Source organism: Phoenix dactylifera, chromosome 1 (genome assembly GCF_009389715.1).
Source record: "Phoenix dactylifera cultivar Barhee BC4 chromosome 1, palm_55x_up_171113_PBpolish2nd_filt_p, whole genome shotgun sequence".
Lineage (NCBI taxonomy): Eukaryota > Viridiplantae > Streptophyta > Magnoliopsida > Arecales > Arecaceae > Phoenix > Phoenix dactylifera.
In genome coordinates, this window is record NC_052392.1 from 8,856,567 (window position 1) to 8,921,576 (window position 65,010).

The following is a 65,010-nucleotide window of genomic DNA, read 5'->3' on the forward strand; positions in this document are numbered from 1 at the left end:
AAATTTTACTTACCATTAAGAAACTACATTCTCATTCAACATCCGTCCTAACCAAACTTGTTGGCACATTTACTTCATCAGTTGGCACAACATTATAAGACACAATATTATAATTCTCATTGGTATTTCTATAATACGATGTTTTAGAGCGATTGATAAAATACTCAAATAAAAAGCCTACAGATGACTCACTAGTGCCGGTCTTCGATAATTCAATTTAATAGTCTCCTCTGTTGCATCATAATTCAATTGTGGGCCATTAACTTATTTTTGATTCAAATAGTGAATCAAAAATAAGTTCTAATGTACACTTAATAGGAACTAAGACATAACATCAGTCACTCAAATAAAAGTTTAATTTGCATATAAAGCCCTAAAACACTACAATCATCTCATAACAAAATAATTGAGTCACAAATTCCAGCTCACCACCCTCAGCTCTCAATGCACGATGTTTAACAATATTTACGTAAACTATACCAACTAAGAAGCGAACAGCTTTGATAGATAGGAATTAACTTGAAAAAAGGATCACCTTAGTTTAATTATCTTCTTACTTGACTATAGAATGATTTGTCAACCCATGAGACAAATGGTGTAGCTGTAGGTATTCTATTGCGTAGAATTGTATCAGCACTGTCTAAAATTTAAAACCAATCCAAAAGAAAATGAGATGCAACCATGAAAATTCATACTAGCAACTCATGAACAGAGATTCTAATAAGGCAATACACACCATTCAGGTCCTTCTATCTGACCAAGAAACTTTATGATGAATGTGAAGTCCACTGGCCAGAGTCAACTCTTCCAAAGAGTCAGCAAGAGTCAGCATCTCAACCAATGTTAACAGCATTTATTTGCTAGAAAGTTGATCTACTTAGCATCACTGAATCAAATTTGATATATGAATCTAAGAATAGTGAGAATTCTTGATCTCTCTGAGTATCTCTCTCAATTTGAAGATCCAGGATTTGAAGTGCTATCCTTTTATTGATTCATCCTAAAAATTTTATTTCAATTAGAATTTGGTTATTCACGATGTACGATGATCCCAGTTAGGTATCCATGGGTGAATGGTTCAAGCCCCCTACTCATAATTGGTAAATTTGAAGGTTTTCAAATACCGCTGGATGCACAACAATCGGAACATTCATTAAGTCTACTGAAATAGGAACTAAGTAATCACTGTAGTTGAGAATTATGCATGCATTGAAGTACTGAAGTTGAGAGTAAAGCAACAAGTAGGCACTGAAAACTTCCAGCACAAAAGCACAGATGAAAACTTCCGACAGGGGCATGACACGCAACATATTCATCAAAACACAAGCTACCTCCAAGGAAAGCGGAACCGAGCAGGAAAGATCAAGAGATAGCAGAAACTAGTACAAGTACATAGAGATCGCATTGGTGAGGCGAGAGAGACAGAGAGGGAGGGGGCGTACCTCGAATCGGTGCTTCCAAAGAACAAGGAATCTAAGAACTCAAGCAGCTTGAGATCCCGAGAGAGGTGATAGGGACCAAGACCTCGATCGATCAGGGCTTGGGGCCGGTTGGTCGATGCCGAAGAGGAGGGAGAAGGAGAAGATCCTCGGGCGGAGGCGAAGCTCGATTAAGGCTTGAAGGCCAGTCGGTCGGAGCCGGAGAGGAGGGACGAGGAGAAGATTCTCGGGCAGAGGTGAAGCTCGCTTGAGGCTTGAGGGCTAGTCGGTCGGCGCCAGAGAGGAGGGAGGAGTAGAATACACCTCGAGCGGAGGCGGAGCTCGCGCCGGAGAGGAGGAAGGAGGAGATCAATTGGGGCTTCGAGTGGGGGCGTCGGAGAGGAGGAAAAGGAGGGCTAGGGCTTGGACATAAAGTCTTTAGGTCGATCAAGCTGGAAGAGGATGAAAAGGAGGGCAAGGGCAGGAACTGAAGTCTTCAGGTCGATTGGGCTGGGTATTTGGGAGAGGCGGCCTCGGACGATGCTTGTAAGCATCGTCGTAGGTCTAGGCCTCCGACGACGCTCATAAGCGTCGTCTTTGGCCAGGCCGACATGTGTGTGATGGCCTCCGATGACGCTTATAAGCGTCGTCTGAGGTCTAGGCCTCTGATGACACTTATAAGCGTCGTCAAAGGCCAGGTTGACTACAATGACGTACTTTAGTATCGTCTACTCTCCGTACGTGGAAACGTCGGCAAAATTTGGTGTCTAAGCCAAAATTGCCGACGCTTCTACCTAGCGTCGGCAGCAAAAAGTCGAAAAAGCTTTCTTTTCCTGTAGTGTAAAGACTTTGATCTTCTCGGGGATAGCTACTTTCCACACCATCTTGTAGCATGGGCAAAGAAGGCTAATGAAAGAGGAATTATGGGTGTATTTAATACTTCTAAATGAAAGAGAAATCGATCTGTGGTCGATTCTATAATAGATAAATAAAAATCGCTAGTTATACCGCATGAAAAAAAAAAACTTTTTCATGGAGTTAGCCATTCCATTTCTTTTGTAGAATCCACAATGTCTGATCCATTGCTGATGAGTTTCCAGACAGGAGTGTCGGCAATTCTTCATGGTCTAATGGGGGAGAGGAGAACATTCAAACTTTGTAGCTGATCCATTTGATCTTGAGAAAATGGACCATGCAATCTAACCTTCCAACAAAGATTCCTCCAGTTCCATTGGAATGCCATAGAAATAGTTTCTTTAATTGTAGAAGAGTATAAGTCATTGAATAAAAGGGCCATTAGGGGCCATATCGTTCCATGAATTCTCCTAAAATTTGATATTTTGGCTGCTACCAATTTTGAAGGCCATACAGTTCCAAAATGCATTGAGATCCTTGCTTATATCCTTCCAAATGGGTGAGAGCTTTTATGAGAATTCCAACCTTCAACCGCAAAGAAGAAACAGAAAAAGGGCTTATATTTGCTAAATTAAAACTCTCCTATGCATGACGGTTAGATTCCATAGAGGGCTAAGGCCAAGCAGTATGCCTGTCTTTTGTTGGGGCAATAAAATTTACATGAAGATGAGGCTATTGATACATTGATCTTCAAAATCACCTGACCGCAATCATGAGAAGAAGATTCGGATGTGCAGCTCGCTATCTACAAGTTGCACCTTTATTTTCCAAACCCAACTCCAATATTTCCGATTGGAAGGACCTCACAGGCTCTCTCGAATAAGTTAGGGAACAAGTCTGTAGGGTGTCCTTTTATTAGAGGCAATATCAGAGTTAGTTACGGAGACTAAAATAGACATTATCGCCACTACAGTTATATAGAATTTGACTTTATCGCGACCACCATATAATATATCCCATCACCGTATCGGAGGCTTATCTTCAATCAGAGTTCCAATCAAATTAAAAAACTAAAACAAAACCACGATGTGCATTAGTGTGGGCTATATCCGGTTGGGCTTGGTCAAATAAATTCCACCATTCTCCCACTTGGTCCAACCTAACACAATCACCTGTATTTTAACTACTTAAAATATTTCAAAAACCTTTTAACAGAAATTATCTGGATCTGGTAATTGAAAAACTGATGAGGATCCATATTCAAAAACTTATTTCCTTCATAAATTATAACGTATATATACTGTATACTTGATTACAAAATAATCATCAATGTGAATCATGATGGAAAATGCATTATCAATCAATGTACAACCTTCCATGTGTTACAACACTAATGACACCTCATAATCAAATTCTTCATGTGAAATTTTACTTTATGAATAGATGAAACTTTATGTCCATTTCTTAGTCTCTTTATCACATGGTAAATTGCCGATCGACATAAAATGGAATAAACTGAACTTTATTATAAAACCAGATGTGATCACTTTATTATATCGTCTTCAATACATATCATTCATAAAATAAGCTGAGTCCCATATAAGCCACATAATTTCTGAAAATTCCGAGAGTAAGTCTTTTAGTTACTGGATCTACAATCATCAGCTCTGTATTAATATACTCCACAGACCCTACATTCTGCTTTAATTCTCTCACAAAGAGAAAAATATTTAATACTAATATACTTGCAAGCATTTATACTCTTCGTACCATTGGAGAATAGAGTCAATAACTCTAGTTCTGTGATAAAATTTGGCAACCAGATGGCTTGTGAGAAAGTCTCATAAGAGGCTACATACTCTACTTCCATAGTGAATGTAGTTACAAGGTTTTATTTTGCACTCATCCATAACATAGCACCTCTTGTAAGTAGAAAGATATATTCGGTGGTAGACTTCCTACTATTGGTGCATTCAGCAAAGACCAAATCCGAATAGCCAATAAGTTCAAGATGATTTGGTAGTTTGTATATGTGCATGTAGTCATTTGTTCCTTGTAGGTAACATATGACTTTCTTTGCAACTTTCCAATGCTCTATTCCTGAATTATGTTGATAACGCCCGAACATCGATACAACAAAAGCAATGTCTAAATGCGAACAAATCTAGGCATAGTTCAAACTTCTAACAATAGATACGTAGGATATGGACCCTATGTCCTCTCTCTCTATCTCAATTCTTGGATACTATAATTTATTAAGTTTATCACCCTTTACAATAGGAGCAACACTAGGGGAATATTTTTCCATCCCTAATTTTTCTAGTACTCTTAGGATGTAAGCCCCTTGAGATAGTACAAGTAATCCTAAGGATCTATCTCTGTGAATCTCAATACCGATAATATAAGCAGCTTCACCTATATTTTATATCTCAAAATTTTGTTATAGAAATTGTTTGATTTCCTTATGTAGACCAAGATCACTACTGGCAAGAAAAATATCAGCCATATATAATATCAAAATTATGAACTTACTCCAACTGACCTTTAGGTATATACAGTGATCAATAATATTTTTTTTCAAACCCAAAGAAAGTGGCTATTCTATTAAATTTAAGATACCACTATCTAGAAGCCTATTGAATCTATAGATGGATTTGTTTAATTTGCAAATCATGTGCTCTTGTCCACTAACAACAAAAGACTCTCAGGTTGTTTTATATAAACCTCTTCCTCTAGATCACTGTTGATGAAGGCTATTCTCACATCCATGTAATCCACCTCTAAATCAAAATGAGCTACTAAGGCCATGACAATCCTCAAAGAGCCCCTTGATGAAATTGGAGAATATGTCTCTTTAAAGTCAATGCCTTCTTTTTGTATGAACCCCTTTACAATAAATCTAGCTTTCTATCATTCAACCTTACCATAAGAGTTCCTTTTGATGTTATAGATCCATATACAACCAACTGGATGCACCCCTTTAGATAGGTCAGCTAAATCTCAGACATGGTTGCCATCCATATAGCTTAGCTCTTTTTGTATGGTATCCAACCATTGCAAAGAAGCTATTACAGCCGAGAGATATTTTTTGTGTTATTTCTATTGTAAATTTTAATTTATAATTTGTAAATATACTTCCTGTGTTATTTTTATTGTAAAAGAAAGATCATATAAATTGGGCATATGTTGTAATATGCTTTCTATTGTAATTTGTAAAAAAAATCAATAAATGGAGCATCTGTTGTTCTTCTTGCGTTATTTCTTTTCTAATTTTATTTCTTTTTTTCTTTTGTTATCTATCTTGTGCTATTAGAAGAAACAGAATCGGAAGGAACCAATAATAGAGAACGAAAATTAGATTTTTTTAATTAAATTTGTTAATCTCTCTCTAACGACGCTTATAAAGTCTTGTGGTATCCTGCTTTATAAATGTTTTTTTTTTTAAAAAAAAATAACTCTAACGACGCTTTAAAACGTCGGCATACTCCAAAATAGGCCGACACTTATAAGCGTCGGTATGGCTTTCGTTTTTGCCGACGCTTTCATAAAGCGTCGGTAAAAAAAATTCACTCTTACCTACCCGACGCTTTTGCGACGCTTTTGAAAGTGTCGATGCCAGAATTACCGATGCTTATAAGCGTCGGTACAGGCTCTAAAAAGCGTCAGAAAATGCTATTTTTTTGGTAGTGTCATCTTTCATGTTTTATAAGAACGTCGTAGGATCATCATTATTTTTACCCATATCATTCTATAATACACCATATAATCTAGAGGTATAGTAGATTTCCTTATTCTAGTAGATCTCTAGAGAGGTGTCCCTTGATCCGTTTGTAAAGGTAGTTGGGCAATTGCTTCTTCGGTAGTAGGAACCTAATGGGGTAAAACTTGATGAAGTGGTGCTTTCTCCTGAATGTTATCTCAAGGAAGAACAATAGGAATCATCACTTCAGTTTGCTTTTTAGGTGCAAAGATTGTTTCTTGTATTTCCTCAAAGACGTTGTCTCGAGGTACTCCATTCCCACTAAAAATGCTATCTTTATTAGTTTCTACTATTTATGGTGTACGAGATTGATAGTAGAATCTATACCCTTTTAACATCTCTAGATAGACATTGAAAAAACCACTAGTCAGTATCATGTCAAAAGCTTTTTCTTGTGGGTGGTAAACCTTGGCTTCAGTTGAACATTCCTATATACGCATATATCCTAAACTAGGTTTTCTACCCATCCACAGTTGAACATTCCTACACCATTTTGATCTAGTTTGCCTAGCATCGTGTATTGTGGTACAATGCCATGTTCCTTTAGAAATTTCGCTAATGGTCCTGGCCTTTGTCCCATCTCCGTCTGCTTACTGTAGTATTCGCCATCTCTGTCTGATTTAACTACTTTTAATCATTTTTTCTAATTTATCTCTCTACCTCTATTTTGAATTTCTTAAAGACATCAAAAATATCAGCTTTATCAAACAAAAGGTACAAATAAATATACCATAAATAGTCATCAAAGAAAACGTTGAAATACTTTTCACCTGTTTGATATAAGGAAAAAGGTCTGCATACATCAGTGTGAATGGTTTCCAAAATTCCTTCACTCCTCTTAGCAGCTTTCTTTGATTTGTACAACTGCTTTGCCTTTACTCAGTCAACATGGGCAACAAAATCAGTAAAATTTAATGATCCTAACACCCCATCCTTCATTAATCGTGTGACCCTTTCTTTGGAAATGAAACTTATATGAAGACAAAGCCGTTGATACATTGATCTTCGAAACTAGCTCGACTGCAATCCGAATGTATTTCTAGCCGCTCACGAGTAGCATCTTAATTTTCCGAGCCCAACTCTGAGTATTTCCGATGGTGAGAAATATATCACATCATTAATTGTATCAAAGGCTCATCTTAAATCAAAGTCCAGATTAAATTAAAACAACTAAAATAGATTTCTGATGTGTGTTAGTGTGGGACACATGCAAATGGGCCGGCTTAATTGAATAAATTTCAGTATGCCCAGCTTCTGGTGAGAACTAGGTCCCTTACTAGTAGTTTGAAAGGTGTGCAGTTCAATCGACTATTTTATTCCGTCGGAGGGAAGTTTGTTCCAACAACCATGGTCTCGTATCAGTCGGTCTCATTTCTCCGACCGCAAGGCTGTCAAAACGAGCGCCAGTTGCAGTACCATTAGTCCCACTCGGTTTACCCAGCCACTTCAACTTCATGATGGTACAAGGCCACTAATTTCTTGTCGCCTTGGCTTCACAAGTTCCTCAAACACTCAACCGCATGCTACTACCCATGTCGGATGAGTTCTGTGCAGCTGGATTTAGAGCTTAGAATTGAGACGCGCTGTTAAAACAAGGAAAGACAGGAGGAGATAAAATCGCTATAAATAGATTTGTATGCATCATAATCTAAAATCTTATCGAAAAAGATTAGCTGGAAGGTATATTTTGAATTCTTCAGTCCCGTATAAGTATCCAAGATCTCTTCAACGAATAAACGATGTAGGAGTAAACACATACCTGCATGGCTCCTTACATACTCTCCCCATTCAAGCCATATCGTTCTTATCAAGCTAAGAGTTCAAATCTATTCAAATATAATCACAATCACCATAATCGGCTTATGGTTAGCCTTCATGAATCTATACTGCAGTGTTCCCTAATCCATATAGGCTATGGACCGAATTTGCTCTGATACCATTGGTCATAACTTAGGACCTCACCTAAAAAGGCTACCTGAAAGGTATTTTTTTGTTTTTTTAGTTCTGTATAAGGATCCAAAATTTTCTTGGCGACTAACCGATGGGGGACGAAACACACACCTGCACGGGTCCTCACATGGATAGTTAGCCATACGATCCATATCGAAAGCATTCGATTCTACTTGTAATCTTATTTAATTTTATATAGCACTTAAGAACTTTTAAAATATATATATATATATAATTATATATATTTACATGTTATTAACTTAATTTACAATTTACTTAATAATATCTTTGATTTTATGGTTATAAAATTTAATTATTTAACATATATGTATATTTATATCTATTCCACCAATATTATCTGATTTGTATCTGACTTAAAATAAATAATAATATAAAATTTTACATTTAAATAATATTTGTATTTATATTTTATTTGTCTGACAAAGTAAATATGGACAATCCGATTTCAGCTTTATTAGAGGGAGAAGAAGATACAGCAAGCAGGGAAGCAAGGCAGCGGTGACTACTGCAGCGATGAAAGCACAGCAAGTGGAGAAGCAGCGCACCGGTTACTACCGCAACGATGAAAGCAATTTGCCCACGTCGGGACAAAACTGCCATAAATTGGGGCGGGACGCCTTCGATCCCCCTCAATTCACCGATATTTCCTCCAGACCCTGTCCTTGTCCCGGCTTTCCCCGTATTGTGTCCCAGAGGAGCAGTAGACCGTTGCCTCACTAACTTTATACTCCGTCGAATCCAACCAATCACGCCTTAGATCTCATGATATAATACCACACACCAGGTGGCATCCTGCTGCCTCCTCCTCCTCCTTCCAAAGAAAAAGACATAATACACCACACACTCACAATCCCATCTGCAACCTCTCTTCTGCTTCCCCCAAGTCTAAGGACATGGAACCGGAGAACCTCGAGCTAAACCTTGGCTTAGCCCTCCAGCCATCATCGCTGCCGGAGCCGGCTGGGGTCTTCTCTTGTAACTACTGCCAGAGAAAGTTCTATAGCTCGCAAGCTCTTGGGGGTCACCAGAATGCGCACAAGCTCGAGAGGAGCCTTGCCAAGAGGAGCCGAGAGCTGGCCAGCGTCCTCCACAAGCATGCAACCTCGACAGGAGCCGAGTCGGAGAGACTGAGGAAGGAGGGCAAGTATAATGTAGGGAGGCCTGTGAGCCGGGAGGAGATGAGGGCGTCGACATGGCCAGGGAGTTATAAGGGATCAAATGATAAAGGAGGGCTGGCTGATGAAATGGACTTGTCCCTAAGGTTATGAACTGTGCTCTCTTTTGCCTCTCTCTCTCTCTCTCTCTTCTTTTTTTGTGTATATTTCTTAATTTGAAGTGCACCATATTAATGGAGCCTCAGGAGGTGTTTGCTTCGAGTCATTAAACATTATTTTTTTTTCCGATATCGCTAGTTCGTTCCATCTACTGGATGAAGTGGCCTTGGAGAATGAAAAGGGAAGCGGATATTCTATGATAGGGATTAGAAGCCTTTTCCATAAAAATGTACTGGATTGCACAAATTTGGAGTATAACGAGGGTGTGGATTGCCTCAATGGTATGCTTTATTCAGTCCATTATTGGTGGTCTGCTTCTGCCAGTGGGGATGTGATCTGATGTCCGAGAAAAGAACATCAGAAGTTCCTGTACCATCCGATCTATATGTTTGCTTCTTTGATGTCTTGATGCAGTTCCATCTTATTGCTCTTCACAACTTATACTGATGCCGTAAGTCCGCGACATTTTCTATCAATTAAGAATTTGGAAGGGGGATTCCTGGTGGGAATCCCCAGGAATCCCCATTCGAACAGGCAATGATTGGGTTCTCACTTCTAGTGGTGATCTCCAGCTGTGAAGAGGGAAGGTAACGTAAAGTCTAGACAATATATATTTATATTGCTCACCTTTCTATCATCATTGATACCGAATCCCAAAATAAAATAGTAGTTCTTTTGGGCCCTTTTGATAAAGCGAGTTGTATATTATTTATTTCTTCGTCTTGAATGTCCAATAAGATGATATTTATTTTTTTTCACCCGGAAGGATTTGAGTCAAGATTTTGAGATTTTAGGAACTGGGAATTCGACGCTGCTGATCTTAAATGATAGAGCAAGAAGGATTTATATTATATAGAGACGTGAAAGATGGAGCTCCTAGTTGTAACCGCGAAAGAGAGAGAGAGAGAGAGAGAGAGAGAGAGAGAGAGAGAGATGGAGCTCCAAGAGTTAGACGCAGATATGGAAGTAGATAATAAGTTATATTATATATTTAGGAGTAAGAGAAAAGGTAAAGAAAAGATAGAAGATAGAGTTAATGTAAAAGGGTCAAGTCTCCGAGTATTCTTTTGGAACTACTACCATGTAATTCCATCGATCTCTCTACCACCTATCTGGCAAGTTCTCTAAGTCATTTTGTTTCAAAAAGATAGTTCTCTAAGTCAATATCCTGCTCATATGATCTTTATGATCCTGACTAGGATAATTATCATCTTAGCTGCTTGGCATCCTTTCATTGCAAGAGAATCTCTAAGTATCATTTATTGGACTTACAGTATACAATATAATGAAAATTTTCCTAGGTTGCGAGTATATACTCACCACACCCTGTCTAGGCCAGAGACTAGGCCCCTCAGTAGACCGAGTCACTGCTCGCAAAACTAGAGATTTACTAATCAAAGGTTCAAGGGGGGTGTTGCTGCACCCAAAATCAAACCTGGCCCTCTTGCTTAGAGGGCAAGAGAATATAAATTGCCTTCGAACTAAAGCTTGGTGGTGTTCTAGTCATCATTTTGAGTTTGGTTTCTTTTTCTTTCTTTCATTCTTTATTTATTTGTTGTTGATTGGAATTGAGTTTGGTCCTCTTGATGTTAAGCAAAAATTCAATTCCAGAGCCTACAGCTTGTACAGGAGGAAGGTGTAGGCTAAACTCAATTACAAAAATATTTCATAATAATGTTGTTAGAAAAGGTGTGTTATAACTACATTGACCCTACGAAATAAGCTCAACGGTTCATTATTCAGGTAGGGAACTGATTGACAATTCACAAGTCGGCTTTACATTATTCAGGTAGGGAACTGATCTACTTGCAGAGACTGATTTAACCTGAGCCTCCTGTCCCTCTTCCTCTTCTCTGCTTTTCTAATTACTTTTTTTGCAAGCTTTTTTTTTTCCTCCTAGATGGAAGTCGGATAAGGCCTTCATTCTCTCCTAGAGCTTTTTTTTCTCCTATATTCATGGAAACAATATACGATAAGGCTCCTATTTAGCCCATCTTATTTAGCCTATAAAAGCTCTACTTCAGACAGCTCTACTTTCAACAGCTCTACTTTCAAAAGCTCTACTGCTAACAGCTCCCCCAAACAGAGCCTAAGTCTATTTGGCAGCAGCTTATTTACCTCAGCCCAACCTGATAAACTTAACCGAACGTACCAAATTTTTCTTGTCGGTTTAAACTAGTGTTCTAAGATAGTCGGTTTGGTTTCGGTTTAAGTTTGATAATAACTAATTTAAATCGGCTTGGTTTTAAAAATAATCCTAAACCGATCTGACTCGAATTCTGCACATGCGTACCTCCACCAACGAAGTCCAATAGTTGCTCGACGTACAGCCATGACCATGTCACTTGTGCCGATGAATCCTATTCATCTAGCCAATAAACCCATATGTTGCATCTTTCCACGTAACATAGATATTTAGCCAGCACGTTTCATGTAAAACACGAGATTTTAACTCGTGATTTCCTCTAAAGAGCTGGCAAGCCAGTGCAGAAGATTCTTGACTGGGGCAATAATGAGAAAGCTGAACAAAGAGTAGATTAGTTTTACCTTGGTGTTTTCTTTCCATCAAAAAAAATTTCAAGTCGGAAATTATGTAAAAGATGGATCTAAGTCGGAAAGGCTTGGAGCCAGAAAGTCCCAAACATCAAGGAGATTTTCATGACGTATACAGTCTGCGAATTTGATCTCTCCTTCAAAGTCCCTACATTTTGTCCAACTCAGAGCTCAAGTCTTAATTTCAACTTCAACTTTGTGATGGACAACATCCGTCGGCAAATCCAACACGAAACAGAATACTTTTCGAGATCTAAATGATAATCTTCCTGTCGAATCACGCTCTTGGATGATCAATCTTGTAGTTGCATGTGGTGATGGCTTCTATGATTGCACCCAATCAAGATTTGGCCGCATTAATAGCTCAATTGGAAAATGCCATGAAAGGGTTTTTGATGCCTGCAGTCCATAGGAGGGCGGTGGGGACGGGCTAGACAAAAAACGGCATAAACGCGGTCTGATCTCTATGAAAAGGACCTGATGGTTCCATATTACTCTCATTACTAGCGAAAATTCGTGTAAGCTGGAGGGGTCTAATCCTGTAAGGAAGCTAATAAAAGACCCAACAAGATTAGAATTCTAGTTGTATGTCTTGTCTGCATTGCCTAGCGTGAATCTGGGAGCAACTCGATCAAGTCGTCTCGCTAGAAATAGAAATGGCCCAGCCCTTGACATGATGACAGGACATCAGCGCCCTTCATTCTGATGTTCGCGCCTTCAAAGTCACTCACTCGCGTACGCATCAGAGATTGGCATCATTGTGGCTCAGAAATGCTTTTGAGCCACCAGATGGAGTCAGGCTATGGATTGGATCCATTCAAGTCTGTGTTATGTTTCTTTTATTGCCTTATTAGTTGCTTTTGTTTGAGTCGATTTGGTTGTGATTTTGTTATTTTGGAGTCGTTTTAGTTGTTGAGTCAAATAATTGGATCAATTGATCAATGTAAGACCTAATTATAAAGGTCCTATTTTGAGTGTGATCAATTGGTTTAATGGTCTAATATTAGTAAGGTTTAATTTGGTATGTAATCAATTAATTGACTTAGTCAATTAATTAAAGGGTCCAAGTTTGGTTAGTTGTTAATTGTTTAACTTGGTCAATTCATGATATAATTCATGATATAATGCTTATATAAAGACCACCCCGCTCATAAATTAGGGTATGGAATGATTGAATAAAATTCTAGCCTCCTTCTTCTTCTTCTTCCTCCTCTCCTTCTCTCCTCCTCTTTTCATTTTCCTGCGTTTCTATAACCTCTTCTTCCTGCATTTTTATAACCTCTTTGTCCTCCTCCTCAAGCCCGGCAGCACTCCCCATGAGTCTTCCTCCTCCGCTGGTCTCTCTGTCATCTGTGGCCGGATCCAAAGGAGTCGCTCCGCCCACGACTGCGTGTTGTCGGTTGCTCCGCAATTGCCTCGCTGTCACCATCCCTGGCTGCTCCTGCCCTGCCATCGCCGAGCTCCGTCGCCCGAGCCGCGCTGCCCGAGCTTCCGCCGCCCGCAACTCTCACATTGCCCTTTGCACCTTCTCTTCCTTTTGCCACACCCCATATCGGTTGAGCGCTGCCGCCCAGCCGCCTCCACCACCGCCCCGCCGCCTCCACCTCTGCCGAGCTCTGACGCCTCCCTGATCCCAAACCCTCTCCCTCCCTCTTCCCTTCTTTCGGCCAAAGCTCACCTGAGCCTCACGGCTCCTCCGCTCCCCTCTCTCATGGGCCTGACTTAGTCAATTAATTGAAGGATCCAAGTTTGGTTAGTTATTAATTGTTTGACTTGGTCAATTCATGATGTAAGGCCTATATAAAGACTACCCCGCTCATGAATTAGGGTATGGAATGATTGAATAAAACCCTAGCCTCCTCCTCCTTCTTCCTCCTCTCCTTCTCTTCTCCTCTTCTTTTTCTGCCTCCTCTCTTTCTCTTCTTGTTCCTCTTTCCCTCTTCTCCCTGCAGTGGTCTGCCATCACATGACCCTAAAGCAAGGAAAGCCTTTGAACCTTTCGATGGCCTCCCTTCCCTCACTTAATCTCATTAATCTATATCCCATCGCTTTAGCTGCTGAAATGAATCTACAACAATCTCACCCACCCAACCTTGTAAAGTCCTCATTATCTCTTTGTCAAGAGAGGGGCCCATCCATGGTCCAGATCTAATGAGATCCCGAAATCTCCAGCAAGGAACTCACAGGATTGATAAAACTATGATACACACCGAACCTAGCGCCAACATCAGTTATCATAAGCTCACAAACCAAAAAAGCTTAAGTTATTGGATCGAGGATCGATCCAGACTTACAAATCCATTTCGCACTCTTTTATCAGCCTACGTGCGACTAGAACATATAGCAATATTTTTATTTAATTTAATTACAAGGATAGGTTAAAAATGGGGTACTTGCCTATAGGTTAGCCATGTGTCTAAAGCTCGTGTGAACTATAATAAAAAGAAACTATAAGTTTCTCATCACAAAAATTGGAAATTAGAATTCGATCAGCCTATTACTTTATTCCAGCTCAGGTCGGCTTTGGAGCATGGAGGGTTATTGCCGGAGCCGCAGTTCTCCGACAAAGCCTGATTCTGAGCTGACACAATATGTCACGCCCATCATGTTCAAGCTTTACCTGCTCATCTTCATGGATTGGTCTTCGGTTTGTCTTTAGTGTCGCAATGTCTTTGTTGGATTTAAGGATTGGGCTAGTTCCAAGCTTTCTTTAATTTCCGTCAACAACTTGAGTTTTTTATCTTGCGTTTAATTCACACTTTGCATATCTTAGCTTGAATTAAAATGTCAAGATTTGGCCCACGTTCATAACTCAGTTGGAGGCATCTTCAGACGTCCTTCCTTTGGATCCTGTCGGTCGAATGTATCAAGATGAAATATAAAGGACCTATCAAACCTCCGAGCTTCAGAAATCCCTTGCGAGTTTAAAAAGCCCCAAACCTAGCCCACGTGTTTAATGAAAATGCAGGGACCCCTTAGTTCTACTGGACACCAGTCAAATCATAGTCAAACCCAAATGGACGGATCATAACCCACCCCGCTTTAATTGAACCTCAATATAATTAATTATCTTGGTCTATTAGACAGACAAACCTCAACTGAGTAGGGCTAGAAGCGGCCCTGGCTCTTAGTTGAGCCTCAACATAATGCTGTTGGTCTCTTCCGATAGAGAAATTGGGTTAAGTAGGGTTGGAAAGGGGACAGGCTGGATCAGGCAACCCATAGCCTGACTTTCACTCTTAGGATCAAGCTTGAGCTTTAAAACATTATAAATATTCCGTTATGGAGTAATCAAAATGGACTCGACCCAAATCAAATGCAAGTAAGCTTGACCCAAATCAAACCTCAACTAGCCTAACTTGAATCAAATATAAGGCACCAAAAAGGGCAGCAAGGATGGTGGTGCTGTGCCACAAAAGTGAAGGTATTGGATAGGTAGGAGGAAGACAAGGGCGAGGAGGGTAGACCTGGTAGCAAGGGGGTGCAGGAGGGAGTGCGAGGTGAGGGTTAGTGTTTCAGTTCCGAGAGAGAGAGAGCAGGGAGTTAAGGGTAGGCTAGAGGCAGCAGATGAGAGAGGGTCGATGAGGAAGGATAAGGGAAAGAGGGAGGAGGTTGGAATGCATGAAAGAAAGAAGGGAGTAGAGGGAGCAAAGGGAGAAAGGAGCGAGATGGGCAGAAAAGGAGAGTGGTAAGGGTATACAGAGAGTATGAGGAAGGACAACCGACGATTAGGCACGAGCCAAAGGGGTAGCCTGGTCCAAGGATTAGGAAACTAGTGGATTACAAGCCAGCAGTAGGGTATAGTTGAGTTCTGGCTGGGTATTAGGCTTGGGCTTCTTATTAAACATTGGACTCGGGCTAGGTAAACCCCTGTTTGGACTCGACCACGAACCTCATTCGTCTTAGATTTCAAGGCCGAGTCAATTTCTAGCTCTACAGCTGAGTCAGCCCTACCCATGCTTGAGACTTCAAGGGCCGTAAACCCACAAACTACAGAATAGGATTGACCATTTTTTATTGCATGCTTGATTCGAGGCACTCCCTCTTCCATCCATGGATGAAAATGGAGATTTTTCTTTGTTCACTCCGAGCAGCCATAGAGATTTGAGACTGAGTGGAGGGTGCATTGGAGAGACCTGAATCGGCCCTCGAGGTTGTTCCGTGACGATCAAAGAACTTTGGAAAAGCTTCTAAAATCTATGTCTGAGATTCCTGTCCTATGGGAGCCGTTGTTCGAGGAGGATCTGATCTACGCCGGTCAGAGTCCTGCCGATTCCTAAGGTAATCATCCTCCAAAAGTTTTCCTATCTTTTCACTTTGTCACGTCATTTCTGACCTTACGCTCGATATTATAGGTCTCTCCACCATGAAGACCGACCTCACATTGATCTAATAGAGGAGAAGCTTGAAGAAGAGGTTAGCTATAGCTGCTGAGGTCGAAGCTCCCCAAAGGAAGAGGTCAAGGGAGGAGTCCTCCTCGGCCCCTGTGGTCGATGCTACCACCAAGGTTGCCAGCGAGGCCTCAGTTCCTAAAGTTTCTCCTGAGATGCCCATAACGGGCGAAGGTTGTAGAGCTTGACCGGTCGAGGTTGCTCATCTGACCAGATCAGCTCTTCTAGAGAAGGACGTCCTCACCCAACCCCGTGCTGCCGCCACGCCTCCGCGCCGACCATCCCCCAAGGCTGGTGCCTCGGCTCATCAAATCCGGGCTTGCCCGCTTCGCCAAAGGAGGGCCCCATAGACCCGGGCCTGCACCTCCGAGACCTACTTTCTGGATGGGGACTCGGTTCTAGAGTCTCCCAAGGTGGTGAAAGAGCTGGTCCGAGCCATGCTACTCCCAACCGACAGGAAGCTTGTGCGCTCCCTCAGCCCCACCAGGTTCTTCAATGGGGTCTTTGCCACGGTCATTCGAGTAAGTGCCTAACTCATAAACCCTCCTTGTCACTTTCCTTAGCAACTAACCCCCCTTATCCTTTTGAGCACACCTTCGAGGTCGGTTGCATGCATGAGATGATCAAGCAACTCTCAAGGAGGATCTCGGAGTTCAGGGTGAGGGCAGAGACCGACGAAGAGCACACTCGTTTGCCCGAGGCGGAGGCTGCTAAGGACGAAGACGACCGAAGACCAAGTAGAGTTAGTAAAAGCCCAAGCCTTAGCTGCGCGGACCCACGCAATGATCATAGAGAGGCAACTGTCCATGGTCAGGGAGGCCTACAAGGCTGCCGAGCAAAAGCCTGCAGAGCTTTCTGCAAAGCTAGTCGAAGCCAAGCGGAAGACCACCGAGGCTAGGGAGCAGGTCATCCGCACCAAGTCGAGAATTGTGAAGGCGGTGAAGGAGTACTAAGCCTCAAGAGAAGTTTTGAGAGGAGGCCCTGGAGAATGCGGCTGACGCTTTTAGAAAGGGCTTCAAAGAATGCAGAGCTCAGGCTCAGCGACTCTTCTTAGAGTTGGACTTCTCCAGCCTCGACGATAACCACGATGACGAAGGCAGGGGCGGCGAAGGCCATGACATTGGCAGCAGTGGCTGAGGCGACGACGTCGGCGGTGATGGCCAAGGCGACGACATCGGAAACGATGGCCAAGGGGATGACCTCGGCGTCGGTGAAGACGGCGAGATCTGCACCAATGGCAGCAACATCGAAGGCACCGAGGGGGGCGAATGAGTCATTCCGAAGGGCTACCCTCCTTGTCCTAGATCTTCGCCTTGACATTGCGGATTGCGCCCAAGGACTCGACCTCCTAGGTGATGGTCTTGCCGCTGCAGGTCTTTACGAAGATTTGCATCTTGCACGGTCGGATCGAAAATTCTTCTCTTCAACCGAAGAAAAACTGGATACCTCGACAGCGACGACAATGAAGGCGAGGAACGAAGTCCTTTTCCTCGTCATTTTTTTGCTTGTTTTTCTTTTCGCTCGAGTAAACCGAGCTTAGTGTACTTCTCTTTCATTCAACTTCTACTAAGATCAGTGTAAAGATCCAAAACTAATGCAAGTAAAAAATTTACCAAAGTATCTGACTTCAGCTTTTGTTCTTGTTGCTTGTTTTTTATTTAAGTCAAGTCGTCACCCCAAGCTTTGATCTTCTCTTGCTGTAGTTCCTTTCGTTCAGGCTCTGCTAAGTTCAATGTATATATTGAAAGATAATGAAAAAGTAAAGAGTTTTCTAAAGTACTTGACTTCGGCCTTTACTTGCTTTATTCATTTCTTGGTTTGAGTTTGGGTCGTCGCACTGAACTCTTCTCCTTGTGGAGCTTTAGCCTTTCTTAGGCTCCTCGGTCAATATTTCTAGAGTTTGGCTCCCGACGAATTTCGAGTGAGTTCAGTTGAAGGAGATCCCAAGTAAGCTCGGGGTGTCTCCTTTTATCTTTGGTCTATAGACCCAGAGAAATTTCGAGTGGGCTCGGTCTTGAGGAGGTCGTAGATCGGCCCGAGGTATCTTTTTTCATCTCTAGGCTACGGTCCCAAGGCATCCGAGAGGACTCAGGTTGAGGAGATCCTAGGTCGGTCCTCGAGGTGTCTCTTTTCATCTCTAGACTATGGTCCTAGAGGAATCCAATTGGGCTCAATCTTCTTCATCTTTGGACTGCGGTCCTAGAGACATCTCTGGTCTATGAACCTAGAGGAATTTCGATGGGCTAGGTCTTAAGGAGGTCCCAGGTCGGCCCAACGTGTCTCCTTTCATCTTTGGACTATGGTCCCAGAGGCATCCGAGAGGGCTCGGGTTGAGGAGGTCCCAGGTCAGTCCTGAGGTATCTCCTTTCATCCGCGAACTACGGTACCAGAGGCATGTCTGATCTATGGACCTAAAGGAATCTGAGTGGACTTGATCTTCTTCGTATCTGGACTGCAGTGTTAGAGGCATCTTTGGTCTGTGGACCCATAGAAATTTTGAGTAGACTTGGCCTTAAGAAAGTCCCAGGTTGACCTGGCATGTCTCCTTTCATCTCTGGACTATGGTCCCAAAGGCATCCGAGAGGGCTTGGGTTGAGGAGGCCCTAGGTCAGTCCCCGGAGTGTCTCCTTTCATCTTTGGACTATGGTCCCAGAGAAATCTGAGTGGGATCGATCTTCTTCATCTTTGGACTGCAGTCCCAAAGGCATCTTTGATTTATGAACCCAAAGAAATTTTGAGTGGGCTCGCTTTTGAGGAGGTCCCAGGTTGGCTCAGGGTCTCCTTTCATCTCTGGTCCTGAGGAGGCACTCTTTGGCTCTCTTCGCTCCTCACGCCTTCTCTTGCCTCCTCGGGGAGATTTCTGCCAGTAGACTAGCGATGGGAGGCCATGGCCTCCTTTACATTGGCATACTTGTCCCCAAGAAGTGCTTCTTCATGGAGAAAAAGAAATATGACGATCATAGGCCGCACTTCATAACCGATATCACAACCGACTGGTCCAAGTTGTGGACCTCCAACGTAACCGCATTGAAGCGGCTGACATAGTCTTTGAGAGACTCTTTCTCTTGCTGCTTGATGTCGAGCAGCATGTCTAAGCCACGACGTCGTCTTCTGCTGGAGACGAAGTGCGTCGCGAAGAGGCGGGCGAGCTGCTCGAAAGAGGAGATGGACTCAGGCCGAAACCCTAAGAACCAAAACTGAGCTACCTTGAGAAGGGTTACAGGAAAGCCCTTGTAAAGCACGACGTCGGTGGCTCCTGTGCAACATCATAAGAGCCTTGAAGCTCTCTAGGTGGTCTAGGGGATCGGTGGTGCCGTCATACGACTCCACTTAAGGCATCTTAAACCAAGAAGGGATTGGTTCCTTCATGATCTGCCTGGTGAATGGGGGCTCTAAAGAGAAGTTGAATTCGTTGTTCGCCCTTGGAGCTTGTCCTTTGAGGGCATGAATTTGTAGACCCATCTTCTTGATTTTTCTGTCGAGGTGGCATCCCGCTGGGACGGGAGCCCTACAAGACGAATATGCGAGAGGCTCTAGATGGAGTCCCTGTTGAAATGGGAGCTTAGAGTATGTCATTTTCGATCTCGACAGAGACTATACTACCAAGTACACTAGCTCTGATGAGATCGCTCTGAATCTTGATGTTGAGAGTGGTGACTAACTGGGCACATGTGGTGCATCGGTGGCTGAGAGTTGTGGTCGGGTTGGCTGAATTCCAGCTGGACCGGCTCCGGTCATGCAGCTGCCTGCTGTAGGCCCTGGGTTGCCACGGTCAGCGCCTGGACCAGTTGAATGAGTAGGTCAAAGTGCTTGTTGCTCATAAGCCCGGTGAGTTGTTCCGACAGGGCAGATTTTAGACTCTGCAACAAGCCTCAGAAGTTCGGAGCACAGCGTTGCGAGGCGTACGATGTACCATGGGCTCCTCATGACTTCATGTTGGTTATCTCTCCCTTCGTTAGATATCAATGTAGCTGGGGCCGAACCCTTTCTCTAGAGCCAATTTGTTGCAGCCGAATCCAAGTCGAAGTCAGAGTTCAGCTCAGACAATCCTCAGGTCAACTAGAGACAAGCTGAGCAGACTGGTAGTGCGTCGGGTGTCGTTCTCATTCAAGGATGGCCTGCAAAAAGTCTACTTTCTGAAGAGTTTTCGGCAGAGGACCCTTCGATGCGTAAATCAGAATAGAGAGACAACAGTTTAAAAGGAAAAGAATTTCAACAGAATTTTGTTCTCTGTGAGTAATGTGGTATGCATACCTGAGGTCACTCGGGCTGCTTCTTTATATAAGCAAGTCAAATTTGTTGTTACCTAGGTGGTCATGGCGTACATTAATGGCTAGGTAACAACCAAAGTCGTGAAGAAAAGTCAGTCTATGTAGGTGGCGTGCAGCGCTATTCGAGCACCAATTATGGAATCACCATGGCTACAGATTGCTAGAACTATCAGTTATTGAAATTTGTCAGCTCTTGTCGGCACATGCTGATGGGCTCATCGATTTGGGCCGAAATCGCTTACCATGAGTGGTCGGATCCTCGGCTAGGACCAAAGTCGTTCACCTCAAACAATGGACTCCTCGGTCGAGGCTAAAATTATCTGAGGTCGAGGTTGGTCAATCGCTTACCTCGAGTGGTCGATTCTTGGCTGGAGCTGAAATCGTTCACCTCAAACAATCGGCTCCTCGGTCGAGGCCAAAATTGTCTGAGGTCAAGATTGAGCTCATTTGAGGTCAAGATGTTCAATATTTCTCTCATCAATATCTATCCAGAACTTACAATACAATCCTCAACGCAAGAAGCGAGTTGAACACAACCCACATATGTGAAATGATACACCAAATCTCGATGAAACTGCACAATTTCATTGTTACATCCACTTCAGTAGATATGAGACAATTTTCTTTAGGTTGAGAGTTGTAGAAAGCACTCTTCGCAACAAATCCAAATTGAAAAGCTTGCCTTCTCTCTTGATGATCCCTAGTCCAACCATCCCTCAGGTTTTATGTTTGGCCCTCCAATTTAACTAATCTCTGTACTCACTAGAGGAGAAATGAAACGTACTCCCTCTCACCACCGTACTTTATCTGTATGCCTGAAGAGCTCAACTTCGGCTCTATTGAATGTTTGATGCTGTCGCCTTAATACACCCACGTTTTCTCCATCGATACCCCTCCCATCTCACTAAATCCCATTACCCCAACCCAAATATTTCTCCTCCCCAATACCAACCCAACCACCCCCAACATCCCTCCCTCCCCACACCCCCCACCCCCGGGTTCCCACCGTCATCTGTTCTCCACCCTAAGCCTATGATGCGAGCGCTGACATCCAAGTTTATGCGAGCACACACGCCAGCTTTAAATGTTTGAACCGATAACGCAAAAATAGTGGAAATCCTGTTACCCCAAAATTCTAAAATTGGTCACAATTGCATGATCGGGAAACGTTTCAGGTCATTACGATCATCATGCGAACCCTGCACACGTTCTCCTGTAACTCCTATCGCTGTATGCTATTCATCTCTGCATTTTTATACATGCCAACATATCTGATGCAAGAACCCATGGCCAACATACTTGGAATTACATACTAGGGTTTTTTTGCTTGGAAAATATTCTACATGAAAAAGGGTCCTGATGCAAACATCGCCATATTGAACAATTTTTCAAGCGTAAAAATTCCTACAGGCCTTGAACTCGAGCTGTAACTGGTTTCATATACATTGCTATTTCTTACAACTACTACCATTTTATATTTCTTATCTAGGAGTAGGTCGATGACCCGACCAATGGATGTTGAGGTGGTTACGCAAGGTGGAGGTCCCCTCATCATTGTCCAAAGAGGTGCGTCCAGCTGTTAAAATGTCTCAAAATTTTCACCACTTGCAAAAAACTATAGGAATCAGCAGCAATCTATAATAAAACTCCGCAAACCTGACTTCATATCAATTGGAATAGCTTTGAATATGGGCAATCAGGTAGATTTTTATGTCATAACAATACAATATCAAGAAAAATAGCAGTTCCCAATTGTAATCTTAATTATGATAGCACGCATCCAGATTCATGGCAAGCTGGTTGGATGTCTTCAAAATGTTGTAAAAATTGCATGACAGATATTCTATGAAATTACAATACTGAGTCTGTAAACTGTGGGAACTCAAGGCCAAAATAATTTAATTAAACTATGTTTTAATAGGTATAAATATTATACAATTAAAATAATAAATGATATCATTCCTTGGGGTATCTGGTGTACGAGTTTATTATCTAAACTCCGAAACTAGCTAAAGGATGCAAGAAACATGACATTTCACAAAATTTATTGAATCAAGTTGTAAGAATAATAGAAGTTTGCTTCCAACATCACTATGGTGAATCAAACTCATTGTCACAGAGGCCACTCTCCATCAATTTCTAAGGCATGTGATGGAAGGATGTGATTAGTATTTAAGAGTCTGACACATATCCAACTTACAGATTCAGGTAATACAGCTTAAGACCAAAGGTTTTTCCACATGTTGCGACGTGGTGACCCGCTTTATGCACCTAATAAATCTGTAACCATGTTAGACTAGCGGCAGCAATAGATATATGTCTGCACGATATCTAGCATATCACAAGGTATTGACCATGCCTGTTTGGAACATAGATATGGCTTGGTACTAAAGTCAAAAGGTCCATTATGTTTTATTGACACAACACAGCATGTGTCAAACATCTGTTCTTTGCCAGCTAGTGCCCAGAACACCTTGTGCCTGTGGTGCAAAACCCATTGTCTCTAACATATTGCAAGATCATGAACACAACTTTGAGAACATAATTGCCTTCCTACACAAGAAAATGTAAGTAACATTTTTGTGAAGACCACCATCTATACCAAGAACTAAGGCCCGATTTGGAGAAGCTTTTGGAGGGCCAAAAAACACTTTTAGATGAAAAAGGATGTTTAGTAAAAATTTCAAAAAGTTGTTTTAGCTTTTGCAGAAAGCTAAAAACAGCTTTTTGGGAAAAGCTCCATTTTGGAGCCGTGGAAAAACTGTTTTGAACTTTATCGAAAAACTATTTTTTTTGACCAAAATACTCATAATAAAATAAAACAATTACATACTTTGTCCCTTTATAAACCTAAAAATATGCTGGAGCCCTAACAAAGAAGCCCAGCCGTGGATCAGACTCCCTTCCATGCAAGAAAAGATATTCTTGTTTCCTATTATTGTATTATACTATAAATTATATTACATTATATCATAATACATTAATATGTTATATTAAATAATTTAATATTATGTTATATAATGGAAAGTTAATATACACTAATAATTATAATATTTTATACCTTTATTATTGTATTATACTATAAATATAATATTATATTACATTATATCATAATATATTGATATGTTATGTTAAATAATTTAATATTATATTAAATTATTATGTTATAGTATACAATGTTATATTACTATATTATAATAATATTATATTACATTATAGTAATATTATACTCTATCATATATTTATGTATTAATATATGTAATATTTTATTATGTTTTGTTGTATAATACTATACAATGTCCTTTATAGTAATTTTATCATACAAAAGTACTTTCTCAGTTTGCTTACCAAACACATGTTAAAGTGCCACAACACTTCAGAAATATAGTTACCAAACAGCAAACAACTTTTTATAAGAGCTCTATTTTAAATAGCTCTACTTCTAATGGCTCTACTTCCAAAAGTTCTATTGTCAACAACTCCCCCAAATAGGGCCTATAAGCTAGGTTGTTGAACTAAACTTTCACTTTTATTATATACTCAAAAATAAAAGACTTTAAATTTCATTGATAGTATAAAGTTCTATTTTTCTATATCCAACTTGTTTGAAGTTGTTATAAATTTGATCAAGCTATGCTTGTACCCTAACTTTTCCTACATAAGAGGAAATCAGAAGAAAAAGTTTTTACACAATTTCTACTTGTCAGCATGGTTAACAACGAAAATATTATGATTTCACCAAGAAAATCAAAGAATAAACTGTTTCCAGTATTGGTTGGTTTCAATATGAAGTACATAGTCATCATTGGCCATACCACCCGAAACCACCTAGTTCGAGGTGTACCAAACCAAACTGATGGGGAACTAGGACGGTTCGCCCTATCGACTCGGTAAATAGGCCAAGCCCATTAAAAAAGCCCCCCTCCCCAATTTGAGATCTGCTCGATCAAAAAGCCCCTTGGGTTGCGATCAAAAAGCCCATTAAAAAGCCCCAGCATCCCCTGAAACCCTTTGAACGTCCCTCCTCCCCCCCCCCCCCCAAAAAAAAAAAAAAAAATCGTGGATCCCCCTCCGCCCTCCGCCCCCTTTCGCTCTCTTTTGATAAGAAATCTCTGCCAAGAATCTAGGATTTCTCCCCCTTTTCTCTTCCTCAAACCCTAGTCGAGAATGTGAAGTCAAAGACCAAGGAGAGAAGCTAATGGCCAGAGTGCAAGGAAAATAGAAGAGGAAGCAAGGAGGGGCAAGGCAGAAGCCTCAAGATCGAGGAATGCCTACAATATGGCCTGGAATGCGAAGAAGCAAAAGATGAGATGTGTCGAGGAAGTAGCGCTTGCCACTGGGCCTGTGGGGGAGAGAGACCATGGATAGGTTCATGTCAGGGCCTTCGAAACCCTCACCTCTCTCCCTCCACTCGCTACTGCTGACACCCTCCTCCTTCCTGTCTTTCTCCCGCTCCCCATCCTTCCCCAGCTACAACTACCGGACTAGGGAGACTGGCCAGTGCTGGTAGGCCAATGGACCCACACCTCCAGGCATCTCTCCGGCCACTCTATGGATCAATCCGTGCCTCCAAGTGAGTCCCCTCCCTCTCCTTCCTCTCCGGCTCTCCCTCCCTCTCCTTCCTCTCAGGCTCTCCCTCCCTATGGTTCCAATACATCGTGGTTTCATACGGTATAGACTGAAACTGTACCGTACAAGTTGCCAGTCAACATGCCTGTCGATACTAGTTTTACCATCATTATCCTCAGCCATCAATGAAGAGGTACTTTCCTCCCTCAAACAATGCCTTGACTAGTAAAAAAGGAAAAGCAAAGAAATTAGAGCAGATAAAGATTTGCTAGATGCAAATTAGTGAAGTTCACAGTTACATAAAACAGAAAAATGATACACAAACCTAAATTACCATATGATGATAAGCAATAGTAGGTTCTGAAACTAGAAAGTGGATACAAACCTTTTTACAATCATCACGGTGAACAATTCCAACACAGCTACCCCAATCATCTATAGCAGGAATAGCAGAATCCTTAAAGAAACGCATAATAACTTTGTCCAATTTCAAGCTAGCAGGTAATGGATCAGCTTCTTCAAATGCTGTCATATACTTCTCAATAGGATCATTCAGTGAAACCTGAAGTACAGGATATAAACTTACAAGCTATGTCTGCAGTAATGGAAAGAATGTAAGGCCATTTAAGTAATGAAAAGAGTAAAACCTCTGGAAGGACATAAGGGCTGAGTATAGAATTAGTGAATCCTGACAAAGCTTCTACACGGATAGCAACCTGCAACAACATCAGATATTTTCTAATGTAGGAAATTGCTCACAAGAATGAGTGCAGCTAAGCTGGGTTCCCATGACAAAAGCTCTACATATTTATACACATAGCAGTGCTCACCCAGAACATGTCTTCCTGCTGCATATTTAGCTTTTCCTATACTACCAAGTACTTGGTTGCAAGATTAGTCCAGAGGGGTCATAAGCAATTATGTCTGTCAATGCCATTCATCAGTTGTTTAGGGGCTCTTTGGCCATAATCTAAAATAAATAATCTTAATGCAAATGCTTGTTCGGTTCCTTTTCATAAAATTTATTTTGGAAAACTGACAGGTCATAAACCTAAAATTGAGTTTTGTGAAAAAAAGTCCCCTGTTTTTCATTAAATCTGCATTATATAAAATCAACTATTACTAATACATGCTATAATTACCTTACAGACAATTATCTAGTCCATCTAAAGATGAAATTTGAAAATGGCATACCAACTTTTGGGTCCAAATAATAGTGAACCAAAGCTAAGAGAGTTATCTGCAGCTTACAAACCATAAGATGAATAGGTTGGGCTCTGACCAATCTTTCCCTCATAAAATACAAACTATAAAAACATAATAACCATTCTTATGATATGCCATTCATATAGTTGATGCGTCAAAGGAAAATACATATGTTAAAATATAGACCTGATGATCATTTTTCTTTATTTTTTAGAAAACCATAGGAACTTCAGTAACTACCTTCCTCATTTCTCAAAAACTTGATGAAAAGGATGAATTAGATGCATACCATGCCTCCTCTAGTTGTCCAAGAGAACCCTTCCCTTTTGGTAATAATTCTATGAAGGATTTGTCTAGCAACATCAACCTGTAGAAAACTTACCATCTTGTAAGTAACCTCTAAGAGAAAGAAAAGGGAAAAATGATGGAATAAGATATTCAGAACAATTTCCAATTTTCTGGCACAAAGTAGGTATGAAGAATAATAGCCTTTAGAAAATGGAGCAATGATATAAGATACTCAAGCATCAACAAGTAGGAAATAGGACAAACATATAAAGCACAATAGTTGACTTAAATTACAAAAATGGCAAAAACAATCTTGATTTTTTCCCCTAATTGATAAAATGAAGACCTTAGCAGTCCAGATTTTTTTAAGTATTATTGTGGAAAATTTTATCCTTTAAAGCAAAAAATAATTGGAATATAATAGAAGGAAATTAGAAATCATTAAGAAGATAAATTCACAAGGGAAATCCTAAAACATAAATGAACAAATGGAAAGAATGGCGAGGAAAAGAAATAACATAATGCAAGGAGGTTACACCATGTATTAGTAGCTACAGGAGTGCACCTCAACACTATATGGCGTCACTTTTGGTCCAAAATATAGACAAGAACAAGTCTGTTTCATGCAAAGGACACAGAAATGACCAAGAAAAGCAGTGTAAATGAGTGCACATAGAATATCATAAATTGACAAGGTATGAATGTAAAATTAAGAACTATTGGCTATGACTAAAAGTGTTGTTGGTCATAGATAACCAAGTCCAACCAGAGCAAGTCCCTATATAGACACTGAATCATGCACATAATTTACTTGTTTTGGCATAACCAGTTTTAACCAACATGTTCCGTATGTATATATACAACTCAAACCAAGGAATTTATGATTGATGCATGCATGCACAAACACATGCACATGTGTGAAGGCATAAACACACACCAAAGAAAAGGAAAGAGAGAGAGAAACAAAGGAGGAACCATATTTGATGCAGGAATAACAGTGATTGCATCTTTGGATTTAAGGCTAAGGTTAACGTAGATGGAAAATGGTTAGATCTAGGTAACTCAATGAATCCATAAGGCTGAGGTTCCAAGTTTTCTTTTTTGTTTTTTGGGATAGACCAAATGTTCTGTTAGAAGATCAAATGAATATGCAAGAGAGCCACCAGCAATACAATCATCACATTGAGATACTGAAAATTTGCCATGTAGATTTTCATCAAAAAGTTGGTAACAGAGAGTCTAGAAAGCAGCAGGACTTAACCATGGAGTCTTTACCATAGAGGAAAGTGGTTTAATCTTTTTCTTCTTCTTCCTTTTTTCCTTTTCCCAAATAGAGGACAAGTTTTACACTTATGGCTAACTTGATCCACACCTACTTGACCCCTTAATAGTTCAATCAGCTGTATCGGTAGCAAGGACCAAATTGTGCCATTAACAATATAGAACAGCAGAATTTGTTTTATAACGTGCATCATATCTTTTATAGTTTCTGAAACTTATGCTTTAAAAATTTTTCCGTGACAAGACATACTACCACATTCCTCGTCAAAAAGGCCACTATTCATCAAGCTTGCCAATTAAATCTGATGAGTAGTTTATGTAGGTGAGACACATCTTCAACTGCTAAGAACCTTAAAATGAAAATACATAAGTTTGGTATCAAATTGAGCAAAGGTGCTACCTGGTCATCATTTATTGCTGCCTCCATAAGAAGCTCATCAGCTTCTACTTGCACCGAAGGAGAAATTGATCCAACAGAATCTGACCACATGTGAACATGCAGCCTTTTGACCATGTCAAAATCTCCTCTTATAGAAAATGCCCGCATCATTGAAAGATAGAGATGAGGCTTAGGTCTCAAATTATTTTTTTTGCCATTCTGCTTTATCATCTCTCCAAATATACAAAGGGCATCTACAATGAAAAAGAAAGAGAAGCACCATTCACCAAATTGAACATTATAAAATCTAATAAAATTTAATACTTCACCAAAGAAAAGGAAATGGAAGAGAATTTTTTTTTTTTTTTTTTTTTTTTTGGGGGGGGGGGGGGGGGGGGGCGGGGTTGTTCTCATTTTCCAATCAACTGGTTACAGCATGGTCTGCCATACCGGTCCGTACCGGTCCAGCCTGGGACCGGTACCGGATCAGCGTGAAATCCGGTACCGGTAGTTTATTGTTGAAAAATCGGTACCGGACCGGTACGGGACCGGTACGGAACCGGTTCGGATCGGTACGCCACCGGTTCGGACCGGTACGCCACCGGTTCGGACCGGTACGGATCGGTTTCGTACCGGTCCGGGCCGCCACCGGTACGCCGACCGGTACCGGTACGGCGGACGTTGGGTTACAGGATTACTCTTAAGCATTGAAAATGAAGGCATATCATTACAGGCTTTTGCTTTCAGAACATGGTTCCAAATCACTTAAATGGTTTCTAAAAGCTCTCAATTTTAAAGTAAGTATTTATAGAATTTAAAAAGTTACATAGTTTCTATGAGAAACAGTTAGAAGTTTATAAACTATCAAATTAATGAAGAAATAAGAGAATTATACAACATATTCTATGTTATGTGGATTGCATTATGTTAGATTTAATCTTATGTATCTAACTATGCACTTAGTTTCTATTCCAGCGTTAAATCAACAATAAAAGAATTAAATAGTGATTTAGATGTTTGAGAGAATATTTGTACAGCTAAACATATTATGGCTTCCTAGTGTTTAAACCTTCATGCTTCAATCGAGTTCTGCTTTGGTGTTTAAGTGGCTGTTGTTGACAAATTTGATTGAGTAAATGATCAAGTTGCAGTGACATGCTAATGTTTCAAGTCAGTCGTTCCTAAGATGAATGATCACTTTATTTATTTGTTGGCTGCTATAAGTCAACATTTCCTTTTGTTGATGAATTCATCTCATGAGTAGTCGTCAAGTTCATGGAACTGTAAAGTTGAGTAATCTTTGAAGTTCCTCTTTCCAATTCTTGTATTCATACTTTATAGGAATAGATGCATTTATCTACATAAACAAATAATGTATATTGTAAACAAACTGACAGCCTTACTCTTCTATACAAACTCTAACAATTTCTGATTCCATTCATAATCACAGAAAATAGATTTTAGACAATTAACTAATAATATCTTGTACCATCAAGCTCAACAAGCTGAATTTATGTATGCAATGGTTAAGTTAAAATTTGATAGTAAAAGAAAGAATGAAAAAATATCATTATTAAAGAGGCCAACGGTAACACTTAAGAAGTTACACATATTACCCTTGGTCGACCCACAAGCCAGCAATGCATCAACAATTGCAGTATATGCAGTTCTATCAATAACAAGATCAGGCAATGATTTCATCTCCACCACAATCTTCAGAACTGAAACCAGGTCTTTGTTGTTTCCTAAACCCTAGAGCACATCCATAACTTATCATTGGAGCGACTAAAAAATGAAGAAGATGCTATTGCTACAAATAGTTGTAATTTAAATAAAGTAAAAAGCAGCAGAGGATAAAATCATACGGAAAATACTAGAAAAGGGCATGTTGTCATGTTATGCCAATTATGATGGACCTAACTCATGTAATTTAGGCCCTACTAGAGGAGGGGGAGGGGTAGAGGGAGAGGGAGAAGGAAAAAGGTGCAGTAGGGATTCTGAATAGAAACAGCACTTCTGTCCTCAACTGAAACTTACCACCATCAGAGTCAACACCGACCATGAATCTTGATAAACACCCCCAACAACCATGACCCTTCATCATTTCCATCAACAAAGTAAGAGGAAGGCGGGGAAAGGAACAACTAGCCTAAAATTGAACGATTAAGAGATCCAGGCCATGGAATAGTTGGGTGTGAGGCCTTAAGGATTAGAAGAGGAGAGGATGAAAATGTTGGGAATTTGGGAGATCAGAAAAGAGGGTTTGATCGGAGAAATGGGAAAGGTTGTGGAAAGGATTGATCATGCCATCTAAAATGGAAAGAGGAAAAATGAGAGCAGGTCTATCATGAGCCCTAATCAATTTAGACCCTTGGATTGAAATCCAAGGATCATAATGGTGAGTCTTAATAGCAGATCTTTGAGTCTAGTAAATTACAATCCAACTGTTTATATATAAAAATATTTTAATCCCTATACAGTGTAATAATTTAATATATATATATATATAGTATTTTATTAGTTTAAATTTCGAGCTATATTGACCCAAACACAACTTAGCTAGGCTTAGCTTGTGTTCAGATTGTTTACATCTTGACCCCAAACATTCAGCTCGTGTTCCACTCATTACCTAGTCAAGCAAGTGAAAATCAAGCTGAATATTGAGCTGAACACGAGCTGCTGATGAACAACTTATTCATTTAGACACTGAGCAAAAGGGAAACCTTGTCATATGTTAAGCACGATACATGGTCATCTTATATCTTTAATAAATGAGATTGATCGAATCCATGTTTGAATCACTTCATAGTTCTCTCATGATCTATTTCCATCTTTCACTCTTATTCTCCTCCCTCCTACTCTCTGCCCTTGTATTTTTCATCATTTTTATTTCTTTCTTGTCACAGCTATATTTTACTAAAAGATTATATCATTATAATTTGTTAAAAGTTTGTCTCATAAAGCTCTTAAATGGAACAACCTGACAAAGAAAGCAGAACATGAGGATGGACCCTAAATATTTTCAGTTAATAACCAACCATGACGAGCTTGTATATTTTTTAGCAACAGGAACTGAGCTAATAATTATTTGACAATCATGTTTCATTAGGAAAGCAACAATAAACATAGAATGTTTTGATGACTCAAGTTTATTTCCTTACTACAAGACTGGTCATTTACACATTCACCTGTCAAATATTCATAAGCAGAGCCCAAGAGAAGCTAGCAGCCTAGTACCCTTAAAATCAGTAGGATCCTCAAGGATTGCTCACTTGACAATTGAATATAATTTTGCCATGTTTCACATGCCATTCTCACCCTTAATGCCTGAATATAATAAAAATTTTGCAGGCCAACCAGTTGCAAATGTCTAAATCCTAATTATTGGAAGGGATTTTAGACATTTAGAGTTTAAGGTTTAGATGTGGAGATCCTGCACTCTGCACTATTTAATAATAAACATACATATAAATGCTAGTAGGTGAACTAATAGACCTCATGCAAGAGTTTCTTTTTTCTCCTCTGAAATTTGTTGAAACACAAGCGATATGATGATAAAGATTAAAGAGTGTCTTAAGATGTATGTCAATAGACTTCTTATGCAACAAACAGTATGTGTGTGAAAGAATGTTATGCATGCAAATTCCAAATAAACAAGGATAATAAATTATGGTTATTTGGTTACTATTATTCATGCATTATTTTAAAAATAACAGAAGGAATATGCAAACTGCACTCAATTATTACTTTTCATACCTTAAGTAAAGTAGTGTAAGTGACAGCATCTGGAAGGAGTTCATAGCAACTAACCTTTTCAGCTTCTTCCTGCAAGAAGGATTGACAACTTATTCATATAAAGTGTAAACTCTGTGTATTTTTTGGACATCGGAAAACTGATTTGAACAGCTTTAAACTAGCCTCTTAAATACTTTCTCGAGACCTTCATTTCTGCAAGCAACTGAATTGCAGTATCTGTTCTTCCATCTCTTATGCATGCAAAAATCAATGTATTATAAGTCAGCTTATCAGGCTTCAACCCTTGGCACAACATTTCATCTCGAATGGTTAAAGCAGCAAGAGGGAAGTCAGTGTTTGCATACCCCTGAAAGGGAGATTAGAATGTGTCACCAATTATTAAATACATATAACTGCATATTAGAAGTATAAAAGCATATCCAAATAAAAGATCAAAAAGCATGTAATACTGCTTTGACTCCGGATATTTAAGTTCAAGGATAACGGCAATACATCAATATCAACATAGCAAGTCAACCTTCATCAGTAAGTTGTACAGTACAACAGAGTGACCATCTTCATGAAGCACGCGGCGGAAACGTGCAACAAGACCATTGGCACGACGCATATCTCCTGCACTTAAGCAAGTTAAAAACCCATTTATACAGCATGGAACCAGACAAATCAGCAGAGATCCAGTTACTGATGGAACTGCAATGTTTCAAAAGACACAACATTTTTATATTCATGCTCAAAGATGAAAAAGGAGAGCATTATTATAGTTAAACAAGTTATTTCCATATTTGAGTTCTTTTGTTAAGCACATATTGCAAATGCCGTGTACTCACTTCAAGATAGGAAAAAAGCCCCCACATTTACACATATGGAAAATATATGCTGCCAGTAAATGCACTTATTTTTCTAATGTCAACATTGTTATATCTTTCTTTATTTTTTTTTTGCCATATCCTAATATCAGATTTGCTATATATTTATTTCATACATTGTTTTTGACTTCAAATTGGAATCTACAGGCACACAAAGTCAAAAAAATCATTATTATCTTCTTGGATTGAAGGCTGAATCGCAACTCTATCCAGTCAAAAGGTTTTAGTGTGTTTCCAAACAATATAACTCAAATTTACCCCTTTAAATGTAATAAAATAAATATGGAAGCCTTGAGTAGTGGTATGATTGATATTTTGATACACCATTTGCTTAATTTGCTTAAGAGCTCTCTTTTCTCTTCTACCTACTATTTGTTTGCTGGCTCATCATATTTGGTTCCCCAGCTTTCATCAATTAAACAAATCAAACAAAACCATAGGCATGCATCTCCATTTAATCAACCTGCTTGAAGCATCCCCATGACTTCTACATAAAAGAATGTGCTGTAATGTGCAGTGAAGTTGTTTGCATGTGAAATTCAAAGTATCTTAAGACCAACAACATGAATCTTCGAGTTTATGTCTGTGCTTATATATCAAGGAAAGCAAAACTATAATCTGATTAGTCTTTGCAGTCTGGTTCTCATTTTGGCATATCAAACAGAGAATACTCTCACATGAAATCATCATAAAGTTTTAGTATAATTATCATCCTAGCAGACAAATGTATGTGAGTACTGAAATTTGGTTTTCATAATCCCCTACACCCCCACCCCAACCAAAAAAAAAGCCCCCTGCCCCAAAACCTATACAAACGGGGTGTGGTTCTATTACATGGGGTGTAAAGATAGTACTTCACACATACTTCCAAATTTAATGTTTGTTGTTCAAAAATGGAAATTTGAACTGTTGGTTGTGATCTAAGTCCTAAAATATCTATCTATGAAAGATCTGAACCTGCAACTTCTAGCATGACAAACCAGCACTCTAACCATCCCCTTTCATCACCATTGTCAATCAAAATTTATATACATACATACATGCATACACACACATACATAAATACAAATATACATAAAATGAAATTGTTCTATTGCCTCATGGGGGTAACTTCCATGTTGTTATGAAATTAAAATGTAATCATGGTAGTAAACAATGACAATGTCCTAACACCAACCTGCCTCAAGCAGTGCACTTAAAAGACCAAAAATAAGTTTTGACGACAATTTTGGGCTCCCCGTAGCAGAGTCTTGCTCTACACATTCAAGTATTTGAAATGCTTCATCAACTCTCCGTGCCTCTCCCAAACCCTTCAAAGATCAATAAACACTCGATACCATTAATGTGAAAAACTTCAAGACATGCTAATGATGTTGAACTATTTCACCCCTTACGAATCAACAAGGAAATTGCTAATGCAGTCAACAAGCAATCACCTTGTAAATTTCAACCAACAATGTCAATGATCATCGGTAATAATAGAATTGTGAGAGAACTTTGAAGTATACATAATAAATTTATGCGGAAGAAATTATGCATTTCACATCATGGGATGCATGAAGATAGAAATGATTGAAAAAGAAACAGAAAATAGGAAAAACGGTCCATTCCAAAAGGATCAAAATCATTACTTGTGGATATCAAATCTTGACCAAAAAGAGAATAAGCTGAAACATATCACATTCATCTGTTCAATTAATCATATAATAAAAAATCAAAGAACTCATGATCCCAAATCTCGGCCAGCACATTGGGAAATCCATCTCTTTAAAACTCTGCAAATCCATCTTATCAGAACTGTGCTCATCAGCACACCCAAAATTTTCGCTCACCAACAAAGCAGGATGTTTAAGGTCTTTACAAAACTATGAATATATAGAGAGCCAGAAACCATTTGCAAGAGACGTCAAAATCAAGCACAATTACAAGAATGGGATTATCAGGGAAACAGAAAAATCACAAAGTAAATATCAACAGAAACTAAAGTCCTGAACATTTGCCTTTAATAATACTTAATGATATAACCATCTGTCATGGAAGGCTGATAGGTCCCAACCAGAGAAGAAGAGAACGAAGACAAGGGAAAGGAAATGATATTCAATGGCTCTTTCCAAAGAGAAAATAAGCCATGCAAAATAGCAAGATACAATTCTCTCTTCGGGTGAGAGAAACCCAATACAAACTAACCAACAGGACAAAAGACATCCCTTTTTCCCTCACTCCCCTCCTCTCTTAATTACACCCCTGCATCCGTACAAGACGGGCCATCGTCCATCACTCCCTACCACATCCCCAGCTGCTTCGGAGTCCATCCGCGCCCTTCTTCCCCACGTCGATGCGTTCTACAGGCCATCACACATCGCTCCCATTTCCCCACGATCGCTCCGTAGCCCCTCTGGCTTTCCATCCTGCATCCACGTGTGATCCGACCCATCACGCGTCTCTGCCCCTCGTCTCGCGTCCGCTTCGGAACCCATGCACGTCTTCGAGAACTTCGTTGTTGGGTTACCCCTTGCTGGCCACGCTTCCAACGTTGTAGCTACCTCGTCGAAACGGTCCATAGATGCCAAGTAACGTGGGTTCGGCTTCCGGGCACGTCGGGGTCTGGTGCACCCATCATCCCTCCCCCCTTCAGGCAATGCCTTGTCCTCAAGGCTTGCTTTCGGATACTGTTGTTTCAACCGGTCATATTCTTCCCAAGTGGCATCTTCTTCCGGTAACGCTCGCCATTGCACGAGGACTTCTTCGACGATTTTCCCCCCTTTTTTAACCCAGCGGTAGTCTCTAATAGCTGCTGGTTCCATTACCGGACATCCGTCTTCTCGGATGGGTGGAGGATCCTGACGAAGAACTTGTTCGTCACCAATTTTTCGTTTAAGGAGAGATACGTGAAACACAGGATGCACCTTGGCCCCTTCAGGTAGCGCTAGACGATAAGCCACCGGCCCTATGCGTTTAATCACTTGATAGGGTCCAAAATACTTTTGGGCAAGTTTCTGATGTGCTTGTCTGAAGATAGTATGTTGTCGGTAAGGCGGAAGCTTTAAGAACACCCGTTCTCCTTCTGTGAACACAGCATCTCTCCGCTTCTTGTCAGCCCGTTGTTTCATGGTAGCTTGTGCTCTCTCCAAGTTACTTTTCAGCTCCTTTAACAGTTGGTCTCGGTTGGCAAGTGATCGATCAACTTCGTCAATCGCCGAATTTCCTTCCATGTATCTGATGATTGTTGGTGGGGTTCGTCCATAAACTGCTTGGAAGGGGGTCATGCCTGTAGTGGAGTGAAAAGTGGTGTTGTACCAGTATTCCGCCCACGCCAAGTTTCGCTACCATGTTTTCGGAAATTGACTGCATAAACACCGAAGATATTGTTCTACACATCTATTAACGACCTCCGTCTGGCATCGGATTGAGGATGGTAGGCTGAACTCATGTTGAGTGTCGTTCCCTGCAGCTTGAATAACTCAAGCCAGAAGTTGCTCATGAACACGGGATCCCGATCGCTGACTATCGATCTTGGCATCCCGTGCAGTCGTCCAATCTGGTTTACATAAAGTTCAGCTACCCCTCTTGCGGTATACGGATGGGATATGGCCAAGAAATGAGCATACTTCGTGAGTCGGTCAACAACGACTAAAATCACATTCTTTCCTCCTGACCATGGTAAGCCTTCGACGAAGTCCATTGAAATATCCTCCCATACTCGCACAGGTACAGCTAGAGGTTGTAGGAGCCCGGCTGGAGCTTGGGCTTCGTATTTGTGTTGTTGGTAGACCACACACTCAGCCACGAATTGTTGGATGTCCTTCCTCATGGATTCCCAGTAAAAGGCTTGAGAAATCCGCTTGTAAGTTCTTAGAGCGCCTGAATGCCCGCCGACTTTTGTGTTATGGAACTCCTCCATCAGTTTCACTTTTAGTGGCGATCCGGAAGGAATCAGCACCCGGTCCTTATAGTAGAGTATTCCTCCCTTGGTTTGGTAATTTTTCATGCGGTCGGGTTCCACCTTGAGTTGTTGAATTTTCTGTTGCAGATGTTGGTCTTCACGGTGAGCAGCCCTTAGTTCCTCCCAGATATCAAAGAGTGGTCGGCTGATGGCGTTGAGCATAGCTCCTTCGTGTCTGCGCGAAAGAGCATCAGCGGCTGTGTTGTCTTTCCCGGGTTTGTATAGGATCTCGTATTCGTAACCCAGAAGCTTCGCCACCCATTTCTGTTGCTCCGGCGTACTGACCCGCTGCTCTAAAAAATGCCGAAGACTCTTCTGGTCCGTGTGTATTTGGAATTTCCTTCCCAGCACGTAGGGCCGCCATAGTCGGATTGCCTCCATGATTGCCAGCATTTCCTTAGCATAAGTAGACCACCCCTTCTTCGCCACACCGAGCGCCTTACTCATGTAAGCGATGGGCCTCCCGTTCTGCGTACGAACCGCTCCAATCCCTTGATCTGAGGCGTCCGCTTCTATCACAAATGTCTCTGAAAAATTCAGGATGGCGAGCACCGGTGTCGTGGTCATCGCTTGCTTGAGGTGGAGAAAGGCTTGCTCGGTTTGAGGGCTCCACTGGTACTGTCCTTTTCTCAGTAAGGCTGTTAAGGGTGCAGTGATGATCCCGTATTCCTTTACAAACTTCCGGTAGTATCCCGTCAATCCAAGAAAACCCCGGAGCTCCGTTACTGAAGTTGGTCGTGGCCAGTTCTGCATAGCTTGGATCTACGTGGCATCTACCTGTACTCCATCGGCTGACACAATGTGGCCGAGATACTCCACTTGTTGTCGCCCAAACAGGCACTTGGACGGATTAAGATAAAACTGATGTTTCGCAAGGATCTTGAGGGTGGTGTCCACATGAACTAAGTGCAACTCCCATGTAGCACTGTATACCAAGATATCGTCGAAGAAAACTAAGACGAACTTACGTAGGTACCTCCGAAAAATAGAGTTCATGGCTGCCTGGAAAGTGGACGGGGCATTGCACAATCCGAAGGGCATAACTAAGTATTCAAAGTGTCCATTATGGGTGCGGAAGGCTGTTTTTGGGACATCTTCAGGGTGAACACGGATCTGGTGGTAGCCTGATTTGAGATCAAGCTTAGAGAAATACCGTGCTCCATGAAGTTCATCGAGCATGTCATCAATGGTGGGAATTGAAAATCTGTCCTTGACGGTGGCTGCATTGAGTGCTCGGTAATCCGTACAAAACCTCCAACTGCCGTCTTTCTTCTTCACCAGAAGCACCGGCGAGGAGTAGGGACTTTGGCTTTCTCGGATGATCCCAGTCTCCAGCATGTCCTTCACTTGTCGTTCAATCTCATTCTTCTGATAGTAGGCATACCGGTATGGCCGCACGTTGATCGCCGAGGTTCCTTCTTGCAAGGGAATGCGGTGCACGAACTCTCGCTCCGGCGGCATCTTTCGGGGCTCTTCAAAGAGTGTTGAATACCGGCTCATCAACTGTTGAAGGTCTGTTGATGGATTCCTCTCCTCAGCTGCAGTTTGATTATTGTCCCTGTCTTTGACAAATATGGCAAATATTTGGTTCTTCCCATTTATTTCCTGCTGCATCCCTTGCGGATTGAGAGCTCGGGCAAGTTTGGGAGGCTGCCCAGACAGCTTGCACTCTCTTCCGTTCCACTGGAATGTCATCGTTAATTGCTTCCAGTCGCAGAGCACCGGTCCGAGCATGGCGAGCCACTGTACGCCCAGAACGGCGTCCAGCCCCACAATCGGCAACGTATAAAAAGTCACCCAGAATTTCTTGCCTTGCAGCTCTACCTCCACCGGTCGAAATTTTTCTTTGCAGTGCAGAGTTTCCCCATTCACCACTCGAACCCCGAACTTTTCTGAGGCTTCCACCGGAAGTTGGAGTTGTTGGGCAATGCGGTTACTCACAAAGTTGTGAGTTGAGCCGCTGTCAATGAGTACCGTCATTGGCTGGCCTTGGATGCGTGCCACTACTCGCATCGTTCTGGGTCCATTCCACCCAGAGAGAGCGTGTAGGGAAATCTTCGGGGATGCCTCTCCTTGAGACTAATCCTCATTGTGGGGGTTGGCTTCACCGTCTTTAGTTCCTTCCGCATCCTCCACTGGATCAGCTTCAATCAAGTGAACATGAGAAGTCTTGCACCGGTGCCCAGGTGTAAACTTCTCATTGCATTTAAAGCAGAGACCACGCTCCCGTCGTTGCTGCATTTCTTCCCATGAAATGCGTCGGATCGGCGCCGGGGCGGGAAGCCGTGGTGCCGACGTAGTTGGATTCGGGAGTCGCAGAGCTCCGGCTGCCCGCAGTGGAGTGCTCCGACCTGCTCTCCATTTCTGCTCCAATCTCTCCTCTCGCAGTCGGGCCACTGTGATAGCTTCTCGCAAAGAACTAGGCTGCCGCATGCGTACCTCCTTGGCAATTTCCTCCTTGAGTCCTCCGATAAAAGTACCCAGTAGCGCGTCCGGTGGCCATCCCTTGACTCGGTTGGCCAGTTTCTCGAACTCCTGTTGGTATTCCCTCACCGTCCCACTTTGTTGGACACGAGAGAGCTTCTCGTTAAAGTTGATGTACTCATTGATTCCGAACCGAGCCAACAGTTCGCGTTCGAACACCCTCCAAGTAATAACAACACCTTCGTCTTGGTATGTTCGACGTAGCCACTGCCACCAGTGGTTGGCCTCCTCATCTAGATAGAACGAGGCCGTGGAAACCCTTCGGTTGGCTGGAATGCATTGGCCATCAAAGTATTGTTCAGCTCGATCGAGCCAAACAATGGGATCATCCCCAGTGAACCGTGGAAACTCCATCCTTGGATGACGATGGGCTCTGATGAGTTCCTCCCTTCGTTCGAAGCCGCCTTCTCGTGGCGACACAGTTTGTTTGAGTGGCGTGGGAGGCGGAACTGAGATCTGAAGGTGGCGGGTGGCCTCTAGGACCTCCGTCAGACGTCCATCCATTCGTGCCTCCAGACTCCGTAGCTCCTCCTGCATCGCGCCCATCTCAGCTTCTAGGTGCTCTATCCTTTCCTTATTCAACATTTTCCCGCTCTGATACCACGATGATAGGTCCCAACCAGAGAAGAAGAGAACGAAGACAAGGAAAAGGAAATGATATTCAATGGCTCTTTCCAAAGAGAAAATAAGCCATGCAAAATAGCAAGATACAATTCTCTCTTCGGGTGAGAGAAACCCAATACAAACTAACCAACAGGACAAAAGACATCCCTTTTTCCCTCACTCCCCTCCTCTCTTAATTACTCCCCTGCATCCGTACAAGACGGGCCATCGTCCATCACTCCCTACCACATCCCCAGCTGCTTCGGAGTCCATCCGCGCCCTTCTTCCCCACGTCGATGCGTTCTACGGGCCATCACACATCGCTCCCATTTCCCCACGATCGCTCCATAGCCCCTCTGGCTTTCCATCCTGCGTCCGCGTGTGATCCGACCCATCACGCGTCTCCGCCCCTCGTCTCGCGTCCGCTTCGGAACCCATGCACGTCTTCGAGAACTTCGTTGTTGGGTTACCCCTTGCTGGCCACGCTTCCAACGTTGCAGCTACCTCGTCGAAACGGTCCATAGATGCCAAGTAACGCGGGTTCGGCTTCCGGGCACGTCGGGGTCTGGTGCACCCATCAAAGGCCAAATCAGAGCATAATTTTTTCAAGAATTGAGTGCCCGCAGAGGAATGAAGCATGATCCCACAAATAACCTAAACAACCACGACAGATGCCAAAAACCAATAATCTCATTGAAGACTCGAAAAAAGTTTCTTAGAGAAAATGAAATCGAGTCAATTTGTTACAGGACAAATAGGTATGCCAACAAGAATCTCATCAAAGTGACCTCCAAATTCTTTGAAAAGTTAGGGATTTTTTTTGCCTCCGCTCAAACTCAGTGTTCTCTTTTTGGTTGTTCAATACTAACTTCCAAACCAAAAAACCTAAATATATTAATCCATCACAACAATAAAATTTCCCATATAAGTCAATCTACTAATCAAAGAACTCCAAAAAGGAACAAAGAAACCTGCAATTCTTGAAGTACCTTCAACAAGATCCCGTAGGAGACACTATCAACACCGCAGCTCTCCGGCTTGGCCATTTCCTCAAAGATCCGTTGAGCCGAATCAACGTCCCCGCAATGCACACACGCTTCCAGAACGGCATTCATCACGATGGTGTTCAGCTTCCCGTACCGCTTCCTCGCAACCTCCACTTCCTCAAAGATCTACACCAAAACCCTCAGCACTCAACCACCGCAACCAAGAATCAAGAAAACCCCAAGAAACCAACGATTTCTCATCAAGAAAAAACCCAACCTGATGCAGCTGCCTCTTTCTCGTGAGCTTAACGATCCGCGACGTCAGCCGTCGGAGATTAGGAGCGGAGGAGGTTCTCAGGTGGCGGCGCCAGGTAGAAGGTGTGGGGGGAGACGAGGAGCAAGGAGAAGGAGGGATTCGGAACGGGATATTTCGAGGGAAGAGGGCTTCTTGGAGAGGGAAATATCGCGGGCGAAACCCTAGCAGCGGCATTGCTTATGACCTTCTATCGCGGCTTCCGAAGCCCATCAACCGAGAAGAAATTCGCGGCGACGAATAAATAGTGGTGTAACGGAATGCGGAGCAGATAACAGCTGGCGACAGAACCACAACTTCACTGGGCTCATTTGGTTCGCGGAAAAAGAAGGGAGGAAAGTGTGGTCAACGAAAAAGTAATGAGATGCCTCTTATTTGATTGAAATTTTCAAAGAAGAGAGAAGAAAAAGTTGAATTCCCATGAGAATATGATTCCCACATTTTATGGGATGATTGAAATTTTCAAAGAAGAGAGAAGGAAAAGTTGAATTCCCATGGGAATATGATTCCCACATTTTATGGGAAAGTCTTTCCCATGAGAATCATGGGAAAGTTACTTTCCCATGAGGCAGGAATTACTCCATTTTTACTTTTTCCCAAAAAGTCCCTTCAGCATTAAAGAAGCATTAAAAAGACATTAAAAACCTAATTTTTATTAAGGGCATAATAGAAATTATACATAACTTTCCTAGAAAAGTGGATGGCCAACCAAACATAAGCACTTTGAAAATTTGTCACTTTCCCATGGTCAACCAAACATGCCAAAAGTACTTTCTTAAGCATCCTCTTCCTAGGAATTTGTTTCCCATAAATCATATTTCTAGGAGGGAAAATGCTTCCCGCGAACTAAACGAGCCCTTAGCGAATTGATCAATCTCGGTAAGTTGCTATAAATCTAATGGCGTGCACTACGTAGCGCTCTGCTTAAGGAACTGTGATTGGCGGCATGCAGCACCGCATGATGCATATTATTTAGAATATAATTTCCCCTATTTTTGGATCCAAACATCTGATCCTTTTTTTTTTTAATAATATGGTGGCTATTCACCATCATTTAGGTTTAAATTCAAGGCCTTTTACTTGGAAAGACGGTACCAACCAGCTGAGCTCCCAGCTCCTGGTCGATTCATGAGAAATCTCAAGAGAAGGTGCAAGCTGCAAATAGAGAAGGGGACATAGCTTTGCATTCTTCTAGTCTCGAGTATCTGGGCATATAGAAGGGTAACTTCCGGTTCTCAGAAATCTTGTCATTCGTTCTTGCTTTCCTTGCATTCTCCCACTAGCTTGGAAGATAACACATGAATAAATTGGCTGGCCATCCAGAAGGGCCCCCAATATACCATGAATTATGTGCAAGATGTCAATAGAAAAAGTATCCTCCCATCATCACACTACAATGGAGGACCAAGAAACAAGAAAGAGCATAAGACTTTTTTAAAACAAAGAAGACAGGCTTCAGTTCACAACCAAAAAAATCCTGGCTTAGAACTGGCATGATGTCATGTGGTCTAAACTTGGAAAGGATTCATCAGTCAAAATCATGAAATAGTGTGAGATCCAAATATATTTGATCAATGGATATGTAGTTTCACAGGCAGTTTGCCACATAATAGTCTAAACATTCATCCCAGTTGTAGTTTGGTTCCTTCGGAATGTCCATAATTAACTTAGTCAACTTACTGGAGATGAAATTGTTAACCGCTTCTCTGCTTTTGATAAGTATGGTGTCTGCTAGCAAAGAAGTTAGATCATAGGTCTAACTTACCTTGAGATTTTCAGCATGTCCATAAATTAAAGACATATCAAGAAGAAATCAAAAATATAAGTCTCACTGTTTCACATTATAGTTTTAAGGGTCTGAACCTAATGAACAGCAAATTAAAATGGATTGAGTTTCAAAGTTAAACAGAGGGGCAGCTACCAGACAGAGCCACAAGGAACATGTACCGCAATGGTGTGACTTTCTCTTAAAAGAAAAAAAATGGGAATCTAAAAATTTGAGGGCCTCTGTCATCCACTAGATGTGCATGTCATCCAATCAGTTCACAAGTCTCCATACTTTCTGAGCTATACCTGCAAGTGCATATATGAAAGATACAGTCACAAGCTCTAAGCAACAGGTTTTCCAAATCTGAGGTGAAAATATATGAGAATGACTTGATTATAAAACCTGGAATGGCGCTTACAAGCGCAATCATAAATATGTCTTGTTCTAAGCTGACATGTGAAAGTGAGACCAGAAACGTCCAGCATCTGCCCCGAGAACCTTGCTACTGTTGAAACTGAAACACACGCAAAGCGGCAAAGCTTGTAAAAAAAAGTTGAGATACAAAATTTACAACAAAACTCGGGGAAAACCTTTGAGAACAGCAAGGAAAAGTGACAACATAATTAACAGCATTTTCCTTACAAATCCCCAAATATTATGCCTTGTACTTAGCTGACAGTTGGCCTTTATCCCTTCTAAATTTCATTTGCAGAAAAATAAGTCTAGGATTCTATAGCAAGACAAAAAGGCGATAACCAACTCTATTACAATTCAGTTAATTACAGTATCAATAGCTTTGATCCAGTGCTAGATAATTCAATGGGAAGTAGTTGCATTCTGTAGCGTTGCATTTTCGATTATCCACCTTGTGACCTCTTGAGTTGATTACTATTGTAAACCAAATTTAGATGGTCCATCTCTTCTGTGAGTAGCAATCTGTTCTAGCTATCTACAGTTCACACTCTCCAAAGACATTATATCACAACAATCAAAGCAAGATCAACCTTCATATATCTTGCAATTCTTCTATATGGAGGCAATATTGTAGTCTGTTAAGCTTAGGGTTAAGGTTTTCTGAATCTGTTGACCAAGAACCCTTGCAACCTCGAATATACCGTTATCGAGTAATATGGGATGTTCTCGATTAATGTGATTTAAGCATGATCACGCGCAGAAAGAGTAAGAACTGTCAAATCTACCAGTCCAGCAAATGCAAATATTTTGCTAATACACATGGTTATCAAAATGATGTCACAAAAAAATAATCATCTATAAAGTTGTGAAGAGAAAATAAACAGATAAGTTCTCTTAACATTTGGTTTCAATCAAAGATAAACAAAGAAAAAGTATAGCATGCATTTGATATATCTACTTGTTCCTGGGCTTCCAGGATTTTTACTTGAATCATAAAAGCAACTATCACGCACTACAGTTATTGTTCAGTAGTAATATGATGTTATCATATACTCGAGTAATTAGAGACATGCTTGTCTTGATTGTTTCCAAATCCAAGTCATCACGTGGCTCAATTTTAAGCCCAACAGTAACCACAAGCCTCATCACATTTAACGAAATTAGCCTTGAAGAGCAAGCCTATGCAAGTTATTATAAGCCTAAGATGATTTTAAGTATTAGAAACAGCCAAATGACCCAAACAAGTCCTTTATTTTTCACTAAAAAAAAACAAGTATTATTATCACTGCCTTTTCTTGTGGCCAAAACTTGGGAGTTGGGACACACAATAATTATGGAAAATTGAGTGTAACATATATTTGAACTGTTCATAGTCCAATGCAATCTAAGAACAAGAAGTCGTTCAAAATTTTAATTACTATTATTCTAGAGCCATTGCCATGAAGTGATCATCAATGATATTTTCAAGCACAAAAATGACGAACCAAGTAGTCTAAAGCAGCTAGAGATGGAACATGATCATGAGAACACCATAAGCGTAATTGATTGAATAAAATTCAAATGCTTTGAGAATACTGTAAACAAAAAATTAATAGAATAAATTAATAATTCTCTGAAAAACTAAATCTTTTTGTGGGAGTTTGCTAGAACATAGAAAATTAAATATAAACTCATGTGCCAATAATATCAGAAAATAAAAACATTTGTGAATTTCAAGTGGTACATTTCAAATTCAAATTTGAAATGCACTAGAAATGGTAATCTTGTTGGCATATCTTGTGATTGTAGCTGGCATGAATCAAGTCTGCTATCAATAATGATATACACAGTTTACAATAAAAGAATACTTCAAAAACTATTCTTAACCAGATCCTGGAACATTCACTGATATTACATGCTATTCAATTAATATCAACTAAACTAAGGCTTTTTTCTAACTCCGAAAATGGAGAGTTTTGATCCTGCCTGAGGATTGAATCAAGTAGCTCTAACCACTATATTTCAAATAAAGATGAGAGCAACAATAAAAATTACTATGTCTCAAATATAGACTTTTCAGTAAAGTTGATTAGTCCATGGAGAAAGTTAAAAAAAGGTAACTGCTTAAAATAAAACAAGCCTAAGAACTTATGCACCTGCTTGAAGAATGTATCAATATCATCCATAAAGTCACACTTGTCCATGTCAAATTCTGTTTCAGATGGTGAATGCTCTGAAAGATGTTTCGTCAATTCTGGATTACTTATTTCTTTGAATTTTTCTCCATCAGGACAACTCTGCAAATCCACTGAGTCTCCACTAACTTGCATTCCCATAACTGCTCCAGTGTGGTCAACAAACTTATTCTGCTCATATTGCACTGTATACAGCAAGAGTTTATAGTTAAACAGAGGATAACTGTAAGTATAACAAGATTTAGATATATGTGCAATTTTGTAGACACATATGTTTAGAATTAAATGGACAGTTCAGCTCAGGTGCAGTTGAAAAGAATGATAAATTTTCGCAACATCGTAATTCAAAAATAAGCAGCTGAATTTGCCCTATGTTGCTTACTTGGAAGTATTGCATTCAACTCAGCTACGGTGATGTTTTCCAAGATATCATGATAATCATTTGATGAACACCCAGGTTGGAAACCTGAGCTTGGTCCAGGATGTCCACTGGTTGCACAAGGATTATAGGAAGAATTCTGCACAGAGCCATCAACTTGATCTGGTGAAGTAAGAAACTGACAGCTCAAGCTGTTGAATCCTGACGGGGCATTTGATGTCCCCATCATGGAAGGATTTGACAAAAGCCCAGGTTGAGGACCTGAATTTGGTCCAGGATTTCCACTGCTTGAACAAGGATTATGAAAAGAATTCTGCATATGGCCATCAACTTGATTTGGACTTGCGGGGAGATTGTGATAGGCCGGGAACTGGAATCCTGATTGGGTATTTGATGTTCCCACTACATCAGGATTCGATGCATATCCAAACTGTTGCATTCTTAATTGACCTGCTTGAGGATTTGCTGTAAATTGTTGGTGTACACTATCTGGATTGTTCATTGAAGGAGGTAAGCATGCTGGTGCAATTTGAGAAAGGTTATAGTGAGAATTTTGAGAATGACAAAATGGATAAACTGCATATTGATTTTGATGCTTACCAACTTTAAGACCTCCAAGAGTACTGACATTGGAATCGAGCTGTTGATTAAAGGGAAGTAGAAGAGAGCTTGGATGGCTGCCACCATATCCAATTGGGCCAAGACCACCATAATATTGTAGATCCATTCTTATACCATTCTTCTTAAGAGCCAGTCTATACTTCTGTATTACAAGTAAAAGGAAAAAATAAGCTGCTTTTGCTTATAGAACACCATTCTAAAAAAAATATGGTGCATGACATTAATGATTTATATAAATGAGATAACCTCAAATAATTCACAAATGTATAACATTAGATTCAAAATTGTGGTTGTAGATATGTGCATTTAATTGTGTGGATAGACATATAGAAGACCTTATATACATTACCAACAAAGGCTTGGAAATACTAAAAATATGAACTGACCTGCAGATGGCTTGCAATATTCTCACGAGTAAGTCCTGAGACATTCATTAAATCCTGTATCTTTCTGGGCACCGCTCCTGCAAGACAAAATAATACTTTTAAGATTCTATCATAAATAACTCTGTGAAGATTGCATTGTATTCAGTTTTACTTACTATCTATGCCTAAATGATGTACAGCTTTCAGGAATAGAGCATGCATCTCCAGTGACCACACAAACCTAGGCTTCTTCTGTGTTGATGAGCCATCACTACATCTCTCTCTCTCTCTGCCTTTTCTCATAACCTTTGTAGTATGACCATCTTCTAATTCTTGTTCATGACCAGCTTCTAATTCCCTATCATGATTATCTTCTAATTCTATTTCATGGTTATCATCAAATTCTTCTTCAAGATCATCTTCTAATGCCATTTCATGATTATTCCTGTCACCAAGACTGTGAGCCCCCTTTGTACCATGTAATGATTTCTTAACCACGTGCTTCCAGATGAGCCTCAGTTCCTCAAGCCTCACAGGTTTCACCAAATAGTCAACAGCCCCATACGCAATACCTTTCAACACTGTATTTACTTCGCCATCTGCGGACAACACTGAATAAAAATTGCTTCTGTTAAGAATCATGTAGAGATCATAGGTAAATGTGACGAAGGTAATAAACTTTTTTATTCATAGTAGTTGCCCACTTACTAATTACAGGTACATCCATCTCGAGTCTAATGGCTTCCAACAGTCCAAATCCGTCCATCTCAGGCATCCGAACATCACTAATGACAAGATCATAATTGTCTCTGTTCTCTCTTAATAACTTTAAAGCTGTAAGTGCATTCAGGGTTGCAGTAACTGCGCACCATACATAATTAGCACAATGAAACAGGTTACGAGTAAGCATTTTTCAAATAAGAGGAGTAAGCATTTTTCATATAAGAAAGTCTTTTAACTGATATGATGAACAGTCCTTGCTAATCTGCATCAAACTTCCACCAGCATATTATGTATGGGCAAGGTTGCCATAGAAATCAAAAAATGGATTTTGATACCCATCTAGTAGCATTACGTAATAATCATACAACCCAAACATAGAAATTTAAAATCAAACCAATAATAAGCTTGTGGACGGAGCGAAACACGAGTCTTATAAGAAGAGTTACAAGTGAGTTCCGGATGGTGAAAATGGTTGTCCCAAAGAATGCTGCTGAGCCAACAGATTCATATTGCTGAATCTCAAGCAATTGTTGGAATAAGTACATAAAAGATGCTCTCATTTTTATTTTTTATAGGCCATCCAGTAGTGCAGTGATAGCATCATGTTAAAGTTGTTAACAAAAGTCCGAAGATGGATTTCCATATTGATCTATTAGCATTTTATAAAAAGCAAACAACACAAAGAGATGACGTTGATGAGAAGCTAGATTTATTTGATATTAAGAGATTTATATCAGCATAACATTAAAGATATTCCCACTTTTGACGTTCAAGGCATCTATGATCCACAACCTTCAATGCAGGATATTGGAAATAACAAGATATGGACTTCCTGATATGACAAATCTTGAAAGTAAAGGACGCTGTATAAATATATTTCTATAGATATATGACTACATTACCAGTCATCCTCTTCTTTTCCTTCATTTTATTTTCCTTTCTTTGTTAAAAGACCACTGATATTTGCAACCATATTAACAAGATCATTTTATTGTTTAAAAAAATTCTAGTTTGAGATATTTATAGGTTATCGAGTGTCTATTCAAAAATTATCGGTGTTGGTTAATAACAAAGCACATGCTTTAAACATGTGCAATGATATTCATCTCACTCCACATGCTGTTGTTAACAAACTAGTTACTACTACCCGCCATATCCCAACTAATCAGTTAATCACAATTATTTTATTATGTATAGTGTAATTTGTATGATCACTTACTAGCCATTTGAACATCCAAATTAATTTGAGAGAGAAACTTTATTGCTACCCAAAGTCAGCTTTGTCTGATCCAGTTTTAAGCCACCTGGGTTATGAGTTGAAAAGATGTTATCCAATGTGTGGAACAGAACTTCAAGAACCACATACTTCTGTTTTATTGCATATGAATTGTATACAAACTTCAACATTATGTTTTTCTATCGAGGAACCAATTCATCATACTAAATAGTCACCATATACACAAGTAATACGACTAATATTGGATGATAAGCTATTGTCCCTTCCATCATTTGTTTGAAACAATTTTATATTGCGTGAGTCAGATACATAAATACTCAATACAACTTCTCATGATTATCATCAGACTTCAGAATGTGGAGTTTTTTAATAATTTTGAAATATTTTCATTTAACAAGAAAAAATATTGAAATAATTCAGCTTGGGCTATGTAAAAAACATGCTAAGAAAACCAAGACCTTGTCTGTTGATTTGACATGGATGTCCTAAGAACCTGACATGGACAAGTCTCTCCTAGCCAAAGTACAGACTTTATTTCTTTTATTTCTAAAATTGAGAACCAAAATTACAGCTTAACCAATATAGTTAAAAAGCTGCTTACAATCCTTAGGCCTATATAAATATTTGAACTTAAAGGTTGAAGCCTTATATAGTCTAAATTTCCTTGACTATGAATTATGTTCTTTCACTACAATTACAAGAATAAGAAGCCCACGATGACTAAAAATTATGCTAACATAGGTATTGTACTATTTGGTTTAGGATGCTTAAATAGATGAAGATAGAAGTTAATCTACATTACATATTGTTCGAACTTTAAGAGTGCTCGAGAAGTCAAATTTTTGACCAAAGGAGCAAAAGTCAGCATATAACAAATCCCTACTTCTTGGTGAAAATGAGAAAATAAATGAACTGTTAATGTTTATACAAAATTAATGAATTCATGGGTTCAATATAAAGCATCTAACTCTTTGAAAAACTCTTTTCTGCAAACCAGGTAATTAACATATGTAATCCAAATAGGACTTGTTCAAGAAATATACCACTATGACTTGCTATGATCCAACTCATATATCAGATTTAACGACATTTTTAAGCATCATACTGGTAAAACCAGCTGGCACGTATAAGGATAATGTAGAGCCTCAAAGTCAGCTTCAAAACAAGTATTTACATGCACAAAACTGGCATGTGTTCATCGAGTTATGCATATAAAAGGAACCTTTTTTCTTTGCCATAAAATTTTATTTTAAAGCATATCTCAACTCATAAACTATTATGTACATCATTAAATAAAGAAAGGGAAAAAAGAATCCACAATTCTAAGGTGAATCAGAAAGGGAAAAAATTAACTAGGAACAATGACAGCCTTCAGATCTAGTTTATAAAAGCTAAAGACAGATCTCCTATGTCAGATCTAGCTAAAAACTGCTAAGCATTGGTATCTTTCCTCATGATCAACATGAAAGTCTTTTCCCATTAATATGGCATCTATTTAGCAGAACACAAAGAAGAGAATATCGGACAAGATTTTACAACAGATTGTCAATATGACAATATCCCTCTAAGAATTGGTGCTAGGTTCCAAATTTGAGTAGATGTACTCTATGAGTTGCAATTAAAGCTCATGAAACCCTGGAACAATCCTCCCAAATTCCCTAAGATTAAGAGAGAGCCATAGATGGAAAATGTGATTTAGGAAACCGCAACATCTGAAGCACAAATTATAAGCCAAGAGTCGTTTCAATTAGTCATTTCAATTCAAGGTCCACAATCTCGGTACCAAGTACCATATTGATATCTTATTGGTTCGGTATGGTATACACTCTATACCGAAATAGATTTGTAACCATTATTCTAAATTTTTATCTCAGTGTGCTTCGATATAGGTCGGTATGCTTCGGTATAAGCCCGTGCACACCTCGGTATACCTTGGTACACCTCGATACAGGGCAATATAGGGCTTATACCGACTCAAAGTCGAGTTTCATACTAGTTTTCTCCCAGTACGGTATGGAACACCTCGTACCAAGTGGTACGGCAGACTATATTTCAATTACCAATTTCAAAGAACACAATGTCAATATTTGTTGAAGTGAGAAAAGTGTTCAAAATACTTTAAAAACTAGATGATTTTAGTGCTTAGAAGGCCTATATGCTAGTGAGAGGTATCGCGGTTATATAATTTTCTTCTAAGCTTTTGAATATGGCCATATTTCGAACTAGGGTTGGAAGTGAGCCAGGTTGGCTTCAATTTGGGCTTTATGCCCGCTCTAAATAAAACATTGGTCAAGCTTGGGCCTGGAACCCCATGCGGCCACATCTAATTTCTTTCTTCCTTCCCCTCACTTGGGTCTGGCACGTTTTGGGAGCTAGACTTGGGTTCAAGCATTGTTTGGGCTTGGCCAAACTTTGAATAAAAAATTCGGGCCCAGGCCTGGCGAAAAGTCTGAAACTTTTTAGGTTCAAGTCCAAGTAGTAAGAAAACCCGACCTAGTTCCAACTATACTTTACTAAAGTTTTAAATACCGGTACCAAACCTCATGTCATTTTTCCATTAGAATGGTACAACATCACTATGGTACCAGCATTGATGGTATGTACCAAAGTTGAAAGCATCAAAAAGAATGATAAAATGTTAATATGCATCGATACATTCGGTATGATAATGTCAATACACACCTCATGACACCATCCAAGCAACAGCAAAACTCAACCCAACCTGGCCTAATTCCAACCCTACTTTTAACCAAGGTTTTAAAAACCAGTACCAAACCCCATAGCCTTTTTTCATCAGAATTATAGGGCATCAAGTAGGTACCAGTACCCATGTACCAAAATTGAAAATATAAAAAAGAATAAAAAACTATCGTTACTCATCAAAATGATTGGTATAAATGGAATTATCAGTAAACAACGCTACGGACCTTACAGATAGTTTAGACATCCTAGCACCCACACCGGTGTCAATTTCTCATCAAAATGATACAATACTAATGGTGTCATCCTATTCCAACAGTTTTTGAATCCATGATTTTAACTATGTACCTTCTAGTTTAACCAAAGCAAGATTTGTTTAATAATAACATATACAACAACAAGAACCAACAAGAAATTAATTCAATGAGAATTCTCTTTTTTGACCTTACAGCATAGATGGTAATTCTTACTAATAAATTAGTACTTTAGGAAAACATTAAAAAGTGTTTCCTTAAAACAAGGTTATAGAGCAAGACTTTTTTACTCTCAAATTGGGTAAAGCAAGGTTCGTTGTGCCAGTACCAGAGCCCGTACTGGTCGGTCGGCAGCACAGTTTGATATGCCCCCATGTCGTTCTGTGTCGGGCCCATACTGACTCAGCAAAGAGGGCAAGAGAGAGGGAGAACGGGAGAGAGGAAGAGAGAGATGGGGGAGGGAGAGGGAAGAGGGGCTCCGAAGGCTGCTGGAGGGCACCGAAAGGGTGCTGGAGGGCCTCAAAGGGTCGGAGGAGGGGCTCTGACCTCCGGACCTCTTGTTTTATTTGAAACAGAGGTCCATTGGGGCTCCATTTTTATTTTAAAAATTTTACGTGAAGTTGGAAAGGGGGTTGCCGACTTCACTTAAAATTTTCAAAATAAAGCCGACTTCACTTAAAATTTTTAAAATAAAAAAGGAGCCCCGACAAACCCCTATTTCTTTCAAAATAGAGGTCTGGAGGGTAGATCCCTTCCTCTGGCCTTCTATGACCCTCCATCCCTCTCCCTCTCCCTTCCTCCCCCTCTCTCTATCTTTTCCTCTCTTTTCTTCCCCCTCTCCCCCTTCCGTCGGTTTCTCGTTTTAAATGTCAGAACCATCCCGATTCACCGCCAGCACGGCTCGGTACGCTCCAAATTGGGCGGTTCGAGACAGTTCTGCAATCCTTGGGGTAAAGCATTGGTGTAAGTTTTAGCTTCTTTTTGGGAAGAAACATTTCAATTAACAAGAAATATTATAGGAAAGAAATTAAGGATATGAGTGTTATTTAAAAATAGAAACTACTACATCAATATTCACTAAGTAAAAATATTTACAAATATTAATGCAAAATACATATTTTATAAAAAAATGTGGTTCAGTAATAGCATGTTTTAATATTTGTAGCTATATCCACTAGATTACGGTGTTAGATACAATCTTGGACCATGCTCCCAATCCTGCTCCATGGCCATTATCTTCTTTACTTTTTCAACTTTGGATAATGTCAAATCTTTTGCTCCCTTATTCTAGGAGAATAAATGAGCCAAGCTCTCACATGTCACATTGTGCTAAAGCTCAGCACATACTATAATTAAATTGATCTTCAGTTTGGCTCAACTACTCTTGAGTCAAAATTGAGCTACTCGTGGTTGGTTCATTCTAGAGATTTGTAAGAATTTGATATCCTCCAAGGATTTGATTTATATACTCTTAGCTAATCTATGTTAGATCTCAATCTATTGGCTTATATGTTTATTAACAAGTAAAAGTTGTGACTGTTAGATTGAGGTGCAACAACTGAGATACATTTTTCTTTGCATGAAATATGTTAACATTTGATAAATAGATATAAAGAGTATACTTGATTAATAAATGGTAGATTAAATGTTAATATATATATATATATATATGTATGTATGTATGTATGAAGAAAAGAGATTGTTTCATTGAGTTAAACATGACCAAGTTGAGAAAATCTCAATCTTAGCTTAGTAATCAACCAAGCCCTTATTAAGCTAAAGTTCAAGCTAAATGTGAGCTAATCACAAACTTCTCACTCATTTGATGAGCCTACTTTGATCCTCTCTAGTTTTCACTCTGTTTCCATGCACGGGCTATTTTTTTAAGTTTTAACAGGTATGCCATACTTGCACTGTAAAAAAAATATATTATCTGGTTAGATAAAAAAATTAGCATTCACTTTCGTGGAGAACCACAAAAAATAAAATGCATTTATAAGAGATTGTAAATTATCAAAAATGCTCTAGAATGAATTTTTGAAGCAGCATGGCGTAATTGCCCTCTTGCTATTGATGCAAGGCATCATCTTACCTTTCCTAACTGGGATCACTCCAACAACTATACCACCTTCAGCACACTTGTGAGTCCTTAAATTCTACAATGTTCCAAGTGATGGCCTTCTAGGACATGGCTTTGCACTTGTATTATATTCAAAAGGGCATTGCAGCATGTTCTTCAACATGCACTTTCCTATGGAGGTGAGTGCAGTCTTGTAGTCTAAATAGAAAGTGCAGATTGCAGTCCATCATGGGAGCATAATGCCTTCGTAATGAATTCTACGACCATGAAATGATAAAATCTGCACTTTATTGCTCCTTTCAGAAAATCCAGCAACAGACGAAATGACAAGGTTACGCAAATCACTTATGAAACACATGTCGGAGCATGTGGTGGATATATTAGAGGACAAGCTTGATTTGTAAAAGCACTTCATTCAACAATACGATGTCTCATGCACACAGTGCTTGCATATTATCCTAGTGCCTGTTCCAAGCAACTATTATGTTTTGTGGCTGTGGCCTGCCCTTTAGATGCTTCATAAACAGCCATATCTTCAGGTGAACAGGTAATTCCCTATGAATAGTTATAGAAGAGTCCCATGAAGGAGTCATTTCGTGAATCTAAGTTGAGCACTGAATGTCTTTGGCAAGGTCAATGGTTTTGGTTTTTCTGACCTTTTGTTATATAAATAACTCTAAGAGCAACTATTAATGCAAAAGACGGCAAAATACAGCAAGAAAAAGAAGAATAATAAGAAGCACCATAGAGCAAATATTAAAATATTATGTGTTTCGTTTTGGGCTACAACCACATTCTTAAGACACCAAAAGATCCATAATAATAGAAAAAAACTTAACTTCTGAACCTCATACAACCCACAATTCCTTGGAGTAAATCAACCAACAGTTTCAAGAAGAATCACCTTACACCTTATCAAAGATTACAAGAAAGAAAATCACTGGCAGAGAAGAAAAAAGCCAAGGAGAACTCTTCCCTCTTTGATATGGCATTTTTCGTCAAGAAGCCTCATTTCTAAGCTTTCGCTTACTTCATCTCATGCACTTCTTTCCTTTAAGCTTTTCCAGTAAATGTTCTAGAGAACCACAGCCATAAGATCCTCCATGTGAGCCTGTGGTCATAAGATGTTAAAATGCAAGAGAATGGAGTCCAATCTAAACCATGATTACAAGAAACCCAAACCCAAAGCAAACGAGCTCCCTTTTCTTTACAATTCACAAATAATCCATCTTTCAAATTTGCGAGTGGGGTTCTTCTGGCCATGGATTGAAGTACTAGTGAGTAGCGGTTATACCATAGCATACCAATAAAGTACCAGCACCAAAATGTCCCTTGCGTACTATGCCAACGCATGGTACAACATCTCGATTTTACTATGCTGGCATTGGCAGGCATCTCGTCTGTAGGTATAGTACTCTATTACTCCGGTCTATACTATACCAGCACTGGTACTATAAATCTTATTTTTAACTCTCTTTTCCTTTGATAAGCATGTCCCACTTCCTTATCACATTCCCCCCTTAACCTTTCCCACGGGGACAAAATTGAAATTTGTTATGCTCCAAAACCTTTAAATGAGGGAGTAGGCCAAAACTAGTTGAATGACAAACCAAGTTGCATCCTTTAATTGCATGATATTAAGTTTGTGGCATGCCCTAAGTGTTAGTTGTGCCTTAAATGATACTTTTTAGGTGGCTTATGTATGACTCTTCAACGGCAAAGTGTTAGTTATGCATGTCTTTAATCCTAATGAAAATTTAATCATAAATTGCTTTCCTGGCACAGTGTAATATCAGGTTGTTTCCCTCTGACTGTTGTTACTACTTGTTATTGTTGGTTCAAGTATAATTGGAAACTTTTCTAGTTTTGATGGTGAGTGACTATTTGGATGTACTCATTATTTTGGTCTTAAGAGATTATCATGCCATGACAAGCGATGGCCTCCAGCAAGACCTTAAAATAACAAGCTAAGGAATAAAAAGGCATTGTGGAATTATCATGATTGATGTTAGCTATTGGTCATGTGGAAAACACCTAAGAAGAACTATATCACATTAATTGTGAGAACGTCTTTCTCTTAATAGCAACAAAGGAAATTATTTCCCTATTAAACATGAGCACACTAATGTACAATTACAGAGGGCGGGCCTTGGGCAACAGTAAGGTTGCTTCATGGTGACCTGTGTGTCATGGATTCAAAACACAGAAATGGCCTCTCCGTATACGAGGGTAAGGGTGCATACATCTAACCCTTCTCGAACCCGGCAGTTGCAGGAGCCTCGTGCACCAAGATGCCATTTTTTAACATTATTACACAATCCTGTAATTCATGCAAAAATGAAGCTAAATTTAGAAGCTTTGAAATGGTTAAAGCGTTTATGCTATTCTTAGACTATTGATGGATTTGCTAACTTGTTTCTATTACAATGGATAAGAATGCAAGCATGACATCTTTGAGGTCTTCTTAGAGAAGGGAGTGGAGCATCAGACTTTGGGGTCCTTGGTGTGAATACAAAACTCGGAGCTCTTGTCCCTTAGAGAGATCCTAAGCCCTCTATCTCCCTTCTTGTAGAATGATAACTTGAGTGGGTCAAGGATGCATCATGCATCAAGAATCTTTCTAGCAAACTCCTATAAATTCATAAACCTAAATGTTGTCATATGCCCTTTCTCTTTGGTGCTTTGGAATATGAAAGCTCTTGAGAGAGCAAGCATCTTTATGTAGTTGGCTTTAAAGAATAAAGCTCACATCGAGGACACTCTTAGAAAGAAGGTATCTTCTATCTATAGTTCTCAATACTTCCAACGCCTTGAAAAATTGTTAGCCACCTTTTAGATTGTTCCTTCTTTAAGGTGAATTGGCTTTCCATTAAACGCGGCTTCAAAAATAAAGAGCACCTTGGAAGTCTTTTTTTAATAGAAGAGTAGCCAAAAGGACGAGGAAATTGTGAGAGAAGATGGTTGTTGCAATATGCTGCTCGATTTGGAAAAAAGAAACAAAACATTCTTTCTCCACAAAAAATGTACCCTTAGACAAGAAAATCTGCTTTCTACTGTAACTCCTTCCTACATTAGAGTATTTTATACAGCTGATGGACCAGGGTTCGCCAAACCGATACCGAGTCATATTAGCGAGTGACTGACTGGTACAGTACGGTACTGATATATAACATACTGAACCACGACATACCAGAATCGGAGGAGGCAAAGAGAGGGAGGGATAGAGGGGGAGAGAGAGGTCAAGGCCTTCGTACTCATCTGAGAGAGAGAGAGACCAAGATTGAGGCATCTAACGACAGCTTCACAAAGGAACAGAGGTCAGCAGAGGAGGCAGGAGAGGAGAGGGGAAGCCAGGGCTTTGAGAGCTTCAAACCATCAATAGGGAGCTCCGAGAGATACAGATCCAGTGATGGAAACCAAGAGAGAGGGAGATAGAGATTCATCTGGTCGGGATGTCATTGTCGTACATCATCATCGTCGACAGGGACCGAGAGCTTCGAACAGTGTGCCAACATTATAAATCCTGAAGGGGACCGAGGGTTTTGAAAAGGGCCATCGAGTGCTTTTAGAAATCTTATTTTAACCGGCTGAACCATGTCGATAACCAACCGGTTTGATTTGGTATGCTCCAAACTAGCCGATTCGGCATGGTTCTGCTTTCCCTAATGGACCTTTTCCAATAAAGAGCTAATTCTTGAGGATTGAAATCTTCTATATAGAGATCCAAAAGAGTGTATCTTCTTCTTTTTCTCCTCCTAGCTCTCCCTTGTTTTCCTCTTCTTGTTAATCTTGCGTTCGCTCTTTTCTTCGAAATAGATTCGAGGGGGTTTTTCCTTCCCTTTCATCCAAAATAGGGAAGAAAAACAAAACAGACACATCTACTTGCCTTACCAAGCAAGAACTAAACCTTCCATAGAACCTTAAACTTATTGTGGCAATTATGTTGCATTAGTAATTCAAAATTTGCTGCCTACTTTGCTGCCTACAATTCTAAACTATCTTCCTTATAGGGCCTCCACAAATTACAACTCACAATACTTTTAATCCAATATCAAATCAATTTTGATAATGGATCCTTCCATTATTTAGTTGGACAATCGTTCAAGGTTGTCACAACGGCAACTTTGGTGACTACCTGCCCAACAGCCTACAGACCTAGAACTTTTGAGGTCTTCAGTTGAGGAAGCCACCCAAGTGTCTGCATTGACACCTCGGCGGCACCTAGCTGCCTATGGGCTGCTTTTAGTCTCAGGCAGGCTCCTTGTTCTTTGATTTGTTGAAAGCAATAAATTCTTTTAAATGATTCTCTCTTTAAGAATAAAGAATTGACTTCAAGAGAAAAGATTTTGGGTCCATTTATAACACAGTCCCTTAGCGCTTGAACATTCCATGTTTCTAATAAGCATTATATACTTTAACCACTTAATAGAAAAATTATAAGTAAAACTAAAGTAAGTAGATCAAAGATTTCATTGTCACATAATTTAAAAAATTTATAACCTTATTGCCTACCAATATGATTTTCTTTTCTTTCTTTTTATGAATTATATATGACTTGCTTAGGCATATAGGCATTCCACCTAGGCCTTTAAAGAGGTAAAAACCAAGGACCACCAGGTCAATTTGACAATTTTGCAACCTCTATATGTTTATTTGTCATTCAGATATTCATCAAGTTAAATAAACTAAACACCAAGTAAAGAAATCCATAATGATGTCCTTGTCCATACAAAATTAAAACTATGACTAGAATCTTCAAGATGGTCAAAGGTTTACACTTTTATGTCACTGTTGATGGAACCGCATTGATGAGGCATTCAATACAGACATATCCACTCGCCTTATCCAGCAGGTACATAAACTTCCATGAAACCTTAAACCTATCGTGTCAGTTGTATTGAACAGATACATCAAATCATTGCTAGTTTTCTTCATTCTCTAGTAGCAATTTATGTAAATAGCTTAACTAACTATATTTAACATGATTATAAACTATGTTCCAAACAAGAGGTTCTCAAGTTAAAAATTACAATGTTTTCAATCTAGCTTAAAAAGATTGAACCAATTTTATTAATGTGCCTTACATTGCAAACTCAGATAATCTCTCATCAGTTGTTCTGGCATTCTACGATGGACCTTTCCAATTACCACAAAGAAAAAAATATGAATTCACAAACAGAAACTTGCTTTCCTTCTAATTCTTAAATTAAATGAAATAACCCGGTTTTTATTTTTGCAACTACTTCATGAGTAATTAAAGCTCAAACTGGAAGCCTCGAGGTGTTTACAGGGTTTATGTTATTTTCGCATCATTAATGAAGTGCTTGGTCTTAACTGCAATTTGCCGCATCAAATCTTTGCTTGTTGCTTCATTTCTGCTATCCAGTCATGAAAATAAGGCAACATAATTATACATTAATCATTACATAACAAAAAAAGTTGATCGTTACTTATCTTCCAGAAAGGTGGTGCACAAATCACGATATGTTCAATGCAGTTTAATGATATCCAAACAATTTTACCAGCGTGTCCTTTACAAACTCAGACAGTTTTTATGAGTTGTTTCCTAATTTTGCAACGAACACTTTTAATTACCAAACATTAAAATAATGATTCCACCCGACTGAAACTTGTCATCTTTCTTTCTATCTTTCAGATAACCAGAAGCAACAACTCTTCTGAAAACAATCTACCATAATCTCATAAGATTGACAAAGAATTCATCAACAAACAAATCGACTAGAAAGCAAGAACTTCAGACAACAGCTACGACAGAAGATTACACAACCTATACAAACAATGAAACAAACCCACTTCCTGGACCACAAAATCCTTCACCATCAAGAAAAGAAATCAAACCGAAACATCAAGAAAAAGAAACCAAGTATCAAACGAGGCAACCGAGATATCAAATCCAAAAGAAGCATCAGCTCAGCAGAAGTCCACAAGGAGCAACGTACCTAGATAGCCGCATCGCAAGAGGAGAAACTCCACCGTCCTGAGGGATATGATATCATCGTCCACGACCAGAACCCGCAGTCCAAACGGGAACTGGGACTGGCCTCCGTTAGAAGATTCGGCAACCATGGCTTGTAACCAAGAATCGGATTTGGAGCGGAGAAATCCACGAACCGATGGAGACTCTGGCGGTCGGGATTTCTTAGGTCGACGAGAGTCACGAGAGGGAGGGCGAAGACTCTTTCGCTTTCCATTATCCTCCATTTATAGGCGGGGAGCCCGCGGAGGGGTGAAGCGACCGGGAGGAGTGGGGGAAGAGAACAGAGCTTACACAGAAGGCCGGTGATTGGTCCGAGATTTCAAGGGGCCACCGAGACGGACGACTGGGATTGGAGGTAGGCAAACCGAGTGAGCCTTTGTCGAGGACCCTGCGGGCTATTCTAACGGGGGACGGCCTGATAGCCCCACGCGACACATTTGCCAAACAACACCCACCTCTAATTCCCTTCGTATTTAAAGTAAACGAGGGGCGGGGAGGGTACCCGCAGGGCGTCCGGGGATATCAGGGACGCAGTAATGTCAAGTTAGGGGCTTCGTTCAAAACTTCCCTACATATCGAGGACTTTGCAGCAATATCTCTCTTGGACGTTACAAATTCTTAGGGCTATCCTTATATAACCTGTGGTTGTGATTGCATGCAGAGAATCCAGCGAGTGTTTGTTTTTTTATTTTTTTGTAATTTTATTGAAGAAATCTAGTAAAATTTCGTCGCATGCCAAGTGGCATCTTGCATAAGCCATGCAAGGACAAGTGGCTGTTTGAAAAAGAATAATAAAAAAAAAACTCCATTTAAAACATTCATTTAAAGCTAGCACCAAAAAAAAAAAACATTCATTTAAAGCTATCCCAAAAAAAATAACATTCATTTAAAACTATCACAAAAAAAAAAAACATTCACCCAAGTAGAAAATGGAGAATGAAAAATTCTTTGAATACTATTAAGTGTAGGCAAAATGTCTTTAAGCTTATTAATGTAGTCTGGCTATTCAAAGTTGAACTGACTTTCATGTATAGCACCAAAACTTTTAAGTTACATTTATCCTTGCTCCAGATGGCATGAACTTCAATATCCGCAAATATAGAGAGTATCCATTGTCGATCCGCAGTGTATATAGTGATGATGTAATGTTATATAAGGCCAAATATGGAGAGTATCCATGGTCGATCCGCAGTAGATATAGTGATGATGTAATGTTATATAAGGCCAAATATGGAGAGTATCCATGGTCGATCCGCAGTATATATAGTGCTGATGTAATGTTAAGGGCTTTGTTCGAAACTTTGCTATGGGCGAGGGACTGCCTTTGGAATATATATTTGGGGTGCCCAAAGATTTAGCATTAAATATGGTTGTAAGTAATTTCCAACAGTGTTTGTTGTCCCTCCATTTGCTGCTCGTCGTATGTCCCATCTGGGAATGGCAATGGTGCAGTGAAAAAGCGAGTGTGGGTGTCCCGAGGGGAGGGACTGCCGATCACCATCCATTAAAGGCCATATCAACACCTAGTTGAGAGCGAGTGAAGGGAGTAGAATCGATCTTTACCAGTTAACTTTTGAGGGTGGTGGCTACGATTATTCGGAGCAATTTAGAGGTTAGATTTTGGGTATAATAAGCGGATATACTCTATCGAAGAAAGTAAGGATATATATGGAGAAAGAATAGTAGAATTGGTGCATATACGTATTTGATCCATAAGGAAAGTATATGATATATCGACGTTTATCTATTACTCTTGCTTGCTTGACTTTATAGATAGAAAGGGCAGTTAATGGTAAAATAAGAAATGAAGTCAATTTATAAGATCAGGATTGTTCGGGTGTTGTAATAGCATATAGGAGAAATAAATGTCATTACAAAAGAATCATTAATTTCAAAATCAACTTCCATATTTTTCTATCCTATTATTTTGCCCTCAAAGAAAGAGGTGTGCAAAAAAAAACCAGTCGAACTACAAACCCAATCCAAACTAGTATTTTCAGTTCAGTTTATATTATTTAAAATAAAATGGTTTGGTTTTGGTTCGAGAAAATCTTAAGGCGAAAAAATTCGGTTCGATTTTAGTTTAAATTTTTAGAAAATCGATTCTAACCTGACTCGACGTAACCAGACTCATATGTATATACATGAATATATATATATATATATATATATATATATTCAAATCGGTCCGACCAATATGTGTTTATGTTTTATTTTTTTATATTTTTTATATATAGAATAAAATTTTTATGTTCAGACTTAGCCAAGTTTATTTAGTCCAGTCCATTGAATATCAGCTATATATAAATAATTCTTTTTATATTTAGACTTAGCCTAGCCCATTAAATACCAATCCAATAAATCAAACCAAACCTATCTTTTCAGGTAGGTTTCAAGCAATTTTTGTAGATCGTTGATTTGATTTTATTTTCGATTTTAGGAAACCGGTTTAAACTGGTTCAGCTTTAGATTTGGCTCCAAACTGAGCCGATCCAAGCCAGGCAGACTCCTACTCAAAGATAGAGACTTTTTTCCATTGAAAGAGCCCTTACTTTCTTGCGAAATCAATAAATCCTCTAGATAATGCTCACTCTAATCTGAGGTGGCCTGGGATCGTTATCTGTAGCTAAAATGGTCAATCCTTCTCTAATCTGCCACTTACTGATATTAAAGATTTTTTGATAATTCAACAATATTAGTATATCGATATTAAGATAGAATGTTGAAAGTTAGTTGAAATATATAAATGAAAGTCTCAAAAGATCTGAGGCCCGCACCAAAACTCTTAAACAAGCTATGCATGAGAAGCTCACATGCAACTCTAAATCAGTAAGCTAGCTTGGACTCAATTAACAAAACATGCTAAACTTTACTTGGCGTAAATAACTCAAGCTTGACTAATTTGCACCCTAATCGATGGTAGGTAATAAATCATTGTAATAGCTAAATTAACAAGAATAATTGATGGTAATAAGAACATAATACTATTATGTGAGTAAGTGTTTTTTTTTTTTTTTTTTTTTGGGGGGGGGGGGGGAGTGATGTCTAGTTCTTAATGATGAACCACCCAAATCTTATGTAAATGTAGAGGGCGAGGAGAGAGAGATGTAAAGAGAGAGGAGCGAGAGACGTAGAGAGAGAAGGATATGATCTTTATTCCACACACCAAACAGTACCATAGCCCACCTCTTATAGTTGAAGATGGCTATACAGCTCATATACTTACAACTTATATATAGCTAACAATACAGCTCATATACAGCTAATATCCTCCTTCAAACCCATGATGGTAGCGAAGATGCCAACTTGAGTTTGCTAACCAAATCACGATAACGCCCCAGTGGATGGGCCTTCGTAAAAATATCTGTAAGCTGATTCGCAGAAGCAACATATATCAACTGAAGAGTGCCCTACTTGATATGATGCCGAATGAAGTAACAATCTATCTCAATATGCTTCGTTCGCTCATGAAACACATTATTATGAGCAAGTCATATGGCACTCATATTATTACAATGAAGAGATGAACTGCTAGTCAAAAGAACACCCATGTCATGTAGTAGCCATCAAAGCCATAAGAACTCAAAGATAGTATTTGCCAGTGCACGATACTCAGCCTCTGTGTTAGAGCGAGAGATAACCATCTGCTTCTTGCTTTTCTAAGATATAAGAGAAGAACCAAGTAAGAAACAATAGCCAGTGGTAGAGTGACGATCTGTAGGGTCTCCAACCTAATCAACATCGGAAAAGGTCTAACAATCCAAAGTGGAGTCAGCTAAGAAATGAAGGCCGTGGAACAATGTACCCTTAACGTACTAGAGGATACGTAGGACTGCTACACAGTATGTAGAGCATGGTGCATGCATAAACTGACTAATCAGGATGACCGCATAAGAAATATCAGGATGTATAATGATCAAATAGATGAGACTACCAACCAACTATCGATACAAAGTTGCATTTGTTAGTGGTTCACCAACAGTAGGAAAAAGTTTAACATTCATTTTCAGAGGATTATCTACAGTCTTGCTATATGCCAATGCAGCACAAGACAACAACTCAGAAGTATACTTAGCCTGAAAAAAATAGTAGCCATCTAAGCTAGATGTCACCTCAAAACTAAGAAAGTAGTTGAGGGATTCTAAATCCTTCATCTCAAACTATTGTCCAAGAAACTATTGAAATGCATGAATCCCTAAGATGTCATCTCCAGTAATAACAAGAGAAGAACAACACTAGCCTTAGATCGGCAAAGAAATAGTGCAGAATCATATGCATTAGGAGTGAAACTTTGCTGAGTGAGGAGTGAGCTGAACTTGGAAAACCAAGCTCGAGAAGACTGCTTAAGGCTATAGAGCGCTTTTCGAAAACGACAAACCTTTTCAGGTGGATGAGCAAAACCTGGAGGAGGCTATAGATACACTTCCTCAGCTAAATCACCAATGAGAAAAATATTCTTAACATCCATCTCATGCATCTTCAAGCACTTAACAGCTGCAACTGCAAGTAAGAAACAAAAGGTGGTAAGACTCTCCTCATAATCAATACCATATTTCTATATGAATCCTCGATCCACAAGACGAGCCTTATAGCAATCCACTGAACTATCAGCATAAGTCTTGATCTTATATATCTACTTGCATCCTACTATAGACTTTCTAGGAAGCAAGTCAGACAGATCCCATGTATGAGTATCATGAAGGGCTTGGATTCATTAGACATGGCCTTTTGCCAAAGAGAATTAAAACTAGCCTCGCGATAATTGCGAGGCTCATAGAGGGTAGCAAGAGCATCAAAATAGTGGTGATCATTAATATGAGATGAGGTGGATCTTACCCTACTAGAGTGGTGAAGGGCCATACTGAAGAGAGGCTCGGATAATCCGGTTGTGATAATCGAATTAGTGGACGATCCAAATCCGGTGGAGTCGGATGGTGAGAGATTATCTAATGAGCTCCCATCACCTGCAATAGAAAAGAAATCTGGAAAGAGATCAACAATGGGGTTATTGAAGATAGGAGAATACTGAGGAGGACCCTTGAAGAGCAGAGAGATGCTAATAAATATTTTATATTCCCAAAACTGAACATGTCGGGATACATGAGTCGTTTGGCTATAGGATCATAACAA

At 39.9% G+C, this 65,010-nt stretch overlaps 3 protein-coding genes across 10 annotated transcripts; 1 reads left to right on the plus strand and 2 right to left on the minus strand.

Annotated features, from left to right (window-relative positions):
- The first annotated feature begins 8,773 nt into the window (after positions 1–8,773).
- On the plus strand, positions 8,774–10,021 carry LOC103718394. The gene is made up of 2 exons (XM_017845537.3): positions 8,774–9,265; positions 9,417–10,021. Exons 1-2 carry the CDS (start codon positions 8,898–8,900, stop codon positions 9,616–9,618), a joined length of 570 nt encoding a protein of 189 aa, XP_017701026.1. The 5' UTR covers positions 8,774–8,897; the 3' UTR covers positions 9,619–10,021.
- Positions 10,022–21,780: 11,759 nt separating this feature from the next.
- LOC103718395 (pentatricopeptide repeat-containing protein At5g10690) lies at positions 21,781–41,418 on the minus strand. 7 transcript variants are annotated; one of them, XM_008807193.4, is made up of 12 exons: positions 41,132–41,416; positions 40,858–41,040; positions 34,016–34,148; positions 32,490–32,584; positions 32,157–32,318; positions 32,027–32,041; positions 29,833–29,968; positions 28,238–28,470; positions 26,558–26,635; positions 25,710–25,778; positions 25,448–25,624; positions 21,781–22,069 (listed from the first exon to the last, which is right to left on the minus strand). In XM_008807193.4, exons 1-12 carry the CDS (start codon positions 41,342–41,344, stop codon positions 21,833–21,835), a joined length of 1,731 nt encoding a protein of 576 aa, XP_008805415.1. In that variant the 5' UTR covers positions 41,345–41,416; the 3' UTR covers positions 21,781–21,832. The 7 variants fall into 7 exon arrangements, with proteins under 7 accessions (XP_008805415.1, XP_008805414.1, XP_026664786.1 ...); XM_008807192.4 differs by having other exon boundaries at positions 31,973–32,041; positions 41,132–41,415; XM_026808986.2 differs by lacking the exon at positions 21,781–22,069 and adding an exon at positions 22,077–22,097 and having other exon boundaries at positions 31,973–32,041.
- Positions 41,419–42,974: 1,556 nt separating this feature from the next.
- On the minus strand, positions 42,975–60,303 carry LOC103718410 (two-component response regulator ARR14-like). Of its 2 annotated transcripts, none has more exons than XM_026808988.2 (9): positions 59,843–60,303; positions 47,597–47,749; positions 47,065–47,499; positions 46,910–46,986; positions 46,503–46,665; positions 45,906–46,421; positions 45,485–45,708; positions 43,354–43,449; positions 42,975–43,240 (listed from the first exon to the last, which is right to left on the minus strand). In XM_026808988.2, the coding sequence occupies exons 1-8, from the start codon at positions 60,102–60,104 to the stop codon at positions 43,438–43,440; spliced, it is 1,842 nt and encodes a 613-aa protein (XP_026664789.2). In that variant the 5' UTR covers positions 60,105–60,303; the 3' UTR covers positions 42,975–43,240; positions 43,354–43,437. The 2 variants fall into 2 exon arrangements, with proteins under 2 accessions (XP_026664789.2, XP_026664788.2); XM_026808987.2 differs by having other exon boundaries at positions 43,338–43,449.
- Positions 60,304–65,010: the final 4,707 nt, after the last annotated feature.

What these genes read in the sequence shown, in the direction of transcription:
- LOC103718394 (XM_017845537.3), top strand. Translation starts at nt 8,898, where the DNA reads ATGGAACCGGAGAACCTCGAGCTAAACCTTGGCTTAGCCCTCCAGCCA. An exon ending in GAAATGGACTTGTCCCTAAG is followed by an intron (nt 9,266 to 9,416) that starts GTTATGAACTGT and finishes CGATATCGCTAG; the next exon opens with TTCGTTCCATCTACTGGATG.
- LOC103718395 (XM_008807192.4), bottom strand. Translation starts at nt 41,344, where the DNA reads ATGCCGCTGCTAGGGTTTCGCCCGCGATATTTCCCTCTCCAAGAAGCC. An exon ending in TGTACAACTTACTGATGAAG is followed by an intron (nt 32,319 to 32,489) that starts GTTGACTTGCTA and finishes TCTCCCTTTCAG; the next exon opens with GGGTATGCAAACACTGACTT. An exon ending in CTTACACTACTTTACTTAAG is followed by an intron (nt 29,969 to 31,972) that starts GTATGAAAAGTA and finishes GATGTGCTCTAG; the next exon opens with GGTTTAGGAAACAACAAAGA.
- LOC103718410 (XM_026808988.2), bottom strand. Translation starts at nt 60,104, where the DNA reads ATGGAGGATAATGGAAAGCGAAAGAGTCTTCGCCCTCCCTCTCGTGAC. An exon ending in ATATTGCAAGCCATCTGCAG is followed by an intron (nt 46,666 to 46,909) that starts GTCAGTTCATAT and finishes CTTGTAATACAG; the next exon opens with AAGTATAGACTGGCTCTTAA. An exon ending in TCTTGGAGGTCTTAAAGTTG is followed by an intron (nt 46,422 to 46,502) that starts GTAAGCATCAAA and finishes AAATTGCACCAG; the next exon opens with CATGCTTACCTCCTTCAATG.